General features: G+C 32.9%; 1 non-coding gene and 1 pseudogene across 1 annotated transcript; one reads left to right on the top strand and one right to left on the bottom strand.

Moving 5' to 3' along the window:
• Positions 1–25461: 25461 nt before the first annotated feature.
• On the top strand, positions 25462–25537 carry LOC126008025 (uncharacterized; annotated as a pseudogene).
• Positions 25538–60790: 35253 nt separating this feature from the next.
• On the bottom strand, positions 60791–60895 carry LOC126007584 (U6 spliceosomal RNA). Its single transcript, XR_007495122.1, has one exon. It is a non-coding gene; the product is annotated as a U6 spliceosomal RNA (small nuclear RNA).
• Positions 60896–72089: the final 11194 nt, after the last annotated feature.

Here is a 72089-nt window from a genome sequence, read left to right on the forward strand (position 1 = left end):
ATAAATGAAGTCTAATGATCAGATTTATAAGTTCAAATTCCTAATCCTATGAAAATATTGCCAAGCATTCAATAGTATATCAAGCATGAAGATATGGTAGATTATGGACATTTTTCACTTAAAATCCATACTCACCATTCAGAGCAATGAGACAAGTAATTGATCTTTGAGAGTTCAAAAATCCTGAAGTATGTATTTGTGAGCATTAAACCTCAGTCTCTGTTCCCTAGAGGACAAATTTTCTAATAGTTTAAATCAGAAATATTGGGTAATAACATTTTTAAAGAAATTTAGGTTAATTCAAAACTTCCTTGAAAATGTGCAGCATTTCTTTTTCAGTGAATGTTAAATGAGCTTGTCTATGGCATTTTAAAATTATTTTAATAATAATTTTGGTTAAACAACACTTTATGGTAGTTTACCAAGGTATTTATTTTCAAATCTTGTGTCTGTGAACAATTATTAGTTGAAATACTTTAAAAATAAAAATAATCATACATTTTGCACACACACACACACACACACACACACACCACATACACACACAAGCCCTATCTTAGGTCTTTTACCAAAAAGTCAATTTACCATGATAATGTGGCATTTTTTAAAATTATTTTACCCTAGGATATATGATTCTTTCTGGGAATAACAGAACATATATTTTTAGTAATGTCAGAAACAAAATAAAAGGAAGTCATTCCTCCTTCTCTTTTCCCCTTTTTCTCCTTAAATATTTAGGAGATATGGCATGAACTGAAAATAATTTACTAAATAGTACTACTTAATAGAAAATATCACCTTACCTATGTAGATAATAATAACAAAACATTTTCTTATATTTTCTACTGTAGATAATGTAATCTTCTGTGTCATTCATTTATGTTATATAATTTTACTCCTTATATTTATGATGAAAAGGAGTTGGACATATTTAGAAGTTAATAAGATGATCCAATAAGATAAATAAACTTGGGGTAAAAAAAAAAACACAAAAATAAGGTCAAAGACCTCCCCCCTAAAATATAGGGCAGGAATATATCATTAAAGTATATTTAATGTGTAAAATATAATATGGGTTATATATTATATTATTAACTTTAGTACATTAAAAGTATATTATTGTAGGGGCTGGAGAGATAGCACAGTGGTAGGGTATTTGCCTTGCATGCAGCCAATTCAGGACTGACAGTGGTTCAAATCCCGGCTGACATCCCATATGGTCCCCCAAGCCTGGCAGGAAAGATTTCTGAGTGCAGAGTCAAGAGTAACCCCTGAGCACCACTGAGTGTGGCCCAAAAACTAAAAAAGAAAAAGAAAAAAAGTATATACTATATTGAAGTATATTATAGAGCATATCCAGTATGCCCTTGTGTAATATCCAGCACTGCATCACCACTAGCAGGAGCATTTCCTGAATGAACAGTGAATTATAAGTAACTTTGAATACTTGTTTCAACACTTTAGAGCAGTGGTCCTCAAACTATGGCCTGCGGGCCACATATTGTATTTGTATCTGTTTTGTTTCTTCATTGCAAAATAAGATATATGCAGTATGCATAAGAATTTATTTATAAGTTTTGTTTTTACTATAGTCAGACCCTCCAATGGTCTGAGGGACAGTGAACTGGCCTCCTGTTTAAAAAGTTTGAGGACCCCTACTTTAGAGTGTGGACCAAAACAAGATCAAAACTCAAAAATATATTTTTATATATATCATTAGTTTAGGTAAGTATGTGTAGAGTGTGGATCTTGACACATTGCATAAAGAAATATTTTTAAATTTATGGCTATTTATATTTTTATTTAATGCTATTACAAATAATATTTTTTTTCAATCTCTCTATATTCCTCTCCTATATTTCTTTGTAAAACACTAATATCTAGTAGTACTTAAGTGTCATCTAAAAAATTTAATATTCCAAATTTTGTAGGCCTGACACAATGCCATATCTATATTGTCTCTGATATATAACTATCTATGACAGGCAATATTTATAATAGATGATGACAGAAATTTACACATTACTTAAAAATGTGTACATTTTTGGTTATTCTGAAGAAAATATATATACCATGTGTTTAGTATGAAATTCATTTCGTTTGTGCTCAATAACTACATGGGACTAGAAAAATAACAGTGATTATATTATCCTTATATTAATCTATATAATCCTTAATAAACAGGATTAAAATATGTGATAATTATAGTATTGTATCATCCCATTCTATTCAGAATGGCTATAGAGGGTGAGTTCAGGCAGTGGTCCTCAAACTTTTTAAACAGGGGCCAGTTCACTGTCCCTCAGACCATTGGAGGGTCTGACTATAGTAAAAACAAAACTTATGAACGAATTCTTATGCACACTGCATATATCTTATTTTGCAATGAAGAAACAAAACAGATACAAATACAATATGTGGCCCGCGGGCCATAGTTTGAGGACCACTGGTTCAGACTGTGGAGTCATAACTGTAGCTGAAATCCACAGTTTTGCAATTTGTTGAAGAAATAATCTTGGGGGGCCAGAGTAATAGCCTGGAGGTAATGCGTTTGCCTTTCATGCAGAAGGTCATCGGTTCGAATCCCGGCATCCCATATGGTCCCTCGTGCCTGCCAGGAGCAATTTCTGAGCATGGAGCCGGGAGTAACCCCTGAGCACTGCTGGGTGTGACCCAAAAACCACACAAAAAAAAAAGAAGTAACCTTGGATAGTTTATTAAGATTTCCAATATCTGTTTCCCATCAGAAAATAATTGAGATAATAATATTACCTAGTTAATAATCACATTGGAGAATACAAATGAATAATTCATTTAAATTACATAGTTGACAGATACTCAAGTACTTAACCATATTATTATTCTAAGTATTTGCTATAAGGTTTGCTATGTACCAGACACTGAGCTATCATGGACTGCATTTTAAGCTTTCATATTATGAGTTATCATGGTCTGCATTTTAAGTAAGTCATGATCTAATGCAGTAGATAAACATGATAAATAATAAATTATATGAATAAAATCCTATGGGAGCAAAGAGGAAGAACAGTCAATATTCTGTCTAATTAAGAAAGGAATTATTTGTATAGATATTTGGCAGATACATACTTATATGTCTTGAGAATCAGATAAGAGGTTATGCAAGAGACAGAAAGAGCAATCACCTGGCCATATGAGAAAAGCAAATATTGGAGAAAATGGAAGAGTACAGAGACAAAACATGGAATTAAATGCAAAAAATTGCAATCCAAAATAATTGTCACATAAAAGGGGCATGTGGAAGCCATGACTTATTTTTGAGTAGAATCAGCTGCTAACTTAAAATTAAGCAAGCTATTTTTAAGGGGAAGCCTCATATATAATTGACTATAACACAAAATTACAGGTACCTTTATTAAATTCACATATCATCTCTTAGAGCATAACCAACTAACTATCTGGTGCAAGCTACTATGGGACCAAATAAACTCTTTTTGACATATCTAAATAAGGAGAAAAATTGGATATGTTACATCAAAAATAAATCATACTTCCATTAAAGTAGATAATTTTTGACCCTAGTCAAAAGATTCAGTTTAAAACTAATAAAACAGCAACAAATGGATTTATATAAATTTTACCCTATCTCTTTTGTATCAAACTATTATTAGAATCTACAGGAGTGGAAAATGACCTGAAGACCTTTTGTTGGAGAGATAGTGAGGATAATGAGGGTAAATTGAATAAATTGCATCAGTAAAATCAGGAGTTATTTAAAAATGCAATAGAATTTTCAGTTTCCTACATTGAAACCACTTTTATTTTAAACATTCATTTTAGTATAAGATTTCTTATGTAAAGTAAATGAACTAGAAATTATTCCAGGTTGGAAAAAGTACAAATGATGAAGCAGATAGGTTTAGCCACAAAATGAATTCAATTTCCAGTCACAGATAAATGCTAATACGCAACTTTCCACATAGTTATTATTTTATATGAGAAAATATAAATATGATTTGCTATTCATAGACTTTTATAATGCTAGGATAGTGTAGGTGGGAATTTTATCTTATAGGCTCTTTCAAGATTTCCTTTTACTGGGTTAGTCAAATTATAACTAAGAAAATGTGATATTTTTTATTCTAAAAGACAAGATTGATATGATAAAAATTGGAACTTCAGGTTATTAATATACTTTTGTATGATCAAGGCTATTACTCTCCTACACATCAAAACAGTTATTTAACAATGATGTCAAATTCCCCAGCTATTATAGGAATCAGTAGTGAATTATAGAAACACAAAACACTATATGAATTAACAAGTAAAACCATGAATTCTGGACTCTTTCCCACTTTGTCATGTATCAGCTTTGTATATAGTCCAGAACAAACTTCCCTGCACTTCTTTTATTTTTGGTATCTGTAAAATGGTGAAAGTAATATTATGATTATAATACTTATTATAATATTAGCTCATAATGTTACAAATATGTAGCTTATAATTATAAAGCCCCTAGAAAAGTAGATGTGTAATGTTTGTCCTTAATACGTTCTTTAGAAGAATTATATTTATGTGAGCATCTCTTTAAACAACTGATTTTCAAGATGTTCAAAGACATATTTAGGGGCACGCATTATTATACAGTGAGTAGGGCATTTGCCTTTAACACAGTTGACCTGGGTTCCATCCCTGAGGACCACTAGGAGTGACCTCTGAACACAGAGCCAGTAGTAGACCTTAAGCACACTGGGTGTGTTCCAAACAAACAAACAAACAAACAAATTCCAACATTTGTCTGCACTTTTGTTACTTGGAGATTTCTACCCTCTGCTGTCCATTCTAATAATATTATACGTCCTAAAAAGGCTTATAAAGGTTTCTCTTGATTTCTTTCAATTCTTTGCCATTCAAGAGTTTTTGGATTTTTTCTCCTCATTTTTAATAAAAATGATCAAATTATCTCTTGATTCTAGATCAAATAGTTTTCCCTATCTTTAGAATCTTTAATATACTTGGAATTATGGTAATACTATTTAGCATCTATTGACAATTATATTGGCCAGACATGGTGCAAAATATTGAAGTAGATTGTTTTAATCACTATCAGAAATCACCGATATAGATACTACTTCTACAATTTGTATTTGGCTGGCATAGATATTTATATTCAAAAGTTAGATCTCATATATGAAGAGTCTGAGCTAGTTGGTCTCTGATTCTAGTAATTCGACCCATGTGAAATAAACAATATTAAACAGGTTTAAAACTAAAAAAATTCTTTAATTTTCTAAGTTTTAATTAAAATTATTCTGTACACTAAGTACCTGTTTAAAAAATCTGAATATAATTTTTTTTTAGCTTAATATAGCTGTGCTCAGATTTTACCCTGGCTTTGTGCTCAGAGATCGCTACTAGAAGTTCTGGGAAGCCATATGTGTTGCTGAGGAGCAAATAAACAAAATTAAACAAATTTAAAACTAAAAAAAATCCTTTAATTTCCATAACTTTTAACTAAAATTATTACATGTACAAAGTAGTTGGTTTTGTGCAAGACATACACCACATGCTATCTTACCGCTCTAGTCCATTGCTATACATTTCAAATTTTAAACTTCTTTTAAATAGCTCCCCTTCTCTCTTATTGTCATATTAACTCCATGTCTTTCTTCTCCACATTTTCTTCTTCTGTACTTCGCTGCCCCAATCTACAGTGTTAAGAATTTACCTAAACTACTCTCTGGAAACAACCAAGATGCCCTTCAAAAGACAAATGGCTAAAGAAACTGTGGTACATATACATAATGGAATATTATGAAGCTGTCAGGAGAGATGAAGTCATGAAATTTTCTTATACAAGGATGTACACGGAATCTATTATGCTGAGTGAAATAAGTCAGAGAGAGAGAGAGAGAGAGAGAGAGAGAGAGAGAGAGAGAGAGAGAAACACAGAATGATCTCACTCATCTATGGGTTTTAAGAAAAATGAAAGACATTCTGGCAATAATAATTTTCAGACACAAAAGAGAAAAGAGCTGGAAGTTACAGCTCACCTCAGGAAACTCACCACAAAGAGTGATGAGTTTAGTTAGAGAAATAACTACATTTTGAACTGTCCTAATAATGAGAATGTATGAGGGAAATGGAAAGCCTGTCTAGAGTACAGGTGGGGGTCGGGTGGGGAGGAGGGAGACTTGGGACATTGGTGATGGGAATGTTGCACTGGTGATGGGTGGTGTTCTTTACATGACTGAAACCCAAACACAATCATGTATGTAATCAAGGTGTTTAAATAAAAATAAATAAATAAATAAAAAAGAATTTACCTAAACTAATAAAACCAAAAACAATTGAAAAAAATTTTTCCTACAAAACATTATTTTAACTAATGGAAAAATCCTCAATATTTATTTATATACTTCTAACATTAATTTGCAAAGCAACTAATTAAAATAAATGACTCTAATTTAGCATTTTCTCTAAATCCTTTTTGATAGCACAGCTATTCATAAATTTCTATTACCATTCTCCAATTACAGAGAAATCACAAAAAAGTGTAATTTCACTCATATTCTCTTTGATATGCATATAAGTGATAGTCAGATGGCAAATCTGTCAATTACATCCTCAAAGATTTACATATCTGTAAAATATAGCTTTAGTGACCTATGGGCAGTCCATATGGCGGCAATGGGACAGTTAGAAGAGAAAAGTTCCAATACATGTAGATTATTGGATTTGAAATAAAACTTGTTAAATTATAGTTAGTTTGTAAAAATGGGAACTATTGTGCTGACTCCCCCCAAACCTGTAAATTTGGATTATGAATTTCATAATTATTAATTTCATTTGAATTATGATCTCAAACTCTATGCAAACTAACATCTCCTTTAATTTTTCAATAGATGCCAATCTATTTTGATTTGTGACAAGCTTGTTTGTCAACATATAAAAATTGCCACCAAGAAGCTATGAAGTCCTCTCTAAATTGCAGTTGACCTGTATTTGCATTTCTATAATTCTTAAGGCTTGAACCTATTTCTAAAGACTTCAAGAATTTAACACACTTTACTTCAATTGACTTTAATTGTGAAGATGATTCATTTTTAGACTATTCAACTTAAATAAAATTTGAAGTCTTCTTTTAGAGCTACTTTTTGTGGCAATTAGAGAAAATTGTAGACCTCATATATTCTTGCAGACTCAACTTTTTAAATTTTATTCTAAAATGTGGGGTAGGGATCTTTGGAGTGATATGGAAATGTTTCTATAAATATCCAAAGTGTGCTGTAATAAGCTATCTAATTCCATAAGTTTTAAAGCTAATGTAACGTGCATTAGATATAATTTATATCAGTTCTGTCTAAGCTAAGAAGCAGATTGAATTCTTTGTACCATGATAGATGTGGCTGATTTTCCTGAGCAAGCAATACTTTCTAGAATAAGAATGTAGCTAAACTTATCAACTTTGATGTACCTCCTTTAACAAATTCAAATTGGACACTGCCACTTTAATAACCCACACCTGGTGAAAATTTGTGTTCCATTGAATTCACACTGCAGTAATGAGCCCTGAACATCAGGCAGAGAACATAATGAGAACAATGCAATTAATCACCAAATCATGTTCAATTTCAGTAAGATGAAAATTTCTTTTAAATTTTCTCCCTAAAAATAATAGTTCATATAGTGAAAAATGTAGTTAATGTTTCATTGATAAACAAAAATGTATCCTGAGGTTTGAAAAAAAAGGCTAGCAGTCAGCAGGCCACATGGAGGTGAATGCATAAATCAAAATACCTATACCATCTGTTATAAAAAAATTAACAGATATTAAGTGGCATACATTACTAAAAATATATTTCTTCGCAGCATGTGGTAGTGTATCTTAGGAATTAATTTTTTTATAAAAATTCACTATCAATTAAGAATTTTATCTTATTAAAGAAAAGCAAATTCACTGACAAAACTTCTTGCCAACTGAATCTACTGTTCTAATACAGTCTACAGACTACACTGGATTAGATAGCCGAAGAGAAAGGTGTACCTGAGCCAGTAGTTATTTGTGGCTATTATAAAAGAAAACATTTGATATTTCTAGGCCTTTCCTTTCACCTACAAATAAACAAATAGAAAAAACAGTAGACTAGTAAGGAACTGTGGAACTTAAAGTATGTGTATGACGCATGAATTTTTATTATCTTAAAAAACTTATAGTAGATACTGACTTATCCCATTCACCTGTTCCATTTAGAATTTTAGTGAGACCAAGTGTAATAAAAGTTTCTTTTGTAAAGTAAAATTAAAAACAGGTTATATTTCGTCGCTACATTTAGGTAGTGCTGGAATAATTATATGCACTAAATTATGTGGAGACTTGAACCTTGTACTTTAATATTTCAGTAGAATATGGCCAGTTGTCTTGGAATTGACACAAGACCTACACATTTATGACTGCACATATTTTTGAAGAAGACAGTTCATGAAGAACTGTCATTTGAAAACAGGTGCAATAAGCCCACCTGCAAAATTGGTTTATATGCACATTTCTTATAATAATAAAAGCAAATTGGGCCTTTAAGCAAGAGCTATGCATTTTTTATAGACTCTCTCTTTTATAATCTCAAAAAATCAAGAAAACATTTCATATACCTAATTTAGTATCTATATGTGGTGTAGACCCTGTTCTTTTTACTCGCTTTGGAAACAGTATGAAGGGCCACTATCTTTTATCCTTTAGAGAGTAAGCACTTTTTGAGATCAAAAATGACAATATGTCTCACACAATTTGCAGGACAGTTTACATGGCTGCGTTCCTGATTTTAATTTAACAGTGTCACGAACACTTACTTTTTCAATTTCAACTAAAGTAACCAGGCAAGACATTCAAATGAGTAAAAATAGTGACAGATACAGAGGATGGCTTTTGACACATTTCAAACATATCTTTAGTTAGACATTGTAAACTAATTTCACGTTATATTAAATGGAAAGATCTAGTTTAAGTAAATGATACATGCAAGTGCTTTTTAAGGACTGGAATATCACTAGTATTTGGCTGGTACCTAGCTATTTTTATGCCATGAAATCAGCTAAATATTGATATGATTTTTATACAATGAAAATAAAATATTTTTCAAAAAAGTATAATAGAATGGTTATATGCAATAACTTCTATCATGATCATGGAAAAGACCATTTTTAGCATCTTACAAATGAGAGAATTGAAGATCGGATAAGTTATCATTGGCCTAAATCCAGGGCAGATAAATTTTAGCATTAGAATTTAAACTGGGCTTATGGTTGATAGCATCACTTTTCCAGCCACTGGAATATTAAAGGACTTTCCATATTTAAAAAATTAGATATTATTTTAGAATTTTTCCAGTTTTTCTTAAACTACTTTATAGATTTTTCCTCTTCATAAATAAAATAAGATTTATTTATTTGTTTAAATCGATTTAAAGGACACACTGAGCAGTACTCAAGATTTACTACTGGCGCTGAACTCAAGTATAACTCCTGGTAGAATTCACGGTACTATAAGGGGTGCTGGATATTAAAATCTTGTTGGCTAGGTTCAATGTTAGTGCCTTGTCTTTATCTTAGTATCCTACCCACTACATTATTTCTTTGGCCACTAAAATCTGATATTGAATGAAAAAAATTACTTCCTTTTATTCCTAAGTATTTTTACTTATTTATTTAAGTGATGAGAGGACTGCATACCTGCCTGTTTTCAGGGATGCACACAGAGACAGTGCTGGGAACCATATGTAGTGCCAAGAGTCTAACCTGAATCAGTAACTTACAGAGTAAACACATTAACCTCTCCTATGTCTCTCAGTCCTCATAACCAAATCTTTATAAAACTATTATATAAAATAGATGTGGGAGCTTTAGTGATAATCATAAAGGATTTATCAAGTTGAATAGTAAATCTACCTGTTAATATAATAAGATGTATGTAGAAAGATGGGTGGAGAGGAATTGAACCTTTGCATAGGAGGACTGATATGATGAAATGGTGTCCTGATGATTACTATGGATCTCTATCAATCACAATGCATTCAAAGAAGTAGAAGTACGAATGATGAAAAAGAGAATTTTTATGCATAATAAGAATGTTACTAGAAAAACACCTCTGGTGGTCTAATTTGAAATTAAACATGTCTTCTGGAATAATAACTGTGATTACACATACCTCAATTTTATTTGAAAAGGATGAAATAATAGTATCTTTCTAGAATAACATCAATAGTGTTATTTCTTATAAAAATGCTAACAGTATAACATCAGTACTGTAATTTCTTATCAAAATTGATTGTAACATTACTTTAATAATAGAATGTTGAAGAAACCTGGAAAAATCTAGAAAAAAATTTTAAATATGGTTCAGTTCTAGCCATGATTCTTGAAATGTCTATAATGTGGTCCTATTTCTTTATTCTTAACTTAGTCTCATAGGGCAAGCTACAGTTAGATTATGATGTAACGCAGTGCAGCAAATGTTATAAAAATGGTAAAATAAAATGCTGAGTGTGAACCAGAGTCATGGGCTCTTTATGTGTTTTCACAGGTGTAAGTCTTTTTTAGGAATTTCTTTAACTTTAGCTAATGTTCTTATGAATTCTTAAAAAATATTTAAATATTCATTAACAGAGTAATAAGAAGTTTAAAAGTCAGATTCATCACTTCCCTCATTGAGCATAACAAGCACTGGGAATATCAGGTAACTAGGTATCTTGCCTAGATAACATGGTCGCTTTATAAACTAAAATTAAAGCACTAGCTATTTTTCAAAATACCGGTGTTAGTTCTTTATTATACTTCTAAGAGGCTTATAATTTTTATGGAAGTTACCAATTTACCACTCAGAAGTAGATGAAGGATAAATTTCAACTATTGCATGAAAGGAACTATTGTGTTTTTCTTCTGAACTTGGACTTTAAATCCTAGCTTATTTAAACAACACCATGTTAACTTCCAGGTTATGATGAGTAACTGAGGAATTTTAAATGGGATGTGAAGCAAATGACTTTATTTAGAGTCTTTAGTTTCATTAAAATGTTTGTAAATGGAAGAACATTTTAGAGGTATTCTAATTTTAATTTTTGCATCACCATTCTGGAACTATTTCATGGAGATGACAAACTTAATTTATATATTTATTTTGGAGATGACAAACTTCAAATGAAATCTCTTTAGGTACTTAAGTACATATTCCATATTGTAAAAGTCTATGATAAAACTAGGTATTTTGGGGCCGGGGCGGTGGCACAAAGAAGTAAGGCATCGCCTTGCCTGGGCTAGCCTAGGGCGGACCGCAGTTCGATCCCCCAGCGTTCCATAGGGTCCCCCAAACCAGGAGCGATTTCTGAGTGCAAAGCCAGGAGTAACCCCTGAGCGTCTCCAGGTGTGGCCCCAAACCAAAAAAAAAAAAAAAAAAGAAAGAAAGAAAAATGGGTGTTCTTTGTGAGGACGAAACAACAAAATAGTGTAGGGGCCGGAGAGATAGCATGGAGGTAAGGTGCTTGCCTTTCATGCAGAAGGTCATCAGTTCGAATCTGGCTTCCCATATGGTCCCGCATGCCTGCCAGGAGCAATTTCTGAGCATGGAGCCAGGAGTTTCCCCTGAGCACTGTTGGGTGTGACCCAAAAACCACAAAAAAAAAATAGTGTAAAAATTATGTTGTTTCAGAGTATATTCCATATATATTATTATATAACATATTATATAATGTGTATATATAATATATTTGAATATATAATATAATAATATATTAGTAGAACATTAATGTCAGGGGCTTTCAGTTATTAACTATAGAATTCCATTTTCAAAAATCAGTATCTCAAAAGTAGGTTATCCCTCAGTCTGCATATGATTTTGAAAGATGGTCAATAACTCCACAATATGTAGTGTGCTATAGAAGTGATAGAAGCAAATAATTTTTTGACTTAAAATACAGTGAATGCTTTTTCAATATCATTGTCTTTCTATTAACTGCTGGTTTACTCATCACCTACTTTTAGCTAAGATATATTAATATTAACTCTATATCTAGACACCTTCTTACTTCAATGTCACTTCTAGTTCATGGACCCATTTTTTGTTTTGTTTTGTTTTTTTATGGACCCATTTAATGGTGACTTGAATTTTATAAACAGATATTATAGATTTCTTGCATATTTATTCTTTGTATAGATATAAATGATTTTGGTAAATATTCAGAGAACAATTGTAGTCTTTTTAAATCTGTTAGTGAGTCGGGATTAAAAATGTTATATCTTTGATGAAATATTCTTGGGAATATCCTTTCATATTTTTGTCTCCATATAACAGAAATATTTGGGGGTCTAAATAGTAAGATAAATTCATCATACTCCCAGAACAGGGAAATTTTGTCACAAATATAGACCCCTCCACATATCCATCTTTTTAAGTGCAAGTCATCCCTATGTGACCTCCCACTGGGACTTTAGATTCCTAAGGGCAGATTATTTTTTTCCAGGAAATGGAATCCAGTTCCCTTGACCAGTAGTTTTAGATCAACAAATGTTATGTTGAAAAACTCACTTGGAAAATCCACATCTGAAGAATGATAAAAGATGATAGTGACTAAGATGATAGTGACTTACATTGCAAAAAGCCTACTTTTAGTTTGCTTTCAGAACCCAATATGATTCTCTGTACTCTAGCAAAAATCATCCCTGGTATATAGAATCAGGAATACACATGAAGTACTGCCTTATGTGACTAGAAAAAATAAAACAAAAAGAAAAATTAAAACAGAACCATACAAAACAACTCAAAACGGTCCGGAAAGAGAGAATACAGCTATTACCTTGCATGTGACCATTTTGCTTTGACCCCAATCACCAGAGCACGGATCTGGGAATAGACCTTGAGCATCACAGAGTGTGGCTCAAAACCCACAAAAGAAATAAACAGAAAAATAGATTGATTTCACTGTCAGTAATGATCACTGAACAGAGCTTAATATATCCCCAAGCATTGCCAGGTGTGGCCTCAAAAGTTGCCCAAAATTTAAAAAATAAAATAAAGGAAAAAAACACAAAGAGAAAGTTCTAAAAAACACAGTTGGACTCATTTCACTTGGATGTCCACATCCTCTTTAAATTTCTATTTTAGCTTGCAATAAACCAAGCATCTTGTTTAACATGGAACTTGTTAACTATCTTCTTAAGACTGCTACTTAGATTCCCCTTACTACTTAAATGTTTGGTCCCTAGCAAAAGTTAAGTGATGATTAAGTTGAGTGATATCTTAAGGGTTCCCTCCTATGGGGCATGCACAGCATTTGCATTTACTTTTAGTTGTGGAATTTGTCTGATAAAACCCTGGATTTCCAAGAAAATTTATTAACCCTGGCAATAACTCTCATTGTAACACTAAGAAAGGTAGAGTCCTCTGATTTGGTGGTGGTGGTGGTGGTGGTGGTGGTGGTGGTATCTCTAAGAAACCAGGTGATGGAGTCATATCACATGCTGAGCAGAACAATTAGACTCCAGACACAGCGTATGGTGTCTCAAGTGATTGTCAGGGATGTGAGCATCTGTGCTCTGCAGAGGCCCATAACGGACTTTCATCAGGTCTGAATCTCCTTTCCCTTACTCGATGATGGAGAAAATGCTTCCTTCTGGAAGCATCTGCCTCTTTCCTCCCAACTTTACATAAGCCACTAAGGAAACCTCTATTGGCAATGTTAAGGACACATTTATTGGAACAAAATCAATATTCCAAATGCTTTTGATTTTATTAGCAAAGGAAGATACATATAACAGATCATGAAGAACTCTTTATTCTATTTCCTTACAATGCTGATGAGATTAATAAAACATTTTCTGCTGATGTTGAAGTAAAGATATTGTTGAGAAATTCATGTCTTTTCTCAGGTAATTTTGCTTAAACTCACAGTTTCTAGAAGAATCTTTATGGTAAGTTAAGTTAGTACTTTGTAATAAGCATGTTACTCTAATTGGAACTGTTAATATTAATATCATATGATATGCTTTTTTTTTTTTTTGGACATGGTCCCGGTTTGACAGAATAATTTTCTAGTACTACAAAAAAAAAATCCAGGAGCCAGAGATTGTAGGATGTCACCCAGTTTGATCCCGATAACTTAAGCTCCTGGAGCATTAAGATATATAGTATTAAGGATTCCCAAGTGATGATCAGTGCTTCTAAAACCGCAGAAGACAAGCAATACTGTATCTTTGTGCCCTTGCATTGAACCTCTGTCCTGGAAAGCTGAGAATCACTGGGAGGTGATTTGGATTACACTTTGATAGCAGTCACAAACCCCCTCAAAAAAAAAAAAGAAAGAAAAGAAATATATATATTATGATGCAGATCTTTGGAAAATTAGAACTCACGATAAGATGGTATACAAGATTTCCATTAGACTTGATTGACAACCAATTCACAGACAAGTTCACATCTCTTAATTTAAACAAAATGGCTTACATTTACTAATAAATAATACTGGAAAAAATCTAGGTAAAAATTTCCTCATAGTTTGCTATTTAATTTTAACAATTTCCACCATTAAAATTAAATTTTAGTATTCCTAGTGTAGGTTATTTATACCAAAAGGATACCAGATTAATTATATTTAAAGTAGTGTTTTTCAAATATGTGTGTAAGTGTGTTACTGTTAAAAGAATGCAGATCATTTTCAGTTTAAAAAATGATGATCTTGGGCCCGGAGAGATAGCACAGTGGCGTTTGCCTTGCAAGCAGCCGATCCAGGACCTAAGGTGGTTGCTTCGAATCCCGGTGTCCCATATGGTCCCCCGTGCCTGCCAGGAGCTATTTCTGAGCAGACAGCCAGGAGTAACCCCTTAACACCGCCGGGTGTGCCCCCCCACCAAAAAAAAAAGATGATCTTAACGTCTGAGGAGCCTTTCTATTTGTCTCAGTCGCTTGTCTTTTATTTAAATTAAGAATCAATCAATGCCTTACCCTCCCTATTTTTATGACCTAGAAGAATGTAGCTTGGGGAGTGAATATCATCCAGTGTAAATTTAACAAGCAAATACGTCTTTTTCTCTCTTTCCCTTTTTACTGGAGTATTTTAGACTAATATTTATGTCACACTGAGCAATTTACACAATTTGTATCCTGCTGTAAAAGTTCACTATTCAAACTTTCATTTTATTAAATCTGCAAAATTGTTATAAGCACATTTCCTATTTCATTTTAAAATAAGTTTATGTCTTTTTCATTGTACCTAGAAGCCATTGATTATAATTTATTTCACTAAACAATCACTGTGACATTTATGGACATATATTTATAGGTTGCACCTCTAAAGTTTAAAAGCACTTTTAAAGATTAGGTTTTTGACTGAAATCATGTTTTGCAGTTACTCCATGTTCTATTGTTGGCAAAGTGATTGTTTTCTGAGTGTTATTACTAGCTCTTTCCAAGAGAGAGCAGTAGTGAATTATATTATTTGTTCTGGCTATATAGTTTTACTCAAAAGTACTGATTTTTGTTTTCAACTTTCTAACTTTTCAACCTATTGACCATGAAAAATGTTCTGACACAATGTGACACATATAAATGTTTAAAGTCCAAAGGGTAATTATCTATATTCATAGTTAAAACTTTGCCTTGATTTCACAATAGAAACCATATGTTCACCCAAAACACTTTCGATAGGTTAAATAACACCCAGATTAACCCTGAGTTAGTTTACTGGTTAAAATAATAGCAGCATCTTCTTCCAATTCAGTAGTTCATTTATCATCTCTGATGAAGGAACTGGACATGAACTTTCAAGATTTCAAAAGCTTAAGTTTAAAAAGAGAAGAAAAACAAGAGAAAAAGCCTACAGATGTTTAAATATCCTCCTCACTGACCTAATCACGGTCTTATCTGTTCAGGTACTTAATGCCAGCTTTATGAGTTATTTTTGGAAACTGCATTTTGTTCTGTCTTAAATTTTATAAGCTTTCTCTCTCAAGTCAAAAAGGTGACAACTTGTTGAGTTTTCTTTAGCATTGTATCATATGGAGAACAATTTAAATCAATTATTGAATATTTTAATATAAATTGCCTTAGGCCTGGAAGAAATCAACGAGGTGACACAGATGAGGAAAGTGCAGGGCCAATGAAGGCCAGACAGAACATATTGCTTCTGTAGAGAGACTTTGTATTGCGAAGTGAAATTTAAGGTTTAATTTTCAGAAAAGCTGACTCAAAAATATTACATATATGTGTATATATATGTATTCCTAGTATGTGTTTCATCCTTGAAATAATTGATTATTCACAAACTTTGACATTTAAGGTTTAACTTTCAGAAAAGCCAACTCAAAAATATTACATATGTATATATATATATATATATATATGTATTCTTAATATGTGCGTTTCATCCTTGAAATAATTGATTATTTGCAAACTTTGAGATAACTGCAACAGAAAATTACAAACAAAACTAAAACTGTGTATTATGAAATACTGACAAGCAGAAGGAAAAGGACAGCAGTATTTGACAAAAATAATTGGCGAATGACTTTCACATTGTGCCAGCTCTGTACACGTTTACTGACTTGCAAGCCACTCCTTTCTGCCAATGTAATGCTGCAGTTGCTTGCCAAGTTGCAGAGAAGAAAACTTCCAGTAAACAGAAATGTGATCTACAAGGACTTTCTTTAGAAAGAGCACTGTTATCTCTTAGGAGAAACATTTTTATGAAGTACTCTATTCAAGACTCATTTGAAAATGCATAAAGGCATACTGTAGAAAGAAGTACGATGCTTGTAGAAGTTTGACTGAGCTAATTTTTCTGATCATAACATTATTATTTTTATGATTACTGCTATAATTACTTTGTATTGTTATTTTTCTATACAAAATATAAAGCCCAGAGAAAATAGAGGAAAGTATTCCCTTCATATTTAAATTAGTTCAGTGTTTATAGGCAAAAGAATGATCCAGAGGGGTTTTTGACTAAGTATTTTGTCCCTGAAAATTAAAAAGAAAAGAAAAGAAAAGAAAACTATCCCAAAATACAACAATCCCTTTTTAACGTATGAAATCCAGAAAAGCAAAGCTTTCTTTTTCTTGAAAAAAATAACATTCTAAAATGTTGCAGTTTTGCAAGCAGATATACTCTAAACAAGTGAACCAAACCATTCGTTCTTATAGAAGCTGGCTCTCATCCAAGCTGTGTTCTATATGTGAGTTTTCATTTTCCTCTACCATCATTTTTGCATCATTCACCAGAAAGATAGGTCTTTCTAATAAATCTTTTCTATAGAACACTCTTAGAATCCTTGAGGTTTTTCATTTTAAATACCTAAATAGCTCTGCAGCCCTCTTTTTGTCATCATGCATATTATTTTGAATCAGGTTTTTGAGCCTAGTATTATATAGTAGAGTGTGTAAATAGAAAGTGAAATTCTGGGACTGGAGTGATAATACAGTGAATAGGGTGCTTGCATTAAACACAGCTGACCTGGGTTCAATATTCAGGATCTTGTATTATAGGCTGAGCACATACATGACTGGTACCTAAGTGTTGAGCCAGTAGTAAGCCCTGAGCATACTGGGTGTGGCTCTCAAAACAACAACAACAACAACAACAACAACAAAAATAATTGAACCAAAGAAAAGGGGGGGTGAGATTCTTAGCATTTGCATTGGAGGGAACAGTGGCTGTCAATGCCCACAGAGCCAAAGGTGGTACAAAATATTTATGTTGCATCATTGGCTCAAAATGATGAAAGGTAGATAGCAGAGCAGGGTGTTTCATTATATTTTACAGTCAGTGAATTAACTTTTGGAAATAAAAAAGATCCAAAATATTTCTTAAATGGTGGAATTAAACTTTAGAAAGCTGAAATTCTGTGTCTATCATTTAAATATGGTCAAAATACAATGGAATATGGATGATAGTTTATCTTCTACTATATTTTCTGCTCTGAATAATTTGCTTGATAAAATAGAGTGCTACTAAGTGTTATCATGAAAACTCACCAATTGAGCTATAGGATACAAAAACTGAAATATTCATTCTTCTTTAGAGGTATGGGTGTTTATTAGAAAAATACACCATGGCAAAAAAAGAGTTAAGTTAGAGGGTCTACAAATGTAGACCCAATTTAGTATTCTTTATTTTTTATTTTTTTATAATTATCTTAATTTAAACACCGTGATTACAAATATGATTATAGTTGTATAATTACAGTCATGTAAAGAACACCCCCCTTCACCAATGCAACATTTTCACCACCAATTTCCCAGATCTCCCTCCTCCCCACCCCTTTACACCTGTACTCGAGACAGGCTTTCTACTTCCCTCATTCATTCACATTGTTACGATAGTTTTCAATGTAGTCATCTCTCCAACAGCACTCATCACTCTATGTGATGAGTTTCATGTCATGAGCTGCACCTCCCAGCCCTCATCTCTCTTGTCTCTGAGATACTGTTAAAAATGTCTTTCATTTTTCTTAAAACCCATAGATGAGTGAAACCATTCTGTGTCTTTCTCTCTCCCTCTGACTTACTTCACTCAGCATAATAGATTCCATGTACATCCATGTATAGGTAAATTTCATGACTTCATCTCTCCTGATGGCTGCTCATATAACCTTCGACGGTTTAATAAAGAAGATGTAGCATATCTAAACACCCCCATCACTATTGAGGAAATTAAAACTGTAATCAAAAATTTGCCCAAAAACAAAAGCACAGGCCCTGATGGATTCACAAATAAATTCTTTCAAACCTTTCAATCCTGGCCAGGCTCTTTTATGAAATAAAAAAAAAAAACCAGGAACACTTCCAAATAGCTTTTATGAAGCCAACATCACTTTAATACCAAAACCAGATAGAGATGCTGCCAAAAAAGAAAATTACAGACTAATATCCCTGATGAACACAGATGCAAAGATCCTCAACAAAATCTTGGCAAATAGGATTCAATGCCTCATTAAGAAGATCATCCACTACGATCAAGTAGGTTTCATCCCAGGAATGCAAGGATGGTTTAACATCTGTAAATCTATCAACATAATACACAACATAAACAACAAGAAAAATAAAAATCACATGGTCATATCAATAGACACAGAAAAAGCATTTGATAAGGTTCAGAACCCATTCTTGATGAAAACTCTCAGCAAGATAGGAATAAAAGGAACCTTTCTCAATATAGTTAAAGCCATCTACCACAAGCCAGTGGCAAATATTATCCTCAATGGAGAAAAACTAAAAGCCTTCCCTCTAAATTCTGGTACAAGACAAGGCTGTCCTTTCTCAACACTCCTATTCAACATAGTACTGGAAGAACTTGCTATAGCTATTAGGCAAGAAAAAGATATCAAGGGAATCCAGATAGAAAAGGAAGAAGTCAAGCTCTCACTGTTTGCAGATGACATGATACTCTACTTAGAAAACCCTGAAGACTACCAAAAAGCTTCTAGAAATAATAGATTCATATAGCAAAGTGGCAGGCTACAAAATTAACACACAAAAATCAATGGCCTTTTTATACACCAATAATGATAGGGAAGAAATGGACATTAAGAGAACAATCCCATTCACATTAGTGCCATACAAACTCAAATATCTTGGAGTCAACCTGACTAAAGATGTGAAGGACCTATACAAAAAAACTATAAAACACTGCTCCAAGAAATAAGAGAGGACACCAATTTAGTATTCTTTAAACAGTCATTTCTTTCAGGGAAATATTCAGTTTGTATTTTTTAGGCAATCAAAAGCTTATCTATATTAATTCTATAATGTTCTCTATGTCCAGTTTGAGCATGGCATACTTGAGCATGCACATATTGCTTAAGCAATAAATAATAATTTGATAAAAATAAAATAATTTTGTAAAATATCCATGAAGTTTTGATATTGACTTTTATTGACTCCCAGAGCTTTTGGTGATGTGGACAGAGCACCAATGCTACTAAAAACTCTGATATGACTTCCTTAAGTTGACCTGCTAATTATTTTATCTGCTTTTCCTGACCATCTCTTCTATGGCAGTTAGTTTAGGGTTCTTTGTTTTTGCAATGCAAATGTTCAATGTTAACTTTAAATTCAATATGTTAGGAAGTCTTGCTCCTTTCCAAAACGCTCAGAAAAAGTTGGCTGCTTATTCTACTAGTTAATGGAGTAGCCAGATTTTTTATGTGTCTCTAAGTTGGCCCTGCAACATTTTCTATCCAACTTATTCTGTGTCTGTTTTCTTCTTTCTACACTTAAATGAAAGGAAGAAGTGAGCTCAACTTCAAGATAAAAAAATAAAAGCATTATTTGTGGAATAAAACTAAATAAGATCTCCCTTTGAGGAACACCTTGCTACTTCTTAGACAATAGCATTCTGCATGTGTCTGAAGTACAGGCTCAGAATAGTATTAATTAACCATTTCATACTCCAAGGAAATCAAAGAGAAGCTGGAAAGTATTTGAAGTAAAAGAAATGTGTAGCTTCTCTTTTAAATCCTACTTTAACCCCTGGCATGTCAATTGGTTGCTCAAGCACTGCAAGGAGTGTTCCCTGAGTACAGAACCAGGAATAAGTCCTGAGCAGTATTGTATGAGCCCAACAACAGCAATGAATAAATTATTCAATATTAATTGAATATAACTTTTAAATATATACAATATGACAAGTACTTCTGAGAGCTGAAGATAAATTAGACAATTAGACATAAAAACTTGTTTCAGAGAATTTAATTATATGTGTGTATATATATATATATATAAGCATTATTGGGTTTGGGGCCTCACCAAAACTCTCAGGTGTTACTCCTGGCTATGTGCTCAGAAATCGCTCCTAGCTTGAGGGGCCATATGGGACGCTGGGGGATAGAACCTCGGTCCATCCTGGGTCAGACAAAAGCCCTAGTGCTGCGCCATTGTTCCTGCCCCACGGGACTTTTATTATTAGTAGTATTTTATTTATTTATTATTATTATTTTAACTTTTATTATTGATTAAGTAGAACAGTTCCTTCAGTATCATGGGTGAAGGAAATGGTTGATGCCAACTAAGTGTACTGATAAATAATAAGGGAAGACATCCTGGGGAAGAACTTTCAATTTGGTCTCTAAAAAAAAAGAACCTTAAAGACAGAGGAATTGGAGCTTCAATATGGTTTATAAGTTGGGGCCAGAATGATATTACTATGGAGAGATCACTTATTTCGCATGAGATCAACCCAGATTGAAGCCCAGTCAACTGAGATCTCCAGAAGTTAAATCAAAAGTAGCCCCTTAACACAATGGTTGTGACTGAATAAACAACAAAGCCAAAATTATTTAGTGATAAAATAGTAATGCATATATGGAAATAAGCATTTATGCTCCTGCATTTTGTTTGGAAGAGATAGTGTGAAAATTGTAAAATGTAACTTCAAAAAAGATGGCATAATTCTCTTTGAAAGGCAATAATATTTAATTTTCTAAACAAGTTTTCTGTATTTTTTGTTTCCTTTCATTAGATTTTCCTAGAATGTTTCTCAAGCAATCATTTTTCTATACCATACTTTATATTATAATGACTAACCCAGCATTTCATGTAGACATTTTATTAAATAAATGTTAACTATTATGGCTGCTAAGTTTTGAAAAAAAATATATTTAACTGAACTTATTTGAAATAACATGCTTTTCATAATTCATTTCTTTTATTCAGATTTTTTGATATTGAATGCCAATTGAATGCTGATTGTTTATCACATTTGTGTCAGGTAGTGTTCTATACACCTATACCATTGTATATTTATATGATATATTGAGCAATACAATTTGTCACAGTCTAATAATAGTTTGACCTAATGGCAATAATTATTTTTAGTTATTTTTAGGTTACATTTCAATAGATATAGAAAAACAGACATTGAAGTATAGCATAATAAAACCATCATAAAGTGAAATCAAGATAAAAGTTAGGGATAATGGGCCTTTTTCTAGCCTTTAAAAATCTGTATCTATTTTTTTTTTTTTTTTTTGGTTTTGGGTGACACCAGCAGCACTCAGGGGTTAATCCTGACTCTATGCTTAGAAATCACCCCTGGTGATGCTGGGATTTGAACCACTGTCCTTCTGCATGACAGACAAACTTACTACCTCCATGCTATTTCTCTGGCCCCTTATCTAAATTTTAGATTCAGTGATTACATTCTAGAGATGTAGTTATTGTTTGCATAATGATTTTCCTCAATGATACATTCAAATATCAAACAGCATTACTGCCCTTTTCTTGCACACTTTAGCATTTTTGTACCGATAAAAGGAAGCTATCACTCCTTTTCTAGATTAACATACTTTCATTTTTCATATGAAGGCTACTTTGGATGACATACATTTTATAGAGTTCTGAGTTCTGTATATGAAGTAATTTATTTGTAATACATATGTATATAATATTAGAAATATCACACACTATTACATATCTATTACATATATATTCATGTTTGGGACATAGCCAGCAGTGCTCTGAGTTTATTTCTGCCCTGCACTCATTAACTATTTCTTGTGGTGCTCTGGGAGATCATATTATAGAATGTTGGAAATTGAATTCAGGTGGGCTGCATGCATGGCAAATGCCTTACCTGTTTTATTATCTTTCCTGACCCCTATAAATAAGTTCAGTTTTATCTCTCAAGAGCTCTTTAAGTGGTGCTACAGCTTAAGTCAATGTCTAAATTCATTTAGAATTAATTTAGTATGTCCATTTTAACACCTGAAAACTTCTGCCAAGACAATTTTAAATTCAGTAGATTTGACATTACACTTTTCTCTGACAGTAAGTAGTCAAAATATTTTATTGCTTAATGAGGTTACTTTTAGCTCTTGATCTATAACCATGCTATCACTATAGAATAGGTCTTTTTTTTTTTCATTTCAAGTGGGTTTCTGAAAAACTCATCTGAAAGCAAAGTCAAGCTATTTAAACATAATTTAAAGCAAAATTTGAGCCACAATAAGCCATTTAAAATATCTTTAAAATTTGAGTGTGAGTATTTTAGAAACTTCTCATTATTTTTCTGACCTAATGTTCTAAGAATTGATGAGTAATGGATACTAGGCTAAGATCAATATTTTGGTCTATTTTTTTCCCTCATTCCCCCTCTGCTGTAGAATAAGATGATGAGAAAATAGATAACATTTTACACACTGATGTTATTTTTCAAAGAATCTGTTAGGTGATGCTAAGAACACTTGCCCATGACTTTGACAAGCATTGATGAAGTCAAATTTTAATCAGACCATTGAAAACTCTGACAGGTTTTCCATTACGTTAACTTGCTGAGTATAGAATGATCAGCTATATTTTATTTTATTTCTATAATGCCCTGACTCTGAGATATAATATTGAAATATTTGGTCCAATTGAGGTAACAATTGAAAATGTTATCTGAGCAAAATTTTTTACTGAATGTTGAATAAGCTACACTTTGGTTTTTTATAGAATAAAAAAATCAAAAAATAAGATTTTGAGAAGGAATGAATTTTTCTGTTCCAAGAAGAGTTTAGTATACTTGTCATTTAATTTAATTCCCATAATGATTATTTATTTTAAATGAAAGACTGTTTATATCAGGTAAAGTTTCCATACAAAATGAAAAAATAAAACTAAATTCTACAATAAATAGATATTACATAAAACTATTGTTTTCTTATTTTGTTGCCATAATAATTGTGCTTTATTGTTATTATATTTTTCTTAGAAGTATGTAATGAATGGTCATTTCACAACATACAATTATGATTAATTCTAATATTCTGAAACTTTTTACAGTGATCTCATAATATGTCAAAATTAATTTTATTATTGTTTTGAAATTAATACACATCAGTTATTAATTCTCTATTATAGTAAATTTTATTTCAATACTTTTATAATGTCATTTACCTTATGGGTGAATATTTCTGAGTTTAAAACTAGATTGGGTACATATTCACATTAAATCAGGGGAATACCCATCACCTAATATGTCCTCTTCTCAATCAAAAATCAAATATACTGAAAATAGGCAGAGTCCTGTCTAGAGGCTTCCAACCTCAGTTTGAGAGAGGATGTGAAAAAAGTAATTAAAATACCACAACAATACACACACACACACACACAAAAAAAATATCGAATTAAATAACCGATAAGCACCACAACAATAAAGACAGGCACCACACAATAATCTCGGTTCTGAAATCAAATCATACTCAAGTGCAAAAAAGAAAGAGAAAGACAAAACAAAATAAAATAATATTGGAGACATCAACCGTAATCTCCACACCAAAATAAAGACGTCAAAAAAATAGATCATTTATTCTCCTCTTGCTGCTTTCGTGGTATGTGGAAGACTTCTACTTTATCTTGGATGGTAAAATCAGACCTGTTTCTAGAGATCTTGGTGGCTGTGCAGATCAGGGAATGGAGTTTATGAAGTCTTTCTTTGTGGTTCTAGCAGTTATGCTTCTTCAATGTCCTTTTTTTGTTTTTTATGTATTCTAGGTGTTTCAGAATAGTGCTACCATTCTGTGTTTTTCTTTTGTCTTCTGACTTACTTCGTTTAACATAACATGATCTAGGTCCATCCACGTTGCTGCAAAGTCTGTGATTGTATCATTTCTAACTGCCATGTAATATTCCATTGTATATATGTACCACATCTTAATGATCCATTCATCTGTTGTTGGACATCGAGGTTGGTTCCAAGATTTGGCTATTATACTGAGTGCTGCAATAAATAGTGGGGTGCATATGTATTTTGGAATGAATGTCCTTCCATCTTGGGGATATATGCCTAGGAGAGCAATTGCTGGGTCAAATGGCAGCTCAATTCTGAGTTCTTTGAGCACTCTCCAGACTTTTCTCCATAGATGTTGGACCAAGGGGCATTCCCACCAGCAATGAATGAGAGTTCCTTTCATACCACATCCTCTCCAACAAAGGTTGTTCCCATTATTTTTGATGTGAGCCAACCTCACTGGTGTGAGGTGGTATCTCATTGTTGTCTTGATTTGGATCTCCCTGATGATGAGTGAAGGTGAGCATGTTTTCATGTGTTTGTTGGCCATCCTTCTCTCTTCCTCAGAGAAATGTCTATTCATTTCGTCTCCCCATTTTTTTATGGCTTCGTTTGGTTTTGAAGGACTCAGGTTTCTGAGAGGACATATTAGGTGATGGGTATTCCCCTGATTTAATGTGAATATGTACCCAAAATACTACAGTGAAAGATATGTAAGCCATTATGGAAAAAAAAATTGTGTTTTTTAATCAGAAACTTTCTTTGACTTACATGTATTATTATTATATTAATTATATTATATGTTATGTTATGTCACTATATTATGTTATATTAGTTTACCTTATTAGGTTAATCAATTTTGTCCTTTAAATGAATTCTTACTTAAAAAAAAAAAAAAAAAACAACTTTAGTTTGCCCTGAAGAAAAAAAAAATAAATAAAAGATAAAATAAGGCCTCCCAATTCTTACCACAGGCTGTGTTCTTTACACTGGCTGTATAGAAAGAGGAGGTACAGTAAAGGAAAAAAAAAAAAAAAAAAAAAAAAACTAGATTGAGGGTCAGGTTAAATAGAACAGTGAGTAGCACACTTGCCTTGTGTGGGCCCAACTGTGTTTGATACAGGCAGCTCATAAGATTCTTTGGTCCCTGCCAAGAGTAATCCCTGAGCCGTACTAGGTATGGCTCCTCAATAAGCCAAATAAACAAACTAGGCCCAATAATTTATTGACCACAGTCATAGGTATGTAACTGTGTTACAGAACTGTGTTCTCTATTCTATTATGTGGTAAAAGGAAAACACTTTTCAGTCCCAAGATAATGGTATTCTAAAACAAGAAGACATTCTGTTATTTATGTAAAAATATCCTAATTTTATTATTTATTATTGGAAATATTGACATTAAGAAAGTTAAAGAATTTATGTAGAAATGGTCACTTTTAATTTGCTTAGAGTTAGAAGACAGTGATTATTAGTCACTAGATAAAGCTTGTTTCTGTACAAGAGTTTCTAAATTTTTACTAATTAAGTATCTGCCATTAGGTTTGCATTTATAAAGGGAATGAGTATATTTTTTACTAATATTAAAAAATACTAGTATTTTTTGACTAATACTATAAGCCTAGAACTTCAATTGAATTTTTTTAACTGTAGATATTCTATAAATATTATTTTGGTAGTATTGTTGCCAATACTGTTAGTTTATAGATAGTTGTCAACAATAGATATACAGTCTACTTAGCAATCATTGCCAATTATAGGCTAATGAGTGTATTTTACATGAGAAATAATCATAGCTTAATAATATTAAAAGTTTTGTTATTCAAATAACCAGTGATCCCACTATGAAATATAGATATGACATCATCAAAATCCTAGAAATATACATACCTATTTACATAGATATCATTTATCATCTATCTATCTAATATATGTATCTATCTATCTATCTATCTATCTATTTATCTATCTATCATCTACTAGAGCCAGAAACTAAAAAATATGCCAACACCCAACTGTTAGATTGTGGAAAGAAATAAATGAGAGAAATTTTGCAGGTCCGTTACTTTCTACTATTGTGTCACCATTTTCCTGAAAAATTTTAAGATTTAGTACTAGAAAATTATGTATTCTAATAGACTAAGAGGTCAAAAAAGTGCTATGAATATATTTTGGCTTTTTGATTCAGAACAACCTATTGCCTGATAGCTTGTTTGCAGTGTTTAATGCTTTATTTAGGTTCTGTCTGAACAGGTTTCTTTGGGAAGTCATTAGGTAAGATAATTGAGAAAGAGTCATGCTTTGTGACTGGCAGAAAAAAATGTAGTGATAGAGTTGTAAAAATTCAACCTAAAGATATGAATGCACATTTGGACTGTTGGAATAGATATTTTTGACATAGTATGTTCTTAAGTAATTTTATAATGCTTCTCAAGTAGTTAGTAACAGGAATGGTGATTTCTTAGTAATGGGTAAGATTGCAGTAGAACTGACCACCCTATTGGCTTTTATTTTTAGTTTGCTTTTAGAAATTTAGAAACAGGCTGCAATTTCGAGGTAAGAAAGACTATTACGCAGCTGTCAGGAGAGATGAAGTCATGAAATTTTCCTATACATAGATGTACATGGAATCTATTATGCTGAGTGAAATAAGTTAGAGAGAGAGAGAGAGAGAAAAACGCAGAATGGAGAAAAACGCAGAATGGTCTCACTCATCTATGTGTTTTAAGAAAAATTAAGGATATTCTTGCAATAATAATTTTCAGACACAAAAGAGAGAAGGGCTGGAAGTTACAGCTCACCTCATGAAGCTCACCACAAAAAGGGATGAGTTTTGTTAGAGAAATAACTACATTTTGAACTATCCTAATAATGAGAATGTATGAAGGAAATAGAAAGCCTGTCTAGAGTCCAGGTGGGGGTTGGGTGGGGAGCAGGGAGACTTGGGACATTGGTGATGGGAATGTTGCACTGGTGATGGGTGGTGTTCTTTACATGACTGAAACCCAAACAACACAATCATGTATGTAATCAAGGTGTTTAAATAAAAAAATATATTAAAAAAAAAGACTAGGCCCAAAGAGACAGCTGATTCCTGGAACCAGGGTAACCTTAATTGATTCCTGGAACCAGGCTGTAAACCATAAGAACATTTCAATGCAAGGACATCTTGCATTCCATCCTAGAGACACCTTGGAGGGATTGAGGGAGGTGGAAACTGACCTTATTACATTCCAACAAGGGAACACCTTGGTTCCCGCAGATGGCAGATGGCCCTTAAAGATTACGGAGGAATAATTGCACACAGTCATTGAAAAAAGAAAACACATAGGTGGCATAATAGGTATAGAATAAAGATCAAATCTACTTTAATACTATTGTCACTCTGTCACTGGCTTGCTTAAAGTATGATATATAATAAACAAGGTTCCCTTCCCCTAATTGCTCTGGTCACCACACTGTCAAGAGAATGGGTTCTTCACCCTGTAGAATAGGAGCCTACCTGAAGGGTCCAAACCATATCTCTGCATGTCATCAGTCTAGGAGTTGGGGGTAAATGATGTCATGAAGGGGCTAAACAAACAAAAAATTGCGCCTTTTCTGTAAAAAAAAAATCATTGGGTGATCTAAACTTTATAAACCTATGAAAATGCTTTGACTTGTGAGCTCATTATCATATGAATCCCCTTAAATGTTTGTGAATTTGGACAAACTGAATTCCTGGCTTGCAGTGACACCACAGAGCTCCTGAAAGGAAATAAACCTGCATTTCTGATTTACATCTCTGAAGTTTTGTGGTCTTTAATAAGGCGGCGAGCTCTCCCTGACCCTGGGCATCCCTGGACCCTAATCTTCCTCGTTGGGCAGTCCCAGACCTTAGGCATCCCCAGTACCTTTTAACAGGACGATAAGCATATATGAAAAACTTTAAGAGATATTTTGCTTTTCTTAGTGCTGAGAATCAAACCCAAGTCTCATGTACTCATGTCATGTAGTTTTTTTTTATATTCCTACACTGTATGTGCTAGAGAACTAATTATTATAGAAATGGGTTGGGTTTAAATCTAAATTTTCATATTCATTTTTATTTTCAAATTTCAAAATCTATTTTTCTTTACTAGTGAATTTTCCTTTGTGATCTTTTTAGTAGCATACTCTTTTTAACTGACTTGATTACAATATCCATTATGTATTACATGTAGCATATGAAATATTTTAATTAACTATTAAAATTGCTTAATCAACAACAGGGTATTTGTAGTAGTTTTTGGTTGAATCAAAAATTATATATGGGTTTTTGACTATGCAGGAGTTTGTGCTCCTAATCTTTGCATAGTTCAAGGGGTAAAACTAGCTGTATGGACTTAATATGTGTTAAGAATTGAACTGGGTTTCTTTGAAATTCACGTATTGAGTTTCATAGGAAAAAACCTTATCTGAAAATAAGTTCCCTGCTGATAGAGTTAGCTTAAGATAAGAGTTGAAAGAATAGTGTAATCTACTAATTCTTTATGTCTGGTGACTATTAAAGAGAAATTTGAGTATAGATATAAACCTAAAGAAAATAACGTGTGAACATGAAGATAAATAGATCATTGAGCCAATAAATACCAAAAATTATCAGAAAACAACCATACAGTCATAAAGGAAATTGCAATGTTTCTCTTAGCAAGAGAAGGAATCAGCTTTTTCTGCACCTTGATATTAGTTGAAAAACCTCCAGAGCTGTGGGGCATTATATTTTTGTTTAAGCTTCCTACTTTGTGCTTTTAGTTTGGCATCCCAAGCAAACAGAATTAAACATATCTACAAAGTAAAATCTGTTTATACAGGGAACAGGAATGATATATTTGTCATCTTTTGTGGGTTATCCCTCCCCACAAAGAAGGCTCTTACCTGGGCTTCCTGTTGATGTTGATTCCACCTGTAGAATCAGTCTCACCCATACCTGGGGTGGAGCAGGCTATTTGAAAGAAAGAAGAGAGAGAGTCTGGTTGGAGAAAGAGAGGGAGGAGAGCAACAAAAAATGTTATTGGGCAAAGAAAGGAGAGAAGAAAGGCATGTGGCAGAGAAAAGACTGTGAAATAAAGTGAGCTGACTCCTATGAAACTTTGACTGCCTGTGAATTATTCCACTGCTACTACCCTTATTCATATACACCGGCCCAACACGTGGACTTTATACTTTATCTTTTATACTAAATCAACAATCTTTCTAGGTTATTAGTTAGGGAAGACAGTTTTCTTCGTGAGTTCTCATTCCCTTACTGTTCTAGGTTCTCTCATTTGTAGAGTCTCCTTTTAATTTATGAATAATATGCATTTCCTTTACCATAGATTGTTTTTCCTTATTATCAAATTCCTAATAAAATAACATAATAAGCCTTGACAAATTGTGGAACATATCACAGAGTAATGACAAAAGAAATTTTGTTTAATTAAGGTAATAAAAATTATTTTCTCATTTCTTTGTTTTAGAAAGAGATCAATAGGTAAGACCAATACTACGATTCTTCTAGATTTTAAAACCATTCTTTACAAAAATCTCAAAATCATCTCTGAGGCAAACACACACTCATTGTAAATTTAGAAAAGAATAGAAATATTTAATTAAAAGCCACCAGGAAATTAAACGTTTTGATCTCTCAACATGATATTAATTATTTTCCAAAAAAATCGTTAAATACACATATGCTAGATTGGAGTCATACAGCAGAATGTCACTTTTTTTTTACAGACAGTATATTATTTAACCATCATTATAATTCTGTGGGTATGAGTATTTTTATAATCTCGATTTCAAAAACTGATGCTTAGTTACACGTTCACATGCAAGTTGCTTGTGTTACATTGCTTGTAAGTTGACTAGTAAGAACTTGAACTTTGTTATTTCAAAATTTATGATCTTAGCCATAACTCCCAACACTCCCTGGCACAATTTTTAATTATGTTCTCTTGAAATATGGTTAGATAACAAGTAAATCTGAAAATTGTGTGAGGTCAGCAAGGAAACAGTAGGTATTGAACAATTTGACTTAGTTTCAAATTCAGTCTTTGGCAGTTTGTGAAAAAAAATACCTAATCCCAGTTGGAACTAACATTTAAAACCATGGTTTCATTGTCCACTTCTCAACCAAGTTCACAATATAAAAGTAGTGAAAAATATTATTAAAAAATATAATATTGTTTACTCAAGTTATGAAAATATGTAAAATATTTATAACAGTTATTTCTGGTACTAAATTTTTAAACAAAAGGGAGATTTTTTTAATGCACTTAGAACCAGACAAAAGGTGCAAATGACTTCATACCTATTTTTATGTGTTTGTCCCCATCTCCACAAACTTAGTAAATGATATGACTATTTGGAATTTAATATAAGTAAGAATTGGGTTCCTTTAAATATTCAAGTTCAAGTTTATTTCCCCTATAGTTTCTACTACTGGAATAGTAGAAATAGAAAAAAATGACCTATGTTCCCTTATTCAGAAAAGGATGTTGAAAGCGTATCACCAGTTTTCTTTTTTTACAAAATTCTATTTAAAAATCACAGAATTATTTTCTCCTGAAAAATACCTCCTAATAATTAATTACATTTAGGCTCTGCCCAGTGCTGCTAAGGAGTTTCTCCTCCTTTTTCACTCAATTATCACTCATAATAGAACTAAAGGAACCATATGGGGTGTTTGGGATTCAATTTGGCCAACTGTGTGCAAGATATAAAGCCTACCTGCTGTACCTCCAGCCTCACCTCCAAGGGAGTTTTAAAAAACTATTGGGCATTAGTCTGTATACTTTTCTTATTGACCTGACAATAATAAGTTATGTGGTTTTGACAAATTTGACAGTCATCTATTTAAAACACAGTTTGTTGGTCTGTAACTTGAAGTGTTGGGATTAAACTAGTTAGATTATTTTTTTCTAGGACTAAGATTTCTTTTTTAAAAAATCACACAATGACAGCAGAAAGTATCCTTTAAATCATAAGAATTATAGTCTATCATTTTATTTTCCATATTTCATTTATGAGAGAAACTATCGTTATTAGCTTTAAAAAGAAATGGTAAAACATTAACAAAAGTAAAGATAAAAGTTCTATGATAAGACCTGTAGAGATAGCCAGAGTTCAGAAAACCATGCCATTTATGAGAAGGGATCTGAGTTAATTCTCCAAGCACCAAGAGTTCTGGCCTGACCAGAACCAATAAATCAAATTCTAGCATTGAACTGTCTGACCTATTTGGTATAACTGAGAGTGACTTTTAAGGCCCCTGAGAACTGCTTTGGAGACTCACCCAAAACTAAATTTAAAAAATTGTATTATCAAATTAATGCAAAATTTGACTAGATGGAGTATATTTCAATATGCTAAATGCAATATACAACAGAACAACTATTAATAACATATTCATTGATGAAAATTCGGAATTTTTCATTAAAGGAAGCACAAAACACATATGTCCATATTATTTCACATAATATTAGGAGTTCAAGTAAGATATATTAGAAAAGTAAAGGAATTAAAGAGAATCTAAAAAGGAAAATAGAATGCTGAGTTATCACCATTTTTATATGACTTTTTAAACATAAAAATAAAAAAGACTACACTATGTAACCCTTAGATAAAGAAAATCAATTCAATTGAAATGGCATCTACAAAATCAATATATACAGAGTATATATTGGCAGGCTGGAGAGATAGTACAATGAGTACCATACTGTACTGTATTTGTATTGAGATGACCTAGGTTTCATCTCTAGGATCTCATAGCTTCTCATGGTAATTCCTGTGTGCAGAGCCAGGAGGATTCCCTGAATACAACTGGGTGTGGTCCCAAACAAAACAAAACCAAAACAACATCAAAAGATATATAAATATATGCTAATTATATATATGCTAGCAATGAACCTTGCTCATTGAAAGAAATAAAAAATAGTCATATCTTAATTGTATATCAAGTATTAAATTTAATAAATATCCTGAAGGATGTCTTCATTGAAAGCTGTGTCACAGTTTAAAAGAGAGAGAAGATACAGGAAAATCCAAACTCAGAAATTAGTCTCATTAATGTTATCAAAATGCTTATTTTATTAAACACACTGAGATTCAATGTATTTGCTAAGTAAAATTCCCATTATTCAGAATGAAAGTAGTACATGATTTGCATATAGGATGCTTGGATTTAATTCCTATCCTTAGAAGGGCTCCCAAACACTGCAGGGAATAAATACTAAGACAAATTTAGGAGTAGATTCTAAACATCTCTAGATGTTGTTCTAAGACAAAAATAGAGCAAAAAAAAAAAAATCCCAATAATTTCATACAAAGAAATAGAATGAAATTACTGAAAATTTTATGAACCTACAAACTACCCCAAAATGCCCAAAGCAATCTTGAGACAAAAAAAGAATGAATGACTTAAGCTCCCAAATTTTGGTCTTTACTTATTTATTTAAAAAATTGATAGACCGGGGCCGGAGCAGTGGCACAAGCGGTAAGGCATCTGCCTTGCCCCCACTAACCTAGGACAGACTGCAGTTCAATCCCCTGGCATCCCATATAGTCTCCCAAGCCAAGAGTGATTTCTGAGTGCATATCCAGACATAACCCCTGAGTGTCACTGCGTTTAGCCCAAAACCAAAAAATATATAAAGTTGTTATACCATGATTTACATACAATGTTTCAACACCAATCTCTTTAAAAATGCCTATTTCTGTCCAGCAATATCCCATTTCCTTCCTATCCATCGGTGTGCTACTATGGCAAGCAACAAGCAACTTTTTTTTAGGTAAATTTAGATTACTGCTACTGATATGGTTTCATGCATAACACTTTATTTACTGCCTTTAAGCATTTTCTCCTCCAGAGTGACAACTTTCTTCCATCATTGTTTTAGTAGTCTCTTTCCCTGACCTGTCCCTTCTTCCTCATTGGCTTTTTCCTACTGAAGATCTAATCTCTAGCTCTTTATTGCCTTTGGGAAATTTTTATTCCTATACTATTTTTTTCTAAATATCTTGCAAGTGGCAGAGATCATTCTGTCTATCCATCAACCTCTGTTTAACTTCACTCAGCAGGATATTCTTTGGTTTTAACCACGTAATAAAAAATTTCATGTATTTTTTTCTTACAGAGTCTTCATTGAGTATATGTACCATAGCTTGTTTTCCCAGTCATCTATTCTTGAACACTTAGATGTTTTTATATTTTTTCCTATTGTGACTAGTTCTTCAACAAACACAAAAGTTCAAATGTCTTTTCTGCACTGTATTCTTAGGCCCCTGGAGTAAAATTACAGAATTACATGGAATATTAACCCTAATTTTTTAAGAATGGCTCACGAACTTTTTCAAAAACTATTCTGTCAATGCCAACAAATTCATCTCCATGTCTGCACCTGGAAAGTTCCACAGAATCACTCTGTTCTCTAAAGAAATGTGAATCAAGCAGTGAAAAATTAAGGGTACACTGACTACACAGCTGAAAACTGACAATCTTAGGTGGAGAGGATGGGCCCAAATTCCTCCCTACCAAAGTCATACCTACTGCATCCATCATAAACATTCTTTGCTTTGCAGATGGGCTGCTTCTACGACTCCTCTATGACTCCCAACAGAGATGTCAATCTGACCAAAACTCAAGGTATGATATTTGGGCTGATATTACCAGTTTGTGCATCCTCTCCATGCCTTCTCATATGTCTGTAAGACCTGGCAGCTAAAAACATTCCACAAAACAACCACACTATTCACAATAATGCTTGGAATGACTGGACAACTCCATTTTTTGTTTGATACTGTCAGTAACATAAGAACATGTCAATGTATAGCTGAAGTCAGAACTCATGTTCATAAACAAATGAAGTAACAGAATGGTCAACTAGCAACAGGAGCTTATAAAGCTTTCTGACAATGACTTACTGGCCTTATTGAAGGTACAATAATTTTCACAAATTTGCTTGTTATTATACTTCATTTTTATATTCTTTTTTCTCTGCCTTTTTTTCTTTTCCCTTTTTAATAATTTTGTTTCCACTTATGTGGAAACAAATATTTGATAATCAGTGATGTCCATTATGTGCTACATGAACTTTAAACAAAGCAAATAAAAATAAAAATATTGTCTCAAAGAATAAATATTAGAATTAAGTAGACAGAGATTAAAGGAACTTGAGAGTCCAGATTCAAGTTTTACACAAACTGATATTTAATATGTGATAAAAAACCCAAGAACATAAAGTAGAGAAAGAAAAAGTTTCTAATAAATAATGCTGGGAAAACTGGATTGTCATATGTAAAACAAATAAATTGTATTGTCTTACAACAGTTAACATAAAAGAAATTAAATTTCAAATACTAAAATCATCTATATAACATACTTTAAAGAAAACATAGGCAGAGCTTTTCATGATGTTGGTTTTATTAGATTTAAATATACCAATAAGAAAAAAACCACCCAAAGTAAAAAGTGAAACTAAATCATACTATATCAAACTAAGAACATCTCTGCAATATTCTCATTTAAAAAAAGATTTCCCATTAAATGTAAAAAAAACTCAATAGAAGAATAGTAGGTTGTAGGGAAACAGAAAAGGAGATTTAATATACCAATGCTTTATATTGTGTGGTAATATATATTTTCAGATGCATAAAACTGTACCATAAAGCATATACGATATCATAAACAATTTTACATTATAAAAAGGAAAGGAAAGGAAAAGAACAGATCACGTGTCTTCTAGACTAAAGACTTTTTTCCAGAACTTTCATTTGTCCTAATCTTTATTGTTAGAGAAAATAGCTGAAGATGAGCACAAGGAGCATAATGAAGAAAGAAAATGCTATGCTAGCAATAGTGAAAAACTTGTTAAAATATTGCTGTGTCACAAATCACTTTTCCCATTACAAAAGGTATACTTAAAGGAAAGCTATTTTTGAAAATTTCTGGGCTAAAAATATATATATTGATTAATAATTGCTCCTGAGTCAGAGCTTTAGAACAATGTATAAGGAGCTTTTCTTGCACACAGTCAACTGAGGTTTGATTCCTGGTACTCCATGTCGTCCCCCTGTACTGCCAGGCGTGATCTCTGAGCACAGAATCAGGAGGCAGCCTCACACATAATCAGGTGAGACTAAAGAAATAAACAAAAATCTATTTTTGTTTATCATGTCTCAATGTTCAAGAATATCTATAAACATTTTCTCTTTCTTTTTTTTTTTATTCTAATAGTGAACCGAGAAATGTATGTACACAACTTGGAACACTGGACAAGGCCATTCTTAGGTTTGTGTTCTGGCCCTTTTTCACAACTTTTTATGTATTCTACTACCAAACCAATGCTGGTCTCTAGGAGAAAAAAATGGAAAAGATCCTCTTTTAATTTGGAAAAAATGCTAAACATGCTTACATCTACCCCAATAAAATTTTGTTTTATGGTACTTATTAAAGACCATTAAATCAGCTCTATATATTTTCCATCTTTTGGATATTGACAATCAAGTACATTTATTTTTTAAATTAATACCTTTATTTAAACACTTTAATTACTAACATGATTGTGATTGGGTTTCAGTGATATAAAGAACAACCACCTTACCACTGCAACATTCCAATCACCATTATCCCAAATTTCTTTCCTACCCACCAAACCCCGCCTGTTCACTATACAGGCTTTCTGCTTCCCTCATTCATTCACATTGTTATAATAGTTCTCAATGTATTTATTTCTCTAACTGCACTCATCACTCTTTGTGGTGAGCATAATGTAATGAGCTGAACCTTCCAGCCCTCCTCTCTTTTTGACTCTGAAAATTATTGCGAATAAACATTTTCTTAAAGATGGAAGAAAAATACTTATTCAACATCTGATTATTTTTACTCCAAATTTTCATATGATTTTTCTCTCTCTCTATTTTTTTTACTGCTATGGTCTGTGTTTTTCCTCTTTAGTTTGAAATAAAAATCTAATTGCTATGCAAATAAAACACATTTTTACAACTGTCAGAAGAATATGTATATTGGTCATCAAAAGAAGCAAAAATCCTATATGCTATACATACACAGATTATACATTTTAGTTGCTCTCCTCATATACTAATTGATATGCACAAATGTTTATATGTACATAAATTTGTACGTATAAATGTGTATGCATAGACATACATAAAGAATTTTATTTAAAAGATTTTACCTGGGCCAGAGTGATAGCACAGTGGTAAGGGGTTGCATGCTGCCAACCCAGGACAAACCCTGGTTCAATCCCTGTTTTCCTTTATGTTCCCTAAGATTGCCAGAAGCGAGTTCTGAGTGCAGAGCCAGTAGTAACCCCTGTGCACCACTGGGGTGTGACCCCAAGCAAAAACAAAATAATATATAAATAAATAAATAAATAAATAAATAAAAGATTTTACTTGATGTAATGCATGCCAACTAGTTAAGCAATCTTTGTAAGGTGCCCCGCATATAATTTTAATGAAGCAATATTTACAGGACAGGCAGTAGAAAACAGTATATAAATGTAAAGTGGTTGAAAACAAAAATAAGATAGTGTCCATAGCATAACTGATATAGTATGATTTAAAACTCCTATTAATGTTGCTACCTCTGACTGAAAGATCCAGTGGCCTGCAGAAACTGGAACTTTCAAAACAAACTGATGAATATGTACTTCATCCAGAAGCCAGCTCTGGAAATATTTAGGGAAGATGAAATAGTTGAAACTCTAGTCTCTGCCTGAGGTGAGCTAGTTCATAGGCACAGTATGTGCATACTATAAAATAATAGCTTCTTCAGTCACATTTTTCACATCTCCCATAAGTATCTATCCCTTTATCAAGATTAGAAAGAAAAAGACATTTGGAAAATAACATTCTGTCTAGTTGAGTTGATATATCACAAACTCATTGCAATACTGCACTACTAAATTAAGATATTATATTGACAATAGCAATATACACAAAAATAGGAATTATGTTGGATGAACATCTGTTGCATGGCAGGCACTCTGCTGGGCAGTTGATATGCATTATTTCATTCAGTCTTCGTTTTGCCAAATGAGCTAAGTATTTTTGTCCCTGTTTTAAAGATGATAAAATTGAAAACCAGAAATAATAGAATCTACTTGAGGCCATAGAGCTGGTACAATTTTAGATACTGGGTCTGTCTAACTCTAACATGTCTATATGTTTTCATTTTTTCCCAGTAGTGCTGCAGTGATGATGGTGATAATAGCTAATGTGTCATCATGAGTATTATTGTGGCAGAGACTGTGCTCAGTGCATTATGTGCCTTATTTTATTTAAACTTTACATTTCCATGAAGTAGATCCTGTCATTATTCTATTTCATAGATACAGACAGTACTTTGAGAAATTGAATAAAAATGTCTTCAATCACAGAAGTAGTAAGTGGTAGAGCCAGAACATACATCCAAATTTGTCTAGTTTCAAAAACAGCATATTTAACAGAATTAGGTAATGTATTTTTTCTTTAAAATACTCCTTGGTTTACATAATTGAGCATACAAAAGCAGGAGGATAAGGGCTTAAAAAGGTTGGACTGTGAGACAAGTGAAGAAGAGGATATATTGTTGGAACATTACATGCATGAAATCTGTCATAAGTAATACTGAAAATATACTGTTCTCTATATAAATAAAAGACATAAAAATTCTATGAATAAGATGGTTATCTAAATTAGCATAATAAGTATATGTCTTCCTAACCTATCTAGTCTTCTAATCATATCTGATCTACTCAACTTAAAAATTTAACAAATTAAAAGGTGTTGTGTATGTAAATATTTTAGGGGATTACTATGTTACTCACCCTAAACTGATTGGTGATTGTGCCCTACCCTAGGGTGTGACCTGGCATTCTGCCCCCACCCTAGGGGTAGTACCTGATTCTGCTTCCACCATTGGTTGGTATCTGATCCCACCATTGGGTGGTACCTGATTCTGGTGGATAAAAACAAGAGTCTGTGGAAGGCCAGGGCTTTTTGGCTGGAACTGAAGCTGAGTCTTTGGACTTCAGTCTTGTCCACTGAATAAAGCGAATATTTCCACGAGCCTGACTGTCTGCGAGCTGTTTACCCGCCGTTTCACCTCAGAACCGTCGGCTAGGGCTAGACAGGGTGGCAGACGCGTGCTCCGAGCTGGAAGGGAAAGACCTCATCCTCCATCCCTCCATCAGTCAACCTCTTCAGGGGCTGACTTGCTACAAAAAGGCATCTTATAAGACTTTCTACAGTAATATTACCCTTCTCAGAGAAAACTAAAAACATGAATTTTATATTTATGTTCCCTTTATCCATAGTTTTACCACATATAAAATATAGTTCCTTTTCATGTCTTATTAGTTTCATATTCTTCTATAGTGTATACATTCTTCCAAATCTTTTTAAATTCAAAATCAACAATGTGAAATTCAAATAAACTTGACTTCAGAAAACTATAATTCATTTCTTTTCACAACTGTATAGTTTCTCACGATATAACACAATTTGTTTATTTGGAATATTTTGTTGTTATGAATAAAAATATTTTAAACATCTAAAATGTATCTATACATTTATGGTATGTATATCCTATTATTTTTTTTATATTTTTCAAAATGTAACCTGATTAATGTATGGCCTATAGTGGTCTTAAAAATTAAAGTGGTATCAAACTGATCTTTAGCATGATTGAATAATTTAAATTTTCCACCAACTGTGTCTGTTAATTGTATTACTCTACATACATTCTACTTCTCTGCATAGATTCTTTCATGATACATTTATGCTTATACCTTTTTATTTTTGCTTATACCTTTCTATTATTTTTACTTTTATTTCACTTTTATAATATAATAAGAATATTTTCTTTTGCTATGGGCCACTTTAATTATTTTTCTGACTAAAACTTATTCTTTTGTTTTGTGTTTATTTTTCTAAAAGACACTCTATAATGTAATTCATTGTGATATTCTCCAGAAAAATATTTTAGTAAGTTTTACTGTGTTCATGGTAACTTTAGTAAATAATTTCTTAAATTTATACAATTCTAGTCTTTCAAAATTTACATGTGTATTTGTGCTGTATCTCCCAAAAATGTTCTATATGCTTTTATCAAAGAGCTTATCTTCCCATCAAAAAATGTGGAGAAAAAGTGAACAAATACTTCCTCAAAGAAGAAATACAGATGGCCAGAAGGTATATGAAAACATGTTCCACATCACTAATCATCAGGGCAATGCAAATCAAAACAACAATGCCACAGCAATTGGCACACATCATAAACACCAAGAACAAACAGGTTGGCAGGGATGTGGGGAGAAAGGAGCTCTCACTCACTGCTGGTGCAAATGGCGCCAGCCCTGCCTTTCTGGAAAACAATATGGATATTCCAGAAAGAGAGAAAAGAAAGAAAGAAAAAAAAAGAAAGAAGGAAAGAAAGAAGGAAAGAAAGAAAGAAAGAAAGAAAGAAAGAAAGAAAGAAAGAAAGAAAGAAAGAAAGAAAGAAAGAAAGAAAGAAAGAAAGAAAGAAAGAAAGAAAGAAAGAAAGAAAGAAGAAAGAAAGAAAGAAAGAAGAAAGAAAGAAAGAAAGAAAGAAAGAAAGAAAGAAAGAAAGAAAGAGAGAGAGAGAAAGAAAGAAAGAAAGAAAAAGAAAGAAAGAGAGAGAGAAAGAAAGAAAGAAAGAAAGAAAGAAAGGAAGGAAGAGAAAGAGAGAGAAAGAAAGAGAGAGAGAAAGAAAGAAAGAAAGAAAGAGAAAGAAAGAGAGAAAGAGAAAAAGAGAGAAAGAAAGAAAGAAAGAAAGAGAGAAAGAGAAAAAGAGAGAAAGAAAGAAAGAAAGAAAGAAAGAAAGAAAGAAAGAAAGAAAGAAAGAAAGAAAGAAAGAAAGAAAGAAAGAAAGAAAGAAAGAGAAAGAGAGAGAGAAAGAAAGAAAGAGAGAGAGAGAAAGAAAGAAAGAAGAGAAAGAAAGAAGAAAGAAAGAAAGAAAGAAAGAAAGAAAGAAAGAAAGAAAGAAAGAAAGAAAGAAAGAAAGAAAGAAAGAAAGAAAGAAGAAAGAAAGAAAGAAAGAAAGAAAGAAAGAAGAAAGAAAGAAAGAAAGAAGAAAGAAAGAAAGAAAGAAAGAAAGAAAGAAAGAAAGAAAGAAAGAAAGAAAGAAAGAAAGAAAGAAAGAAAGAAAGAAAGAAAGAAAGAAAGAAAGAAAGAAAGAAAGAAAGAAAGAAAGAAAGAAAGAAAGAAAGAAAGAAAGAAAGAAAGAAAGAAAGAAAGAAAGAAAGAAAGAAAGAAAGAAAGAAAGGAGAATATTCTGAGATATGATGGGGCCTGGTTGGCAGAGCCTAGTCATCAAGGTTACCAGATATCACCTAGGCCATCTTTGGAACATAGTGATGGTTGCCTTTCTTTAGGGCCAGATCTCTAATCTCACATGACAGTCTCCCTTCTGTCTCTGTCTGTACCAATATATTTAGTCTTTGGAGGTCTATTTCTGCTGCCTTTTATAGCATGTTGAGTTCACTGAAAACAGGTACTAGATTGAATTTAACCTATAAGGTTTTAGAGTAGATATATGAATAATAAAACAGAGTTGATAGAGAGTTGTAAAGCATAGTTTTACCAAGTTTTATTTTTAGGTTGAAGAGTACCAGATATCAAAGACTATTTGGATCTCCATTAAAGGATTTGAAATTTTCTCTATGTAAAATGTGTTACTGCTACACAAAGAAATCTGAAAGCCACACAAAGAGACCATGATGGGGCTTAATGGTCCATAACAAAGTGTTTTCTGTGGGTGGTTAAATATTTGGAAGCAGACCTTCCTTTTGCCCTAACAGATATTTCTAGACGGTGTAATTTCCAGCTGTTTGTCACTTACATATATGGTGTGGGCAAAATTGAAGGGGCACTGGGTCTGTGCTCACAAGGGAACACCTTATAAATATATAACATTCACAGTAGAAAAAGTTTGGCTTATGAGGTTAATTTTTTTTTAAATTAAATGCAGAAACTTTTCCCATGAGACCACATGTTGGATTGTGTCCTTGCAACATCGAAAGGGTTCGTTAGTACTTTGTGAAAAACAGGGACAGGATGCCAAACTGTAATTCACATACCAGACAAATCTCAGCCAACATGAAAAGCTAGCTAGCAAAATTGCCCATTGTAGGTGCCCTGAGTAGAAAGGAAGAGATTTTCTTACTCCTATTTCTAGTGAATTGCCACACAGTAGGAGAATGTCTTCATTATAAAGGGAGTGCCACCACACTTCTGCCTGATCTGCTACAATGATGGTGAAGGTAAAATCAGGATTGGTTTAAGTCTGTGTGAACTTTTGCAGTCCTTCAGCACTCCTGCAGTTTAACTAAGAAAATTGGTTTAGTTGCATGTTAGAACCTGGTCCCTATCATCCAAATTTTTAAAAAGCTGTGGTTCTCAGGCTTAGGTTAAAAGAAGTTTACAGTCTTCACACACACACACACACACACACACACACACACACACACACACACACACACACACACAGTCAGTCAGTCAGTTCAAACTCCACTGTTTATTCTGAGTATATTATCTCTCAAGAAAGAAGTTTCAAGAGAACACAAATAATATAGAATACTAAAAAAGAGTGAGGAGAACCTCTTAACTTAAAGGAAATAAATTCGCAAATTCAGTTCAGACGCAAGTGACTCTGGCATGAACCACCTCAAGTCATCTCATAAAGCCAGTTCTATAGCCCTGTACCATATTGTTTTGACTTGGATTTTAATGTGAATATGAATCATATCTAGGGTGAGGTCAAGTAAAAAGCCTGAACTCTGGTCATCTTCAACACTGAGGTTCTGATCAGAGTCTATTCCTGATAAATATCTCTTCAAGTGTTTTCTGATGGGTCATGACTGTTAGAAGTTCACCTTGTGTCTTCATTCTACAGTATCAGACTGATATTATGGCAGGATTAGATCATTTCTTAGTTTATGAAAATCATTGCTGAGTTTCCTCCAAATACCTAAGATATTCTCATCTTGCTCTGTCATCAGAAATAAACTGCCTTAGGAAGGATGTGACTTGAGGAGGAAATTCTTAAATTGAATTCTGGAAAGAACCTGTCTGCTGAAATGAATCCTGAAAAGAACCTATTTTCTGGCCTTATTTTGAGTAACTAAATGGCAAAATCTTCATTTGTTCCAGAAACATTTCATATTTATCATAATTAATTTGGTTCAATTTACTGCCTAGTTAATTTGTGTTTTTATTCATCTATCAAGAAAGATTATTCAGTTTATTTATACCTTTAAAGAATCATTTCAGATTTAACTAAAAAATGTGTTTTATGTTGAGTGTATATTTTTGTTTCTATTAGTTATTTAGATACACTATCAATTTTGGATAATTGTAAACCTTTTCTAGGGAGCAAAGATTTCATAAATTTAAGGTACAAATGCCATGGAGTTTGAATCATGACTATATTTTCTCAGATTGTCAGAGTATATTCTTAATTTGCTTCTACAAAGAACATTTTTCTTGATGTTCCTATGAATGAAATTTATTCATCCTTTAAATTTTTTTTTAATTTGTACTGGCATGGCCCTAAATATTCATTAACATTTGTGGTACTGGAGAATTAACCTAGGTCCTCTGTGTGCAAGTCATCTCCAACACTGACTCACATCCCCTTAGCATTATTTCTTACTTTATTTAGAATCTTTCCCTTAATATTTTAACTATCATGTACTCTTCAGTAAGAGTACTTATCTCAATAGGTCTAATATTTTTGCCATTGGTTTCTGTCTTAGTTACCTCAAAACTATCAAAGTGAGCTCAAGTTATCTAGCACTTGTTTTAAATTCTCAACTTTCTTATTTTCTTTTTTTTTTTTTTGGTTTTTGGGCCACACCCTGTGACGCTCAGGGGTTACTCCTGGCTATGCGCTCAGAAGTTGCTCCTGGCTTCTTGGGGGACCATATGGGACGCCGGGGGATCGAACCTCGGTCCGTCCTAGGCTAGCGCAGGCAAGGCAGGCACCTTACCTCCAGCGCCACCGCCCGGCCCCAACTTTCTTATTTTCTATTGTTATTGTATCACACACTGGAAAAAAATTACTTAGAGTAGATTATTTACTATACTAGTAGAAACATAAGATTTATAAATTCTATTCAAATTAATACTGATTTCTAAGATATTAAATTCAAAGTATCTAATATAATATGTTGATAATTTTAAAGTATTAAATATATAAGCACTATAATTATAATTAAATTAATAGAGACACATACATTACTACTAGAATAGATAATTTTAATTAACTAATGCTGCTTTATTTATAAATAAGAGTACATACATTTTCAACAGGTCAACACTGGTTTATTAATATATTTCCTAGCTTTCTGCCTACAAATTTCCTAATTTGTAATTCAATCTTTTTTCCATATTTTACAATTAAAATAATTTTTATAATTTCTTGAATTAGAATATCACATATGTGATGTGAAATATTATATACATATAAAATACACATGCGTTCCATAGTTTTCCTTTGTGATCTTAATAGGAATTTGCTCATTGATATTTTGAAACACATTTTCTATACATATTTTAAAATTTTGTAGATTATTTTATTGATGTATGTATACAATATGGCAAAAATTACATCACCAACTTTCAAGTATGCAGTAACTTTATTAGGTTAATTAAACAGGCTTGTTCTGGGCATCTAAATCTTATATTTTGCAATAAAAACAAAATTTGTGAATACTTGCTACATTATACAGAATAACTGTACTCAGTCCCCAAGGAGACAATAGTTTGAGAATTAAAGAAGAGACACAAAGACTCTGATTGAGTGTTACCCTGAAGGCCCCAGCACCACAAGGTTTAGTTTTGAATATTCCAGCAGTGAATGGCACAAGTTTCATTGCAATGCTCCTATCAGCTCTGGTGGCAAAGTATTGCAGAAAGTCACTGAACCTTAGGGGACCCTGAGCAATGTTTTGAAGCACTCCACCAAAACAAAAGACAATAACTAAATGAATTACAAATATTGATTACTTAGTTATCTTCTGTTAAACTATAGCAACTGAGAAATTGCTCCAAATTTGCAAGTCAATTAATTTATAGTCGTATCTGCTTGGCCTATAAATTTGATATTGTCTTCACTCATATTCTCTTCCTTGTAGTTCACTTTTTTTTTTTTGGTTTTTGGGTCACACCCGGCAGCGCTCAGAGGTTACTCCTGGCTGTATGCTCAGAAATCGCTGCAGGCAGGCTCCGGGGACCATATGGAATGTCGGGATGAGAACCGTCCTTCTGCATCTAAGGCAAATGCCTTACCGCTGTGCTATCTCTGGTCCCCCTTTTAGTGCTATCTCTGGTCCCCCACTTATTGAGTAATTATTGTTTTCCTTTGTGCTGAATTAAAAAAATAGCATACACTACTAAAATACTCAAAATTTCTCTTTGTACTTATTTTGCACTAATTGAAGATAATTTTAATTTATTATCACTTGGGCAGGTTTTTCACTAGGTTTTGTTTTTCTGCAGAGTGAATCTCAACAAAATTTGATAAACTATTGAATAAGAATCAATAACTGGTAATAGAGTACACAATATTCTTGTTATGAATAGTTTCCTGATCTCAGAAAACATGAATAAAAAGAGATCATTTATTGCTCAAAAGTTAAGGCAGAGACATTAAAAGCATGCTTCTAAATTTTATACAGGATATTTTTGCTATTGAGAAATCACTTAACCTTGGCTTTGTTTTTATTTTTTTCAGATGTAAAGTGGGGTGTTGAAGAGGTTATACAATTAATATTTCTAAAGTATTCATAAAATAAAAATACTATGGAAGTGTAATTATCATGCCTAGTTATTATTAATAGTAATTTAGAAGATAACACTTCTGAAAACAACCATCAGGGTATTTTTAGAGATGTTTATTCAAAACAAAAAATATATATATATACCAGTACAATACACAGTTCAACACTTATAAAATGTCTCCTATTTAGAGGTAGTCACTTAAATATTTTGTAGAATTATATTACTTTAAAAGAATACAACATATGTGAAACAAATTTGAAACATTTCTAGCCTAAAATACATTGATTATATAAGCATATATTTATATATACTATGCCAACAAAAAGAAAAGAATGGTTGAAAAGATACTGTCTTAACAATGGAAACAGATCAACAATTTTTGATTTATTTTAAGTAACCATGCTTTTTTTTCATTAGTTATTTTCTTAAGAAATATATCAGGAAAATAGCTTTAGTTGTTGATTCTGGCAGTTAAGGGACATGCAAAAGAAAGTAACTCATGGTACTGACAGTTTATTTGTCAATTAAAAGAATAATCATTCTTATTTAATAGTTACCAAAGATACATCTGCCTATCATTATCTTTAAGTTTAATCAGACAATTCTCTATTTATCCTTCCAAGTAAAGAAAAAAAGAGAGAAAATCATCATTTTAGGAATTTATTCTTATCGTATAGGTTGAGGAGATCAATGATGGATTTGCCATCTCTACAAGGTCCAAAACAGGAAAATTACAGGTATATTTAATTGAGACCCAAGATAGTCAAAGCATAAGTGCTGAGGTATGAAGGCAGAAAATTTAGGACTTAGTACATGCATGATAAAAAGTTAGTCTTTCCTTTGTTTTTATTTTTATTTATTTTTTTGTTCTAGTCAGGCCCTCATGTATTAGATATTATCAACCCACATTCATAAAGGTGATTTCTATTGAGCTTATTTATTCAAATGCTAATTTATTCTGCATAAAACCTAGAGCACTCCCTGAAATGTTTTATTTGTTATCTGGCTAACTCTTAGTCAATAATAACATTGGCACAAAATTAACTATCACTCTGTGCTTTAGATATTAAAAAAGTATTAAAACTAACAAGCATTTTTGAAAGGTAACAGGAAAAGTCATGTGCTTTCTTTCTTTCTTTCTTTTTTTTAAATGCCTGCTGATAAGAAATGTCCTTTCATCTACAAGCAAATACCTTTCCTAGCATTGTTCAGGATATTTAACATGCAGACTATGAGAATACTTTAAAAGTTTTTCAGATGATTTTTATCAGAACGGTACATATTTTTGTAAAATGTGTGCAGTTTAAGATAAATGTTTAAACACTTCTTGAATGTCCTCAAAGCTATAGAATTAGATATTATTAGATAAACGTCTATGTGAACAGATTTATTCTCTTTCTAATCTCACTGAACAATTATGCAGGATATTTGACTCTGCTGCAAGTCATAATGCTTAACTTTATAAAAAATCAGAGATTGTATTATATACACCCTGATTAATATATCTTATTCTTTCTATCTATCTATCTATCTATCTATCTATCTATCTATCTATCTATCTATCTATCTATCTATCTTTCTATCATCTATCATCTCATAGTGTTAAGTAGATGCAAGGTATGTACTTCAGTAGTAATGTGATTCAGATGTTTCAGAAACCACTCTATCCAGTAGTTTGTTTGTTTTTTTTCTTTTTTTTTTTTGTGATTTTTGGGTCACACCTGGCAGTGCTCAGGGGTTACTCCTGGCTCAATGCTCAGAAATTGCTCCTGGCAGGCCCGGGGGACCATATGGGACGCCGGGATTCGAACCGATGACCTTCTGCATGAAAGGCAAACGCCTTACCTCCATGTTATCTCTCCGGCCCCGAGTAGTTTGTTTTTTATAAAACAAATATACATACTCCAATGTTAAGACATCAAAAATCCCTTATTCAATCCAGAGTATTGAGAATCAACAGTTTATAATGGGATCAGCTACATAGTTTGCGATAAGTCATGCATATGCAATTAAATTTAGTCTGGGGAATCTCAATTTTCTATATAGATGCTGATCTATACAAGATGCTGATCTTCGGGGCCGGGCATTGGCGCTAGAGGTAAGGTGCCTGCCTTGCCTGTGCTAGCCTTGAACAGACCGTGGTTGGATCCCCTGGCGTCCCATATGGTCCCCCAAGCCAGGCGCAACTTCTGAGCGCATAGCCAGGAGTAACCCCTGAGCGTCACCGGGTGTGGCCCAAAAACCAAAAAAAAAAAAAAAAAAAAAAAAAAAGATGCTGATCCTCCAGCTAGCTGACTTGGTGCATTTTTTTTCTCATGAGGAAAAATATTCCAAGAACATCAAAAGAAAGTCCCAGAGTTAGTCACTTTTAAGCTTCTACTTGTGTTCCATTTGCTAATATTCTATTGACAGATAAAAATCAAATGACCAGGGGAATGGGGAAAAAAAACAAATGACCAACCAGATTTAGTTCTTCATGAGAACAGCTGCAATGTAACATTCATAATAGTATATTAGTCATAATATTAGGCATAATAGTAGTCATAATAATTCATACCAAAATAGACATTCCTTAATGTGGCATTTACTATTTCGAAGAACATTACCAATTAAAAAGAACTTGTATGAATCAAACTAAAGTCCACTTTTGCTTCATTAGTTTGCATTTCTCTTAAAACAGTCAGGAAATCATGAGGAAAGATTTCATTATATTGCAAAGGACATTTTTACCTGTTATCATCAATACCAGCTTTTACTGAAATTAGAACAATCACAACTTTTTTTCTTAGATGTAAAAGTTTATAGTAATTATGTTTCTTTCTGTATTGATCACATGTAGTTGTAGAATGATCACCTGTAGTGCTAAGATGTGGAAAATTCATTTTGTCATGAGGATTTTCTTATTTTTCTTGGTTTGACTAGAGGATTATATAATTCCAAGATAGAACGAAATCAGCAGTTTGCTCTATTTGATCTCTGTTGTGGAACTTCAATTTGTGAGGAAGGAGTCAACTATTAATTTGTGCTTAGTCTCAAAAGGTTGTGTAAATCTAAATTCCAAATTGGTGCCTGTACTTATAGTGTTAAGCCTTTCTTACTTATATTTTCACATCATTGAAAAGCTAAATAGAGATGAGAGAGAAAATAAGTAGGGTACTTGCCTTACATGCAGTCAACCAGGACTGGATTCCCTGTCAACCAACAAGCCCTCCAGCAGTGATCCCTGAGCACATAAAAGGTGTAAGCCCAGGGGCCAGAGTGGTGGCATAGTGGTAGGAAAAAAAAGGTGTAAGTCTTGAACGAATACATTGGGAATATCCCCCAAACCAATCAAACTGAAAGCTAACACAGTATTTTTTAAAAATAGAATTAGTATTTCTTTAAAAAACTAGTGTGGCTTCTAAGTTTAGGAATTTCCTGCTAGTTTTAATCTTTTTCTGTTTTTCTTTATTTATGTACCATGATTTATAATATTGATATTAGTGAGGTTTCATGCATAAAACATTACAAAACCACACCCTCCACCTTAGAGTCAACTTTCTTCACCATTTTTCCAATGTCCTCCTCTACTATTTTTTTTTTGGGGGGGGGGGTTGGGGTCACACACCCAGCAGCGCTCAGGGGTTACTCTTGGCTCTATGCTCAGAAATCGCTCCTGGCAGGCTCGGGGGACCATATGGGATGTCAGAATTTGAACTACCATCCTTCTGCATACAAGGAAACGCCCTACCTCCATGCTATCTCTCCCCCACCCTCTTTTCTGGTTTTCGGCCTCCTCTACTATTCAATCCTCCTTAATTCACCTAGTGGTTTTCTACTAACTAAAGTCAGTTCTTAGTTTTTTGGCCTTGGTTATTTGTTCTTTCTCTACTAGATCTCACTGCCCTGGTATGTTTCTAGATCTAGTTTAGCATTACCTTGAGTAATCACAATGCATTTTAGTAAATTTATATTAAAAAAAAACAGTGTGTAGCTGGAGAGATAGCACAGTGGTAGAGCTTTTGCCTTAGCCGCAGAAGGATGGTGGTTCGATCCCAGCATCCCATGTGGTCCCCCGAGCCTGCCAGGAGCAATTTCTGAGCATAGAGCCAGGAATAACTCCTGAGCTTTGCAGGGTGTGACCCAAAAAAACAAAAAACAAAAGCAAAAAACAATGTGTAGTGTGATTGTCTTGCATGAGGCTAACTGGGTTTGGTCACTGACATTTTATATTGTTTACTGAGCCCCACAAAAGTGATCACTGAAGATAGAGCCATGAGTAAGCTCTGAGCACTGTGCTGGGAGTGAATCCAAAACAACAGAAGAAGCTGAAAGAAATAGGTGATCTCTATCATTCTTGAAATAATGGCCATGAGGTTCCAATGTTTGCTTTCCAGGTATGATTTCCACCTCTCAAAGTTGTTCTCATTTGCCTTTTTCAACAAATATCTATCATTTGACTTAGAGTAGTACAAAAGAAGAAGGGATGAAGCAGAGTAAATGCTGAAGTGTATTTTATAGGTTGAGGAAATTAGGAAAGTTTTTATAAAAATGATATATGTATTTGGAAAATGTGTGCTCTTTAGTGATTAGTGAAAAAGGGAAAACGTATTTCTTAAATATATAAAGGTAGAAAAAACTGCTAGATTACTGGAAGTTTCTGCTATTTAGTCAGGGGACAGTTCTAAAAATTATTGTAATATAATTTTAAAAGATTAAAGGAAATAATTACTGAAGTACTAGGAAAGATCTTGCAGTAGAGATGAGATTTAGCCTTTTCTATTTAATGTAAATGAGAGCTATAAGATCAGATATATGTTTCAGAATATGAACTTGGATTTTCATTAAAAAAACCAACACACTGGGTAAATGTTATAGTGATACAAAATTGAGATTATCCAGGCAAAAGCCTTTTAGTATCTTTTGCTTAGTGGGAATCATAATATCTTTTGCTTACTTTGAAAACTGAAGAAGATATTTTATTTGTGTACTTAACATTGTACTTGGCATTTAGAAGGGCTATGATAATGTTAAATTGCTTCTGAGGTTTCAAATTAAACTCATCTCCCATGTATATCTTGTTTTCCAAAATGTGTTTAGATAAACTTCTTAAGGGTAAACTCTTCCTTTGCTTATCACATTTTTTGTTTTTATCTTTTATAACTTTTGAAACAATTTAAATATATTTTGGAGGTTGGAGATTGAGGGGTGTACCCAGCTATGCTCAGGGTTTACCCCTAACTCTGTAGCTAGAAATTACTCCTGGCAGTGTTTGGGGGACCATATGGGATGACTGGGATAGAATCAAACTCATGCAAGAGAGCTACACTACCACTTGTACTATAGCTTTGGCCAACAATTAAAAATTTTACACTCTAATTGTTGAATAATATATAACTAAAATAATTGTTGTAAACATGAGATCTATAATTTAACAAAAATTTAAAAACATTTTCTTTGATTTTTGGGTCACACCGAGCAGCGCTCAGGGGTTACTCCTGACTCTACACTTAGAAATTGCTCCTGGCAGGCTCAGGGGACCATATGGGATGCTGGGATTTGAACCACCTTCCTTCTGTATGCAAGACAAATGCCCTACCTCCATGCTATCTCTCTGGCCCCAAAAATTCACTTTATTTTTACTAAAGGCATTATGCATTTTAGTGTTTTAGTTTTATTTTATTTCTTTGCTATTATGAAGACTTTCTCAATTACAATTTATTATTGAAATTTTTTTACATATCCTGAGAATTCATCAGGCCTGAGTGCATTTTTCACTGCATCATTCCACTCCAAATCCATCTCTTCAAATTCTATCTCATTCCACATCATCCTAATACAGTCTGTCTGTAATTATTCATTAGGAAGCCAAAGTCTAGTTGTACACCTACAGTATACACATGTAGAATTGGTCAAGCCTCTTCCAGAATATATTTTATTCTCTTTTCTGACACCCATTTTTTTTTTTGGCCCTTTCAGAGGCATTTGCTTTAGATCCTGGTTTGAGCATGTATTTGTGACTTTGCCATTATTAATCTCATTTGCATGCCCTCTGTTATCTGACATCTTTGTTTGGTATTAGCTATTATTTGCATTTCCATAGATAACCCAGACCCACAAATCTTACTGTTTGAAACAGTCTAATTGACCTTCTTTCTGACTGGAATAAGGGAACCACAGACTAGTAAAGAGAATTTAGTTGTTAGGGTAATGAATGAAAGAAGCATTAGAATTAAAACTTTGAGGCTATGGTCTCTGTCAGTGCCAGTACAGCTTCTAGGTGATAGCATGCACTTATAGAAACAATATTCACCTGTGCGATATTCAGAAAAGTTTGCTATTAATTGGGTCTTCATCTGCTGACTCTGAATTGATGACTATTAACATCATTCAAAACACAGCCAATTAAATATGACTATTTTTGTTCTGGATGTTTTGCCCAAATAGTATTAGAAGATTCATTGGATTACACAGGCTATATAGTTTATAAGTATGACATATACATTAAAGAATTGTAGGATAATATTATATAACTTTTCTTCATAATTTAATAAAAGTGAGTGGGTTTTTAAATTTAAAAATTAGAACAAATTAACTATTGATCTAGATATATGAAAATTAAGCTACCTAAAAGTTATTCAATAGCATATTCATATGAAGATTTACAATGATTAAAATATTTTACTGTAAAATTTAGCTTTTATGAGCAATTGTTCTATCTCACAATAGGACATATTTAAAAATTTTAACTTGGTTTAATTTATATTTATTCTAAATAAAAATTCATTGTATTCTTAAGGTGAAACCCAAAACCTTAACTGAGAAACGTGGATATGCCAACTAGGTCAATTAAATCATTTCTAGGTTTTAATTTTTAAATTATTCACAAAACTTACAAGAATTTCTGAGTCTTTTGTAAGACAATATTCTAGAAAGCTGGGCTTTACTGAGAGAAGAGGATTTTCTAAATTCATTAAAATCCTATTAACATATCAAGAGCCAATTCTGATAGAGCAAAATTTGAAATTAGCTTTAGCAGAAGCTAGAACTCGGTGTATATATAAGAGAAATCATACCTGACAAAAAAGCTGTCAAAGTTGTTTACATTGAAAGAACAATTCTGAGAACTTTTTAGAAAAATAAAGCAGGTGACAATTAAACATTATTTTTTTATCTAAGTAAATTCTTGAAGTGATAAGTGACAAAAACATCTGAATTAGTAGAGGAAATTGTTAAATGGTATGTTATGGATGTCATATCCAACATGCAAATGTCTATGTACTTCAGATATGTGACAAAATTAACATCCCTGTTTCCTCATAGCCTGCAAGATATCTATTGAAGATTGAAGAAGAATCAGAAGTGGGGAATCACTTTGTGGTCTAAATGAAGAACTCTGGTGCAAATGGGTTTATGAGTACAGACAAGGGTCTTAATAAAAGTGGAAGTCTGTTTCCCCTTACGAGCTGTTGTGAGCTGTCTCCTTTTTGACTGTCTTCTTCCTACACACATTTATTATTATTATTCCTACATATTCCTGAGCTCTTTCTGATTAACAGGAAGATAGCAGTGCCCCAAAGCCATAGAATTCTGCTTTACAGTTTAGGCTCCAGAGAGACTAAAATAATAGGCAATATCCAAAAACAAATGGCCAAATCCAAAAGACTCAGACAAGCCTGACTACTCTGTAAGATCTTTGAATTCTTTGTAACATTCTTATCAATTATGTAAAGAATCTTTTAAAGCCTATACAAAGAGCCAGTTTTCCTATTATCCCTTCCTCCACACAAAAGAAGTCAAACTTAACCTAGTCCAACACTAAATGCCTCCCTGTGTAGGGAGTTCCTCTTTCTACTCTGCTTTCCAAAAAACGTTTCTACCTTCCGTGTCTGAGCATTTTTTCTTTTCTAATATTGAGGAACCTGGGAATCAGGAATCAACACAGAGACCCATTTTAACTGCTCCTGGTTATGGACTTTTTCCCATGATTATATAAATTAGATCAAGTGGTCATTTTCTTGCGTACCAATAGTCTGTTAATAACTGTTCTTAATTTCTTTATTATATCTAGAGAACTTGAAAACATCTAATACGGTTGTCTCTGGTGGTACATTTCTTTTTGTTGTGATTTTTGGGTCACACTCGGCAGTGCTCAGGGGTTATTCCTGGCTCCGGATTCAGAAATTGCTCCTGGCAGGCACGGGGGACCATATGGGACGCCAGGATTCGAACCAATGATCTCCTGCATGAAAGGCAAACACCTTACCTCCATGCTATCTCTCTGGCCCCTCTGGTAGTACATTTAATAAAGCACTTCATCATTTAAAATCTGATTGGCATGTCCTGAATTTGTTACTTACCCCAAACTACTCTTCCTGTCTGTTCTTCAATGTTTCTTTAAAAAATTCAAGGCATTTACCAACTACTATCCACAATGGCATACATTCAAACTGTAGTGATCAAATCTTCAATAAATTCTGTTTACTACTTTCCATATTTTTGTTATAATAAGCTTAAGAATGTTTTACTTCTTGAAACCTGCATTCCTTATTAGTAGAAGGGGCAAACTAAAATATTTCCTCCTTTGGGGTTGGGGAACACTCAGCAGAAGTCAGCCTTACCCCCTGCTTCCCTGTTCAGGAGTGACCCCTCTCAGTTTTCAATGAAGTATATGTGGTCCTGGGGTTTGAACAAGATTAGCAGCATGTAATACAGGCATTTTAACCTCTGTACTACTTATTTCATGTCCTCAAAATTTTAATTTCTGGCTTTTGTGTGAAAAATAGCTATACAAATAACACTAATTTACAAGGCCAACATTAGTACTTCCCTTCATTATGAAGTCAAACAAAAAATATTTATTAAAAATGTAGGGACTTTTGGTACTTGAACAGCATAGCATAAAATGACTATAAATAGAGAAAATTAAGAAATTTTATGTTGTAATCTAACCATGTTAGGTAGTCTATAATAACTTGACCTTCAACTCTATTGGGGGAGGTTTTTGGTGTGAAATAATAGGACATTGGCAATGTTTGGAAATAGCAACCCTTCAGAAGCAGGAAACTGTAAAGTTTGGGGGAAAAAAAAACGTGGATAGAAAAGCCAGGAACATAGCAATAGACATTTTTTGAAAAAAAAAAAAAAAAAAAAGAACCCAGAATCACCAACAAAAATGGAGAAAAAATCTGAAACACCGTTGATGCTATAATTGGTACAATCACTCTAGGGCATGATTTTATGAAAAATAATAATTTGAATATATTTATACTACGTGGCTATATTCCATACTCTACATATTATAGAGATGGTCACATATATCTGAAACCACAGCATCATTTAAAATGATTTATATTAAAAAAGAATCAAGTAAAATATGGTATTACACAAATATTAAGGTTATTAATTCCAGAAGCAAATGAGCTCATTTCAGTGTGGTGCTAGGATAAACTAGACTAATACTTATATAATAATTATTCCCTTTCCATTTAGTGACCTTTATAAATTTTTTCTATATTCTTAAATAAAAACACAATAGTAAACATTCTATATATTGGGAAAGACAATTAAAGTAACACTTCTACAAGGAAAAATATATTTAAAGAATATGGTGTTACAGATGCATGCATGATCAGTTTTACTGAGCATGCTCAGAGCTGAAAGTTTATCACATTTTTTAATTTTTGCAAGTTAAATACAGATTTTTATTATAGAGTAATTGAACCAGGATGAGAGTAGCTCTATTTGTTGATAAACTTGTGCAAAAGTGAGCAGGTTAGTTCAGACTGACTACTCTGATTTTAAACCTTGGTACTTGAGAGTAAGTGTTTTCACATTTGCTTTTAAAACAATATTTTCCCTCTATAGCAGAAAAGTCACACACAAAGATAATGTTATTTTCCAATCTTTTTTCTTTTAACACACAAGGGGAAGTGGTACCTTCTAATGAATACTGGACAACATTATGGAATAAAAATGTCTTGTCTGGTGTTGCGATGGATTTTTACATCTCCATTACACATCCCATATTTTCATGAAGAGGATAGTACTAAGCAAAGTAGGTAAATTCCCCCAAATCTTCCAAGACAGAAATAAAGCAACAATCCCTGAGAAGTGTAATTCTTAGATTTTTATACCTGCTGCCATTCCCTATATTTAAAATAAAAAAGAATTAATCAAACCATTTGTGTTCATGTTCATGATTTTACTCTAAATCCAGTGGTTTTATAAGCATGTGGTTGAAAACTAATATATCACCATTAGCTTCAGCTGAACACCTGAAGCGAGAGATTTTTTTTATGGCATTCAGCAGAAAGACTTCAGATAAATTCTGTGTATTATGCTTGATTGTCATTTAGTTATATCACTTCTTGAGTGCGAATCATTAAAATTTTCAATGAAGTATTGTATAAAATAAATCTTAATGTTTGAAAACTTTAAAAATTAAAATAATACAGTAAATAATTAATTCTTTAAGATGCTAATCTTGAAAAATTCAAATAGATTGCTGCCTCCATATATGTGTATTTATTTATACATAGTATTCATCCTGAATATCAAATAGGTAACACTTTCAAAATGGCACTTAACAATTTGTATAATATTTTTATTAATATAAGAATACATAAGATATAGTCATTATGTTATATATACACAAAAATCTATGAAAAATTGACTATAAAAAGAAAATCATGGTAGTGTTCTTACTGTAAGAATAAATAGGACCTAAGCAGGAGTAGAAGTCAAATACTTCAACTTTATCTGAATCCTTTTCTTTTTTTTTTTTAATTTTTATTGTGGCCTCAGTGAATTACAAATCTTTCACAGTGATATTTAAGGTACAGAGTGACAATAAATGAGGGGCAATCCCACCACCAGTGTTGTCCTCCATCCACCCGTTTCTAGTCTTTTCTTAAAATAATGCTTGAGGGTCGGACAATAGTAAAGATGGTAGGGCATATGCCTTACACACAGGGTTTGGTTCCTGCTATCCTACCCAAGAAGTCTCCAAAGCTTGACAAACATAATTATTGATTGCAGAGCCAAGAATTATCCCTGAGCATTGCCATATATGGCCCCATATCAAACAAGCAACATAAAAATGCTTGAAACAAAACTGACAAAATGGTAATACATATTTTTAATTATTGGAAAATATGTCAATAATATTGAAAAACATTGTCATAAAATTCTAACATTTAACCTTAAAGAAAATAAAATATTCTATGCTCAGTTATCCTTCAGTTTTTCTAATAAAACTTATTCTCAAGCCATTTTATAAGGTAAATAATAATGATAATTTTGGCCCATTTTCTATTCCCCCAACCAAAAAATATGTTATTGATTCCTTATAAAGTTTAATAAAGATATATAAATATATAGTGGTATTATCTTGGTTGTACATAGTTGGCTGGTTAACTGTTGACATTTTCATGGATGAATGATCTAAGTTTTTACAATTCAAGAAACTGTGACTTTGGGTTGATAATACTGAACACTTTTCCCTAAACTGCCTCTATAAAATCCTTCCTTCTATCAACTTTTATAAAATTACATATTTCTACTTTAATGAGTTCATGTGTATATATAAAATATAATATGTATAATATAATAACTATATCTTATGTACTCATATTAACTAGTAGGTAGTTAGCACATATTTGTGAAAAAAAAAAAGGAAAAATAGAAAGCGTATGGTGAGACCAAAGTTATATGCTTATAAGTTTCACATGTAGTAAAGTGTCTTATAGCTTTAACTAGTAGTGCTAAGTTCAGACAACCATCTGAAACTTTGTTTTAAACAGGTCTCAAGGTATAGAACTGGGAAAATGTGGGTAACAGAGTGTTTAGAGAAATTTGTTGAAAGAGGCGCAAAGAAGAGAAGAAATATCATCTGACAAACCCTTAACAATGGTTAGTTTTATTTCATAGTATATAGCTTACTTATAATAGGAGGCAATCTTCTTTTCCAGAGAAAAAGTCACTTTTAAAATAGCCCTCAAATGCACCTCAAACACTCCCTCTACATACACACACAACTATAGAGCTTTGAAAAAAGGTCTTTTACAGCTTTAGTGACTAAAATTCTTTTTCTCCCTAGATTAGGATTCAATGTCTTTACAGAGAAGCCTAGGAAAGCTGAATGAGAAGCAGTGAGTATGGATCCAGGCATCACATTGTGTTTGGTTGCTGTAAAGAAGGGGTCTCAAACTCAATTTACCTTGGAGCCACAGGAGACAAAGTCGGGGTGAGGCAGGGCCGCATAAGGGATTTCACACACACACAAAAAAAAGTCCCCAAACGTCATTATTAACAGTTTTGATTATTTCTTCTGAACATGAATAGAACATTGAGTGAAGATCATGAACAGTTCTTCTGAACATGGCATCTTTTGCCTATTCCTTGCTGCAAGAGACTTGACAGCGCTTCTTCTCACAAATCTGAACCACATTTGGCTTTGGAGAAGAAGCAGTTGAGACCCTCCCTCAGTATGGCTTGAAGATGATCATCATTAAGTCTGGACCTGACCTGTACTTTGACTTATTGAAGTTCAATGTGAAGAATAGCTTTTCACACAAATATGTACTCCCAAAAAGGCACATGGTGCACTTGAACATTCGGGAAAGCTCAGGAAGCTGGGGACAATTCTCTCAAAAATTGCCCATGCATGTCTGCTTTTCCACTAATCTCCCTGAACTTGGCTTTGAGATCAGAGTTGCATTTCAGGTCAATGAGCTCCATTTGAAGCACAGGAGTGACATCTTGCATATCAAAGAAAAAATGGTCCACAAAAATTTGGAAAGTGGCTCTGTGCTTTTTGAAGTCTGCAAATCTGTGATCAAATTCCTTTTCTAACTTAAAAATAGCATCATCAATCTTTCTCTTCACTGCAGGCTTTGATGAAGTCATGATGAAGGTATGACAAAATCAAATTCTGTAATAAACTTCACTCTCTTCTCTCCCTTAGGCCTCCAATAATGCAAGGGACAGCAGGCAGGAGCAGCAGAAATGACATCTGTGCTAAGCACAAAGTATTCACAATTATTCGCTTACCGAATATTTGCAATAAATAATCGCATTAGTAAGAAAAAAATCGCAAAAAATCGCATTAATCATTTGCATACCCTGAATGGAACTGCTCGGGGAATGCGAATGTTTAATGCGATTTTTTTTCTTACTAATGCAATTTTTATTGTGATTATTTGGTATGCGAATAATCGCGAATACTGCGATATTTGAAGGCCGGCTACGAGCCACAAAATGTTGTATGGAGGGCTGCAAACAGCCTGCAGGCCACAAGTTTGAGGCCCCTGCTGTATAATATTATAAAATTTTTAGACAGTAAATGGAGTTCTTTTGATTATCACTTAACACTTGGATAAGCAACAGGTAGGACTTCCACATAGAGATTTGAAGATAAAAATCAAAATGAATCTCATTGTCTTTTTCCCAGTAAATAATCTGGATATAAAGTCAATACTATTGCTTTTTTAAAAATTTTTATTGTGACTGAAGTGATTACACAGAATTACTTATGGTACATAGTGACAATGAATGAAGGGCATTACCACCACCAATATTGTCCTCCCTCCACTCCTGTTTCCAGCATGTCTCCCATATCTCCCTTCTTTAGCCCTCCCCAGAATACTAGTATAACTGGTCTCCACTTTACAGCTTGCTGTAGGTTGGGTATCTGTTCTGTTTGGTGTTCAAGTCTAGTTATTTTTTATATATACTAAATGCTCATATGACTTGTCCTGGTTCATCACCCCCCCTCAATTTTTTAAGGCTGAATGATTCAAGTTATGTTATTCTGTTGGAGATAAAATGGTTAAGGAAAGAGAAGAAAAAATTTGGTATCAACTACTAAAAAAAAAGAAAAAAGAAAATTTACTAATAATGTACACAAGAATGAAAAAGAAAGAAAAAAGTGGAAGAAAAAAGAGAAGGAAAATAATATAAAAACAAAACAAAACAAAACAAAACCAGAAAAAGTGCTGGAGTGGCAGGGTTTGGTGTTACCCCACTTTTTTTTTTTTTTTTTTTTTTTTTTTTGGTATAGGCACAGTAAGTATTGGGGAACGAAGGAAATTCCCGTGGCCTAAGAGATTCAGGGTTTCTCCATTCTTGAAGCATATTGTCATGGGAACAACCACTAGCTCCATACCTTCTCATTGCCATATCCCATGGTTTTTGTGTGTGTGTGTGTGTGTGTGTGTGTGTGTGTGTGTGTGTGTGGTGTCAGGAACCTTTCCTCTCAGTTGTGGATGAGAAAATCAGGCCACTGTAGCAAGCAATCTTGGTATTTGCGCAGGTCCTAGGAAAAGGCCTAGGATAGAGTCTTTAAGGTTCTAGAGTAGGGGTCTCAAACTCAATTTACCTGTGGGCCGTAGGAGGCAAAATCGGGGTAATCCTTGAGTGTAAAGTCAGTAGTAAGCCTTGAACATAGGGGAATGTGACCCAAACAACTAAAACAAAACAAAACAAAAAAAGATTCCTCTAGGGCAGGGCCACAAAATGTTGTACGGAGGGCCATTTGTGGCCCGCGGGCCGTGAGTTTGAGACCCCTGATTCTGTTCCAAGATTGTTGGTGTGTTCAGTTTTCTGTATCAAGTGCTCCATGTTTTTGCTCGTTCATTCTCAAATCCCAGATCCCAGACATAGAACTGAAACAACCCCCTGCAACAACACCAGGATCTAAGCTCCGTTGGGAGATATACTTATGCCAGTGTTAATATGACAACCAGGTCAAAACAGAAATAACAACTTGACCTAAGACCAGGAGGTCCTATCACATCACCTAACACTAAGTGGAAATCAAAAGATGTATCGTCCTTTGAACTATGAAAAATAAGAGCACTAACTACAGAAAACTGACTTTGACAACCGTGACTGGGCAGAATTTATCCTGAGACCGTTAAGGAAAACCCTACCCTAGGCTATAGCCCAGGTCTCTTACAAAAATCAAGATTTTTTAGTACAGAGGCCCAATTCTGACAACAGAAACTGAGCAGAACCTTTGTAGTCATAATTTCCTAGAATACTATTGCTTTCTTTAAAAACATATATTCATAAATTTTTGTTTTTGAATTGAGACATGAGCATGGAACACTATGATTTCCTATAGCACATCTTATTTAACAAGGTAGGTCTTTTGTGTTTTAACCTTTTTTAAGTAATATTTTTTGGAGGAAAGTACTATGAATTTATTTTGTAGTAATCAAGTGTGTCAGTTGATAACAAGCTCTTTTTTAAAAATATTATTTTAATGGTCAGAGAGTCAATACAGTGGATAAGGTAACTGCCTTTCATGCTGATAATTTGGGTTATCCTTGGCACCCCTGATGGTCTCCCGGCTCGCCAGAGTGATTCTTGAGTGAAGAACCAGTAGTAATTTCTGTGCACTGTTGAATGTGACCCCCAAACACAAGAAAGTTAAGAGTATTGTTATTATAACTAAAGCATTCTGCAAACATTATGATTTATCAAAATGCTTATTTGAGATTCAAATTTTGATTAAATTTTGCATGTCATCCTTACACAGGGGCCATGCAAATCTCTATATCGTTCCAATTTTAGTATATGTGCTGCCGTAGCGAGCACAGATTTTGATTAAATTTTATTTAACAAATGTTTAAAAGTAAAAGTGACAAATTTTATTAACTATGCCACTTTATTTTTCTTCATCACTTAATTTTTTAACATAATATTTGAATAACTATTAAATACATGACTTTGTAGTATATCTCATGCTAAAAATACTTTCTGATTTTACAAAATAATTCAATATCTAATCTGTGGTGAATTATATCTCAAGATATGGAATAAAAAGCAGGTGGCCGTATTTTCTACTCTCATAAAGCTCATAATCTAGCTACATAAATAAATAAGGAAATTATTTTATATAATTATACTATAGGAGGAATATACATAAAGGTTGTTTGAAGGTACTAAAAATGATTTAGTTTATAATAAAAAGTCAGAAGTAAACAACATGTCAGAGAAGTCTTTAGAAGAGGAAACTTGTTTAGGCTAATCTCAAAAGAGCATTTAAAGTTCACAAATCAGTAATTGAAAAAAAATGTAGTTTCATACTAGGGGGAATGGCCAGCACAAAGGCACAAAGACATAATGAAGTATGGAATGTTCAGAAATAGCAATTGACCTTTTATCTCCAAAACAAAGGCATCAGGAGCAGGGAAAGAAGTTAGAGATTAATCTGGAAAATAGACTGGTGTCATATTTTGAAGAAATTTGTAGGAAGAGGTGAGGCACTGTTCTATAGCTATTCAGTAACCATTTAATTTTTGATAAAGAAATGCCACATGGTCAAATTTTAGTTCAAGAAACAATTGATATAAACTTGATGAGTGAACTAAAGAAAGCATAAAGTTAGAGAATAAATCATATTTTCATAAATAAAATTAGATAAAATAAGAAATGTTATTTTTGTAACAGGCTCAACACTTCTTATACCTTTTTTTTTTTTTTTTTTTTTTAGTTTTTTTGGGCCACATCCAGTGATGCTCAGGGGTTATTCCTGGCTATGTGCTCTGAAATCACTGCTGGCTTGGAGGACCATATGGGAGGCTGGGTGATCAAATCAAGGTCCGGCCTAGGCTAAGTAGCAGCAAGACAGACACCTTACTGCTCTGTGCCACAACACCAGCCCCAACTCTGTCTTTGTCTCCTATAAAATAATCACAATACAGAAGCTGGAACTTTTCTTTAAATACCAAATCATTTCAATACTGGTAATAACACTTTTCTGTTCAACACTTTAATGATTCTCCAAATCATTCAGAGTAAAATCTTTATAATGAATGACTACATGTTCCTATAACCTGCCTGACCTCCCTCTTTATATTTATGCTCCCAATTTCTCAATTTCAGACCCACTAGATTTCTTGCTGATCCTCACATATAATAGGTATATTCCTATCTTAGGACCTTTGCCCCATAAATTCAGGGTTAATTCCAAAAATGCTTTTAAATCTTCACTCAAGTGCCAACATCTTACTGAGGACTTACCTGGTTATTTAAAATCACAAACATCTATCTCCAACTAACACACACAAGCCCTATAACTTGTTCCACTTTAGTTCCTGAAAGCATTTGGCACTTCTAGCGTATTCTTTAAATTATGTTTTTTGTTCTTCTTGCTTGAACATAGAATATGTTCTTATAACTTAAAGTGCTTAAAATTAACATTCAGTGGTATTTTAATAGATAAAAAGTATTAATGAAGGACTGGAGTGGTGGTGCAAGCAGTAAGGCATCTTCCTTGCATGCACTAACCTAGGATGGAATACAGTTTGATCCCCCAGTGTCCCATATGATCCCCCAAGCCAGAAGCAATTTTTGAGTTCATAGCCAGGAGTAACTTTACCCTAAGTGTCACCAGGTGTGGCCCCAAAAAAAACCAACAAAAAAGTTTTAATGAATAAAATGCTGCAAATCTTGAACCAGTGTGATATTGCTGGTGATAATGGGGGTAATTATAGTCATCAATTTCAAGATAACTTTTAATGAAATTATATATAATACTGGTTTATTATGATCAATTAAGATGAAATTTATTTCCTTAGTTTGGTAGAATCACTGATTCAATCTGTTAGTATTTCTAACAGTACTAATCTGTAAACTATTTAGACTATATAAAGGTGAGTTAACTAAAAGTTCAAAATAAAATATTTGATGATATCTAGCTATGCAAATGTGTTGTCATTTATTCAAAATATAACTTTTTTATTTTTCCTTGGGGTATTGGGGAGAAAGTATGTCTGTGTGTGTATGTGAAACTTTTACAAAAATCATTCTTGATCAAGTAAAGAAGAAAACATCACTTTTCTAATTTATATGTAATCAAATTTCCTGTATTACTCTTGTTTTTCTTTCTTTGCTAAGGGTCCTAATGTCCCTCGTATTATTTGTTTGTCTTTGTAGATCAATCCCAGCATTAAATTGAGACTCTGTGTTGCTGGAACTCAAGTCCAGAATCATATGCATTCAAGGCATATTTTCTATCACTTAAGCTTCATCCCTATCCCAGGGAGCATTGTCCAATTGATTAGTCCCTCCATAATAACTTAATAACTTAATCTGGCAGCATTTTAGTGTCCTTCAAGGGCAGAGGACTCTGACAACAACACTCTGAACAAAGTAATCCTTGAGGGGAAAAAAGTAAAATCCTTGCTTAGACCTGTGATATTTAGAATTGTGTATTTTAATTACTATATTGGTTAATATATTAGCAATGTTCCAGAAAACAAATTACTTAACCTCATCAGGAATAGTTCCTTATTGACTCAATTTTCTCAATTCTAAAATTATTCTGTCATAAAATATTGCTGCAAAAATGTTATCCATGATTTTTAAAATTAGAAAGTCTATCAGATACAGTAATTATTCTAAAGACATTGGTGATCTTATAGACAAGATGTCAAGCAGAGACTTCTCTTATTAGAAAACTTTTTCAGTCAGTGAACAAAAGCCAATTTTAAAATTTTTTCTTAGCTGGACTTATTATATGTTCTATGGATCTTTTTTACTGGACAACACAGACTGAATTACCTTATTTACATTATTGTTGCTTCACAACTTGCCTTGGAGAATAATCACACAAAGACCCCTTTAGATTTCATACTAGCTCATATAATTCTGATTAGAAATACATCAAAATTAGCACATTAAGGGAAATTATGCATTTTAAAAATTATTCAGTGACTTGTTTTCTTTCAGTGATAATGCAGAGGAATATTATGTAGTCACTAATAAAACCTCATACTAGTTCTTATTAAATTAAGAATTTGAGTTTCTTATCTTGATTACTGCTGAGAATTTATGTAATAGTATTTAAAATTGTTGTGTTATTTAAATATCTTCATTAAATTACATAACCAGCCTATTGTTTTCTTTAGTTATCAAAATTTAGGACCCCCTAATAGAGGATATTATATGATATAATTAAAATAATTGTTATTATATATTGTAAAATTTAATGACTAAAGTAGTCATATATCACTAACAACCATTTTAATAACTATTATGCTATTTTTGAGGTTATCTAAGGTTCAATAATCATATTTTTACTTATATCAATACATTGTTGTCTTTTATTTAAGAAGACAGTATGTGGGGCCGGAGAGATAGCATGGAGGTAAGGCGTTTACCTTTCATGCAGGAGGTCATTGGTTCGAATCCCGGCGTCCCATATGGTCCCCTCATGCCTGCCAGGAGCAATTTCTGAGCCTGGAGCCAGGAATAACCCCTGAGCACTGCCGGGTGTGACCCAAAAACCACAAAAAAAAAAAAAAGAAGACAGTATGTAAAAGTGTATTTTATAATTAAATTCTTGTGTCCATGTCAGTAGCATATTTAAATAAAAGTATGTATCTATATAATTGTACTTTACTGTTTAAGGTAAATTACACAGTGCTGGATTTTGCTTGCTATCTCTAACTATGTGTCATGTCTTTGGTCTGCTATTGATGATGTTTGTCTTCTTTAAAATGTAAAATAACTCTTTTCTACTGTTATTTTTAAATGCCATTTGAAATAAAAATTAAGTAAACATTATTTTATATATTTTACAATTAATACTCTAAAGGTATTTATTACTTCTTTAGAATTTTAAGAACATAAATCTGAAACTATTCATTACTCTGTCCTTGATATATTAGTCAGAACAAAATTCTTATTCCAATGGTTTTCTTCTTAAAGAAAACTTAATTGTTTTTTTGGGTCCTTTTAAAAACATATTCTAGATAAACATCTCAGAGTTGTTAAATATTCTTTTACAAGGAAATTTTAAGTCAGTTGAGTATATCAGAATGACAAGAGACAACCATTCTGACCAAATTTTATCATGCATCATTAATTAAAAATAAAAGTAAAATATATTTTCCTATGTCTTTTCTATATTCTTCTAAGGCCATCAATACCAGTCAAAAGTGTAATGAGAAGGTTGATGAAAATATTTATTTCTTGTAGAAAATTATTTCTTCATTTTGTAATTTGGGAAGACAACAAAATGCATACTATGTTTGATCTTTTCCATTTCAGAGAATATTTTGCATTTATCAAACCATATTAACCTTTTTATGTACCTCCATTTGAATGTGAATATGGATTTTATGGTAAAATTACATTATATACAACATATGATGTAAAATTAGAAATCTAAAGTCACTGAGCATGACCAGAGAAGTGCTCTTGTTAAAGAGACGTCAGTGGACCTGCATTGCACCATAACAACTTGAAGATAGCTTCATGGTGCCTTCACCTTATTCTTTGCCAAAATTTGGGAAGGAGTCAACTATTATTTGGCATTCATAAATCTGGAGATACCAGAGTATGTATTCTACACCAGTAAATTCAGCAATACTTTGCAGGGCCTCACTCTACTCTAAAACCTGAAGAAATCAAAGACAGATAGAGAAGTGGCCCCTATCTGGAAAGATCAGTATTCTGCACCTCACTGCAATGATTGGAATGTCCACAGATTGTTCCACATATTGTTCTGTAATGGAAAATATTAAATGACTTAGCCACATCATTGGATGGTAATTAATATCAGCTATATCAGATCTTTCTAAATGCCTGAAAATAAGTTAAAACAAAAATCTCATTTATAAGTGAGATCCTAATGATATATTGATATACATATAACTATAAACAATAAATATTTATTGATAATGATAAATTAATTATAATAACCAATAAATCTAAAGAAAAACTGTCAGAAAAATTTAAGAGTTTACACAGGAAAAAATGAAAAGTGCTGAAGAAATCAACAGTAAGTCTCAATATCAGCATAAAAGCTAAAATTTAATAAGTAACCTTGAAAACAAGATACATAACTCCATAAATAAATGAAGATAATTTAAGAGATGGAGTTAACAATAATAGGGACAACTTCAAAGAATAAGAATTCTGGAAGAAAAGGGAAAGAGAATTTCAAATTGAAGAAGTAACAGCTAAAAACCCCCTTATCTAAAGAGGGAGACTTATGAAATGATCCAGGAACCCCAAAATGTGCCAACAAAAATAAATACAAACAGAATACTAAGGTATACTGTAGCTAAAATGAGAAGAGTCATATAGCAATAAACTCCTGAAGAGAGCAAAAGAAAAGTAAGGACTAACGTAAAAGAAAACATGTTATTATTACATTAAATTTATCAAATGAAACTCTCAATCAAAAAATAATAAAATTCAAAGTATTGAGTAAAGGAAACTTCAAAGATGAATCGTCTACCTTGCAAGCTTTTTGGACTATATTTAAAGAAATGCTAAAAACGTTCTGACAGCTGAATGTATTTTTTACATCTGAATTAGCTCTTCTAGGGCTACTCAGTAGAATTGCCTCATAAACAGAAAAGTTCAAGTCGCAAAGGCAGCAAAAATCCTCATAAAAAATGGCAATAAATTCACCCATATCAATAATTTCTGTAAATGTCAGTGGACTGAACTCGTCTATCTAAAGGCACACAGTAGCTGGATTATAAAAAAACTAAAGTCTAACTTTTCTTTTCATATAAGAAACACATTTGAACTATTATAATAAATACAGGCTTAGAGTGAAAGGTTGGAAAATATTATACAAGCTAATAGTAACATTGAAAATTAAGGGATAGATGTTCTTGTTTCAAACTAATAGTGTTCTATCTTGAGAAAAAGTGAACACTAGGTACAAATATCACATAAAGAATTAATAGATCAAACAACTTAATCTCATAAGTATATATACAACCAAAACATCATTGAAGTATATCATATTATCTCTCAGTTACCTGGTGTAATACATAAGTAGTAAATCATTAATAGTAAAAGATTTTTTACCCCACTCTTATCATTAGACTGATCAACAAAAGACAGCAACAAGGATAAATTATCCGTAAATGAATAAGTGAATGAAATATATTAGAAGCTTGCTTAGAATTCTCAGCCCCAAATATTGAGAATACATTATTCAACCATGCCGATGGAATATTCACTAGGGCATGATTAAGCTATTCATGGAATCATGAAGATAATGTCCAAAAATAGAAAAATAATTAATAAAAGTAGTGCAGAAATCAATAATATACAAACATTTCCTTGGATTTTATTTGGTAAATTATCTCCAATATTATTTTATCAATCTTCAAAAAATGGTGTTTACAAAACTGGATAGTAATGGGCAACCTGTATCTAACTGTATTCTATAGTACTACCATTTTTCAGTTAAGATCAATTGCCAATAACAATTAGCAAATGAATACGATAAATGAGTTCCATGCTTTGATTTTTCAGGACATATAGTTTCTACAAATTAATAACTTCAGGAATAATACATTCAGTATATTTTCATGTAACAAAGGCAATTTTTTTTAGGGAACAAACAATTATATTTAGGAGTAACAAAATTATATTCAAATTGTGTTTTAAGGAAACAAAGGTACAACCAAATTTAACCTGTTTTACATATACATACATATGTGTATATATGCTTATATGTTCATATACTGAATACACCTATAATGCTAATGGCTTATGCCTGGTTTTTGACTCAGGAAACATTCCTAAAATGCTTAGAGATGGGGTGCTAAGAATTTAACCAAGGTTTGACGTGTGCAATGCAAGTACCTTACCTGCTGTTCTATCAATCTAGCCCAAATATTTCATTAAAAAATAGTAGCTCTACTAAAAAGCAATAGTTATCAAAACAGCATGGTATTGTAACAAATACAAATATTCAGACCAATGAGTCAGAATAGAATATTCAGTGACAGGGACTGCAGCAGTATCACAGTGGTAGAGTGTTTGCCTTGCACATAGCTGACCCAGGAAGACACAGGTTTGATCTCTGGCATCCCATATAGTCCAGGGACAATTGTTGAGCAAAGAGCTAGGAACAACCCAGGATGCCACCGGGTGTGACTGCAAAACAAACAAACAAACAAACAAAAAAGAATATTCACTGATAAACTCCCAATTATATGGTCAACTAGTCTTTGACAAAGGAGTCAAGATACAAAGTTTAACAAAGACAGCCTTTTCTACAACTGGTGTTGGAAAATTGGATATCCATGTGTAAGCAATTAAAGATTGATCCATATCTCATACCTTACACAAAAGTCAATTTGAAGTGGATTAAAGACCTTGAGATTAGACCTGAATCAAAGTTCATTCAGGAAAACATAGACAGGCCATTCCAAGACTTAGTCCTCAACGAAGTCTTTGATGAAAGAATGTAAAAGCATAGCATCAAATCTGAATAAATCGGACTATATCAAACTAAAAAGTTTATGTATGCCAAAGAAACATGGGCTAAAATTATGACCGCTAACTAAATGGGAGAGAAATTTTGCACTCAACACATCAAATAAAGATTTGATATCTAGGATATACAAAGTACTCACAAAGGTCAACTCCACAAATCCTAAAAACCTTATCAACAAATGGAAAGAGCAAATAAACAAAAACTTTTCTGAGGAAGACCAACAGATAGCCAACAGATATGTGAAAAAAATTTTCATCATCACTTATCAATAGAAAAATCAAATCAAGACAAAAATGAGATACCTTATACTACTCCACTGAGGATGGCACATATTAAAAAAAAAACTCAGGAACAATCTCTGTTGGTGGGGTTGAGAAAGGAACTCTTATATTTTTTGTTGGGAATGCTGACTGATCCAACCTCTGGGGAAAAAAATGGAAGGTTCTCACTAAACTAAAAATTGAACTGCCATAGGACACAGCTATCCCACTTTTGGGTATTTATTTCCAGGACAGAAAAACATTTATCTACAAGAATCTCTGAACACCGCTATTTATTGCCACACTCAGTACAATATCTAAAATTTGAAATCAACCTAGATGTCTAATAACAGAAGAGCTGATCATGATTATTGGTACATATAACAATGTAGCTGTAAGAAATGGTGCAATTGTGCAACTTGCAGCAACATGGATGTAACTAGATGATATTATGTTAAGTAAAGTAAACCAGAAAAATACAGAATGATGTTACTTATATGTGGTATTTAGATAACTGCACAAAAAAAAACACAATGATCTAAATGGTAATTGTCTCGACCACTGTTGGCTCCAGATTATACCAAGGAGGAAACAAACTGAGTGGAAGAGGAGAAACACAGAAGCTTGTGTATTTTTATTCTTCAAAGAGACCTGCAAAATGAGTACAGTTGTTTAGATTGAGCAGGTGTTCAAATAACTGTACTTTATACAGCTCTACAATTATGTTCTAATGCTTTTACCCACAATAACAGGTCAGGTTCAGAATGTGTTTGTCCTCTCACTAAGGTGCTCATATATGTTTTTGTTTATTTGGTTCGTGGAGCTATTGGTTGGTCACCCTTGTTTTGCATTGCATATTATATTATATTATATTCCAAATACAGTACTATATGATAATGTCTTAAGAAATATTTTAATCTATTCATTTTCCATTTGGTAATGCCTCCTATTATGATATAATGTTTATGTCCTCAGATACCACTGAAATAGGCAACTGCATGCCATAGATTCTTGTTATAGTGCTCATTCATTGAGTATGTTTTAAAATTTATTTTAAATTCAAACTAGTTTACTATTATATCATAATGCTCATATTTCCAGTTTGCTTTCAGGAAAGGAACCATGATACTTGACCCTCAGGGGTCCTCAAACTTTTTAAACAGGGGGCCAGTTCATTGTCCCTCAGACCATTGGAGGGTCTGACTATAGTAAAAACAAAACTTATGAATGCATTCTTATGCACAATGCATATATCTTATTTTGCAATGAAGAAACAAAACAGATACAAATACAATATGTGGCCTGCGGGCCATAGTTTGAGGACCACTGCGAGATACTTCATGGTTTAGATTACTTTTACAGTGTTCATTATTATAATATTTATTGTTCTAAATTTGAAAATTATAATTGTTTTAAGAATGCTCTATGCAGAATTTAACTCAGGAACCCTTTACTCAGCAAAGTTGACCCTCACAAATGATGATTTGCCTAGATTGGAAAACTTTTATATGTATATAATATTTTTATATTTTTAAGCTCTCTGACCCATTCCACCTGGGTCAGTTTTCAACTGCAAGCTTCATTGTCTATTTATTTGTGTGAGTATTTATGTGGTGGCTACTTCTATGTCTGTCTAAAGTCCATTTCTATTGTACATTCTGTCTATTTTGTATACAGCCCTTTACCCTGATATATATAACCTTTCATTTTTCCCTTCCCCTGCTTAACACTTTGCAAATCCTTTTCTATCCTTTTACTCTTTTCTTTCTAACCTGTTTATTTCTCAATATTATTACCTTCAGTTCTTAACTCCTCAGACTAGTCCAACAAGCTACCAACTGGCTCTCAACCTCTAAAGGACAGCCTCTCAGCCTGCATTCTCCAGGCCCAGAAAGAAGCTCCCACCACTGCCGCTACTAATTTGCACCTGGTGGCCCCTTTCCCCCACCTCCCTTCACCGTGAACTGTTGCTCACTACCATTTTTGGCTTGTGAAAGACCCTCAGCTCAAGGACATTTCCTAATCCATAACTATTGTGAGCAATTTTTCAGTGACTTCACAAGACCATGTTGCAGGCTGAAGTACTCTGGTTTTTATTTCCCAGACTACTTTAAAAGACTTAAAGGACATATATATATATATATATATCCTTTCCCATCCCCTTTTAGATTTGTGTACTAGAAAATTCTAGTAGATAAATTTCTCTTGGATTTGAAGTTAATGTTAAACCGTGATTGTTTAACTTGTTAATTTTACTTCCATATGCACCAGTAGTTTTGTGTGGCATTGTTACTTTTGGCATAGGCACATTAAATGGAGAAATCTTACATATAGACAAATGTTTTTATCTAATTAGTATATATTTACCAAATTTGATAATGTGGGTTGGCCTTTCACCCTGAACTTTGTTGTCATAGTGACTTGACTTAGGCTTCAGAGCTGCAATAAATATAGGTGTGAGGATGGGATTTTGTATTGTATTCTTGTATTCCTAGGGTATATCCCTAGGAGTGGTATAGCTGGGTCGAATGGGAGCTCAATTTCCATTTTTTTTTTGTCATTTCTTTCTTCCTTAACTTTACCTGTTCTAACTGAGAACAGGGTGTATCTGATCTCATTTTTTCCAATTGTTTAATGTCTTATTTTTTCTTTTTGGACCACACCTGGTGACACTCAGGGGTTATTCCTGTTTATGTGCTCAGAAATCATTCCTGGCTTGGAAGACCATATGGGACTTCAGGAGATTGAACTGCAGTCCATCCTAAATTAGCGCGTGTAAGGCAAACACCATACCATTTGTGCCACTGCTCCAGCCCATAATTAAAATAATGAAAAAAAGAGTTTATTTTAAATGTTTTAAAATAATGTTGCATGTATATTGTTATCAATTTGGACAATATAAATTAACACTTTAAAACACTGAAGAGTCCTTTATATTTATAAAATGCCTCTAATTTAAAAAAATCATTATTATATGTTAAGAAATATTTTCAAGGGGCCGGGCGGTGGCGCTAGAGGTAAGGTGCCTGCCTTGCCTGCACTAGCCTTGGAGGGACTGCGGTTCGATACCCGGCATCCCATATGGTCACCCAAGCCAGGAGCGACTTCTGAGCACATAGCCAGAAGTAACCTCTGAGCGTCACCGAGTGTGGCCCAAAAAAATAATGAAAAAAATTTCATTTTAAAGCAATCCCATCTAGTGATAATAAAACTGTTTGGTTTCTCTTTACAGAAACATGCTTACATATTTAAAAGAGTTCTCTCCTATTAT

This window comes from Suncus etruscus, chromosome 4 (assembly GCF_024139225.1).
Source record: "Suncus etruscus isolate mSunEtr1 chromosome 4, mSunEtr1.pri.cur, whole genome shotgun sequence".
Lineage (NCBI taxonomy): Eukaryota > Metazoa > Chordata > Mammalia > Eulipotyphla > Soricidae > Suncus > Suncus etruscus.